General features: G+C 35.5%; 8 protein-coding genes across 12 annotated transcripts; 4 read left to right on the forward strand and 4 right to left on the reverse strand.

Annotated features, from left to right (window-relative positions):
• The first annotated feature begins 8626 nt into the window (after positions 1-8626).
• On the forward strand, positions 8627-16278 carry LOC122276804 (polyubiquitin 12-like). The gene is made up of 2 exons (XM_043086709.1): positions 8627-8809; positions 15008-16278. The coding sequence occupies exons 1-2, from the start codon at positions 8744-8746 to the stop codon at positions 16112-16114; spliced, it is 1173 nt and encodes a 390-aa protein (XP_042942643.1). The 5' UTR covers positions 8627-8743; the 3' UTR covers positions 16115-16278.
• A 317-nt stretch (positions 16279-16595) lies between these two features.
• LOC122276810 (CRIB domain-containing protein RIC7-like) lies at positions 16596-19005 on the reverse strand. The gene is made up of 5 exons (XM_043086714.1): positions 18701-19005; positions 18396-18497; positions 17946-18043; positions 17701-17779; positions 16596-17578 (listed from the first exon to the last, which is right to left on the reverse strand). Exons 2-5 carry the CDS (start codon positions 18451-18453, stop codon positions 17196-17198), a joined length of 618 nt encoding a protein of 205 aa, XP_042942648.1. The 5' UTR covers positions 18454-18497; positions 18701-19005; the 3' UTR covers positions 16596-17195.
• Positions 19006-23873: 4868 nt separating this feature from the next.
• LOC122276818 (glycolipid transfer protein 1-like) lies at positions 23874-27711 on the reverse strand. 3 transcript variants are annotated; one of them, XM_043086723.1, is made up of 8 exons: positions 27531-27711; positions 27415-27438; positions 26758-26884; positions 26367-26422; positions 25564-25694; positions 24955-25090; positions 24609-24740; positions 23874-24216 (listed from the first exon to the last, which is right to left on the reverse strand). In XM_043086723.1, exons 3-8 carry the CDS (start codon positions 26873-26875, stop codon positions 24181-24183), a joined length of 609 nt encoding a protein of 202 aa, XP_042942657.1. In that variant the 5' UTR covers positions 26876-26884; positions 27415-27438; positions 27531-27711; the 3' UTR covers positions 23874-24180. The 3 variants fall into 3 exon arrangements, with proteins under 3 accessions (XP_042942657.1, XP_042942651.1, XP_042942662.1); XM_043086717.1 differs by having other exon boundaries at positions 26758-26887; XM_043086728.1 differs by lacking the exon at positions 27415-27438 and having other exon boundaries at positions 26758-26887.
• A 555-nt stretch (positions 27712-28266) lies between these two features.
• On the reverse strand, positions 28267-29120 carry LOC122303041 (dCTP pyrophosphatase 1-like). Its single transcript, XM_043114575.1, has 2 exons — positions 28966-29120; positions 28267-28600 (listed from the first exon to the last, which is right to left on the reverse strand). Exons 1-2 carry the CDS (start codon positions 29098-29100, stop codon positions 28376-28378), a joined length of 360 nt encoding a protein of 119 aa, XP_042970509.1. The 5' UTR covers positions 29101-29120; the 3' UTR covers positions 28267-28375.
• A 2456-nt stretch (positions 29121-31576) lies between these two features.
• On the forward strand, positions 31577-33362 carry LOC122276833 (60S ribosomal protein L14-1). The gene is made up of 5 exons (XM_043086732.1): positions 31577-31730; positions 31879-31980; positions 32614-32743; positions 32831-32943; positions 33078-33362. The coding sequence occupies exons 1-5, from the start codon at positions 31728-31730 to the stop codon at positions 33132-33134; spliced, it is 405 nt and encodes a 134-aa protein (XP_042942666.1). The 5' UTR covers positions 31577-31727; the 3' UTR covers positions 33135-33362.
• A 2870-nt stretch (positions 33363-36232) lies between these two features.
• LOC122300311 lies at positions 36233-36955 on the forward strand. The gene has a single exon (XM_043110859.1). The coding sequence runs from the start codon at positions 36233-36235 to the stop codon at positions 36953-36955; it is 723 nt and encodes a 240-aa protein (XP_042966793.1).
• A 5724-nt stretch (positions 36956-42679) lies between these two features.
• LOC122276855 (putative protein phosphatase 2C-like protein 44) lies at positions 42680-45586 on the forward strand. The gene is made up of 5 exons (XM_043086753.1): positions 42680-42848; positions 43084-43371; positions 43602-43860; positions 44654-44787; positions 45249-45586. The coding sequence occupies exons 1-5, from the start codon at positions 42816-42818 to the stop codon at positions 45384-45386; spliced, it is 852 nt and encodes a 283-aa protein (XP_042942687.1). The 5' UTR covers positions 42680-42815; the 3' UTR covers positions 45387-45586.
• A 361-nt stretch (positions 45587-45947) lies between these two features.
• Positions 45948-55573, reverse strand: LOC122276841 (COP1-interacting protein 7-like). 3 transcript variants are annotated; one of them, XM_043086742.1, is made up of 14 exons: positions 55258-55571; positions 55058-55156; positions 54465-54644; positions 54099-54219; positions 53976-54015; positions 53534-53586; positions 53396-53451; positions 52643-52795; positions 52342-52550; positions 50001-51616; positions 48617-49615; positions 47301-47664; positions 46338-46403; positions 45948-46224 (listed from the first exon to the last, which is right to left on the reverse strand). In XM_043086742.1, the coding sequence occupies exons 2-14, from the start codon at positions 55114-55116 to the stop codon at positions 46157-46159; spliced, it is 3984 nt and encodes a 1327-aa protein (XP_042942676.1). In that variant the 5' UTR covers positions 55117-55156; positions 55258-55571; the 3' UTR covers positions 45948-46156. The 3 variants fall into 3 exon arrangements, with proteins under 3 accessions (XP_042942676.1, XP_042942673.1, XP_042942682.1); XM_043086739.1 differs by having other exon boundaries at positions 55058-55571; XM_043086748.1 differs by lacking the exons at positions 45948-46224; positions 46338-46403 and having other exon boundaries at positions 47502-47669; positions 55058-55573.
• Between the last annotated feature and the right edge of the window lie 13978 nt (positions 55574-69551).

Consider the following 69551-nt stretch of genomic DNA (forward strand, 5'->3'; position numbering starts at 1 on the left):
GAAAGTAATCATTTTGAAGTAGTAAGTTGGGTTTGGAATATCCAGATTGGTGTGAATGTAATTGACTGTAAATTCTTGAACTTTCAGCTTGATTAGCCTTTTGATTACTTTCAGGGATGGGAGTGACATATTTTATGATATGCAGCTTAATGGTATAAACCATGCCCAACTGGCCGAATTAATTGACACGCAATTAACAGACCAACTCAAACCTGATTGTTTGATTACAACAACAATAACATTTACGCATACACCATCCTTAACTCTCATCTAAGTCAAACACAGCTGGGCATATAAATTGTACTCCATACTTCGTATTCTAAATACAACACAACATTGATTGGGGAATTACGTACATCTGCCGTTAATACAATCTTGGTACAAACTTCTAATGTCATTACAATCATTCCAAGTCATTCCAAAAATGGCTTAAAGCTTTTAATCCATGACACGCAAGTCATCAACACCTTTCAAGTTTCTTTACAATATATCAACATAACCACAAAAAATCAAAATGACTGCCATAATAATTGTTGTATATATCAGACCAAAGTCATATATATAGCCATAAATTCAAGAACCTGATACATATTTAAAATCCTCAAAACTTGTAACTCCCACCTGTACGTGACTTTGGAAATACAAGAACCTCAAAACTGCTCCAAACATACAGAATTATAGCATCAGTTTCCATTGGTCCTATCAAGTCAATGCCAAATGAGACTGTCATTAAAAAGTAGTATATTAAATTCATTACTTTCCATTTTATTAAATATATATATGTTTATTTATTTTAAATGGGATTTATCTCAACTACCAAAACTGTCAATCTACACCCTAGACTACCAAATTTTGGTCAGTTGCACCCTTGACTGACAATTTTGGTAGTTTATTATGCAAATTTAAAACTCTATTGTCTTCTTTATATGTCATCTTCAAACTACTCAAGGGCTATGTAAAACAAATGTAATTGACATAAATATTGAAGTAAAAGGAGAAGAAGAAGAAGAAGAAGAATATTATAAAATACCAACCAAAAATTCTTCTCAATATCATTGTTGTAGTTGTGATCCATCAAAATCAACATGCACCTGTTGTAATCCGTCCAATCCAAATTGCATCTGTAAAAAATAATAACTAGTGTATTAATATGATGTCGACAAATGTCATTAAAATAGCGATAAACTACAGGGATGCACTTACACTCTGTTGATTTTGAATTACTGTTTATGGTGCTTGGGTTCCACTAATGTCATATGCTAGTATGCTACCTGGAATAGCCTGATGATAAAATTTCGTAAAAAACACAACAACAAATGAAATAGTCAAATATAAATAATAACTTATTTATTTTATCTGCAAGTGTCCAACATTGGAGACGTTCAAATCGAAGGGGCAAAATAACCTCCTGCAAGTGTCCATGACTGGTATATCCTCTCCATCTCGCTAATAAAATATGGAAAAATTTGTCAGGTATTTGGAATTGGGATAAACCATGCAAGAAGTTAATATTACTTAAATGCACCTATTTGCGTTTTCCCTTTCCTTGTGCTTTCTTCGTCTTCTCTTAACTTTTCTCAGGTATTTCTCCATCCTAGATGCTCTCCTTAGATATGGGGGTCTGCCTTTCCCTCGAACTATCTTTGGACTGAGAACTTGCGTTGAACTACTAGTTGTATAGCTGCAGTTTCCTTTGTTGTGCCACCAACATTTAAACAATTTCTGGTTAGAGATGGGGGTTCTTGGTTCTCAGAATACAGGTCAATCATTACATACAACTTAGTTGTTGCATCCTCAGTATGCTTTTTCGAACCTGCCACACAATTAATCATTTTATAACAAATATTCAACAAACTCGAATATCTATTAGCATCTTCCCACACCTCGCCTGCGTCATAGCTATTGTTAATTAACGTGTATCTTCTTTTAATGTCCTTCCTTTATCGATCCAAAATGTACTACTGTGACATTGTCTTAATCACATTACATTTGAACATGGCGAAGATGTGCTAGCATAATATCCCTCTCAGTTCAAATAAACCATAAGAACACTTGGCGACTACATCTTCCTCATTAAAATCTACTGAGTATGTCACCAGTTTCATAAAATCTTCGACACGAGCTTCATCTTCTACCATATAAGTCTTAATTGTACCCTCTCTTCTATGTAAAACTGGGTCCAAGTCGATAATGCTGGTAAGCTGGATCTGAACTTCCCTGAATTTAACATTTGTATACAAATCTTGATATCTTTTTTCAATTGGCGCTCTAGAGATGCAAGGAATTGTGAGATAAAATGAGTGGAAGTCAGCGACATTTTCGTTCTCAAATTTCTTTTTGAGGGCATTATCGTACTGATCGACAAACTCTTTCAAGTTTGTCTTAGCATGAACGTAACCATAAAAAAATGCATTCATGCTCCCGCTCCGCTGCGTCGTACTCATCCCAGCCCAAAAAATTTCTTTCAAGAAGGCCAGTACCCAATAGGCATGCTCAGTGTATAAACTCTGCAACCAGACATTATCATGCAAGTTATACGTGCTGATCATCTCATCCCAACATTTTTCAAACTCTTCCAGCTTTTGGGTGTCATAAACACATTTCATCAGTGCAGTTTTCATTCTACTTTTGTAGGAACCATAGCATCCAAGCTTTTTTGGGACTTTCTTTAGGATATGTCATAGGCAAAATCTATGTCGGCTTTCTGAAAAAACAATTGCAATTGCATTTTTCATGGCTCTATCTTGGTCAGTGATAATAGCCTTCGGCGTGACACCATCCATACACTACAACCAAGTCTAGAATAACCACACGAAAGTCTCAGCATCCTTAGATGAAATCAAGCTAGCTCCCAATAAAATTGACTGCCCATGGTGGTTTACACCAACAAATGGTGCAAAGGGCATCCCATATCGGTTCGTCAAGTATGTGGTGTCGAAGGTTACCACATCACCGAAATATTGGTAGGCAGCTCTATTACGGGGATCTGCCCAAAATACATTCTTTAGCCTCCCGTCATCATCCAGGTCCATCAGTGCAAAAAATCCCAAATTTTTGTACTGCATCCGTAAAAAGTAGTCTCGAAGTGCTCTAACACCACCTGCACCCAATCGTAGATGTCTAGCCTTATTGATGTAGTTACGACAATCTTTTTCCAAAAACGGGAGGTTCTCAAATCCACCCGCGCCTACAACCAGAGATCTGAAACTCTTGTTCATTTGGATGCCAGCCAAATTATTTGTATCTAAAACTCTTTTGATAGATTCACTCACTTCTCTATGACATTGAAAGAAGCGAGATTTCTTTGGACTAAGGCCATGGTTGTGGATATTGTGAACTGTAGTTAGCCTAAACTTTCCATCATCAGTTTTTAAGGCATTTATTTTGGCCTTACACTTCGTCTTTCCCATCGGACGTGGGTTGGAGACATTCAAGATTCTATTCCGAGCCTTCTCACCACGGGCATAGGCAAGGGTGACATATCTAACAGTTTCATCCTCTCCCCTCTCACTTCTTTTAGTCATCACCCCAAACCCGCATTTCTTACCATATTCTTTATAATAACTCATTAAATCTTTTAGGGAATTAAACTCCATCCCTGATTTTGGCTCATCATCACCATCCATTTGTATCTTCTTAGATGTTTTTGCACTGCCAGACTCAGTTTCTTGTCCATTTGGTCTATCAGAATTAATTTCTTCGACTCTAGAAGATGTACATGGCGATTCGGTTTCCTCCTCAACAACATATCTATTATCCTCTGTACCCTGAAATCTGCTTGTAACGGAGCTTGTATCGATGTTCAACAACTGGCCTTCTATGCCATGTTGAAATGGATAACTAACATTCTGGCAAAAAGAAAAAACAAACGCAATTAAACTCTTGACACAAACCAACTTATTAAAATTAAACGGAAAACATGATACCCCCACCTGTAGGTTGCTTGGATATTGGTTGGCAGCGAGAAAAGCCGATGACCATGCAGGCACTGGTCCATAGTAACCGTGAATTGGTATGTTTGGAGAAGTTGATGGTATGTCCTAAAATGAAATACTTTCAAATAGTTGATGTATTTTGAAAATAAATATCAACTAATCTCTACTCTAATGTTATTGATATATTAAATAAAATAACATACCGCGGATTGGGGATTTGAGCTAGATGATCTTAGCGTGCTAGGATGTTCTTTTCCTTTTTTCATGCTGAAAGGAAGATAATGCAGCTTGTCAATAGCAATATTGTATAACTAAAACCACATTAAAATCTACGAACTAGTACAATGGATCTCATTTAAAATAAATGTTTAATATGTCAGACATTTTGGACCACCAATCACCAATCCATTAGCACCAACTTCTGGGGGTATAGAATTTGGTTATTTACCACAAAAATATAAAAGACATGCTCGATACTTGGTAGTTGATGGTACATGCTCGATACTTGGGATTCAATCCCAACCCAGGAATAAGTTTAATTAGACCCCATAAATGGGAACAAACTGTCAGAATACTAAATTGCCTATATTTCTTTCCAAAGGGTCAAAAATAATAGGTTAGATGATCATAAAAGCATTGAAGGAAGGAGTGATACCGTGGGGTCGTGAAATTCAATTAAGATGTTGTCCATGGGCATTTTCATTCTATTAGTTATCGCCAAATTGTAACCAGACCCAGCATTCTTAATTGTATAACTAACAACATAAAAGACATTGATAGAATACTCATTCAAACAATCTGTTACCTTAAGATCCACATCCCACATAGCAACAAGAAAATGTGTAGAAACTAATGGGAACAAGAAGTTGACTAGATGTGGACTCAAACCATTCAGGGATGTAAAGGGAAAATAAAATATTACACAACATGATTAGACAAAAATGATGCTTTTCAACTCTGAAAATGCCTTAAAGATGATCCATTTTGCCTTTTTAATTCATTTTGCAAGTAGAATAAGAACAAGAACAACTTCCAAATAATAGAATGTTTAAAGAACAACAGAAAATCAAGGTGTGGAAGAGAAAGAAATACATCTAAGTCAACCGTGGCAATGGAAGAAGCAGAGCAGAAATCGAGTCCAACCCACATCGTTCGGCGGCTAAAATCTGGGATGTGTGAGAATGGTGTGTAACCTCAACAGTACGTTCCGTCCACGGCAGCGACCACAGACACAGACGGAATCACAGAGAGAGAGAGTTTCAGAGCTCGGCTAGCAATGGGTTCAGCTCGGTCGTTCTCCACGTCATTCGATGGCTAAAATTTGGAAACTGTGAGAATGACGTGTTACAGCAATAGTACGTTCCGTCCACAACAGCGACAATAGAAACAAACGGAATCAAAGAGAGGGAGTTTCAGAGCTCGATGGCAATGGGGTCAGCTCGCTCGGTTCTGGGTCTGAGGTTTCCCTCCCATTTTCCCGCATATTTCAATCGGGTTCTTTTTTTTTTAATTTATTATTATTTTAAATGACGTGGTACTGCCACATCAGATGGTTTCGCGCCAGTTACACACTGGTGGTTGCAAATAGAAGAACTGTTTGTAGATATGGATATACTACCATTCGAATTTTGAAGAGGCATCCATGGACTTTGAATGTTGTTGGATTTATCGTTTTGGACATTCCATTCCATAATGCTTCTTCCTATTTCCTGGATGAGAAAGCCATGAATATTTTGGTTGCCGATCCATCATTAACCCTTAAAACTCTAGCCACTAGCGTGAGAAGGAAACCAAATATCTAAAGAAGAATATAATGACAATTACAAAAGAAAAAAAAAACAGCAGTTTTTCATGTGCTTCCCTTTTATATTGGTCAACGTTTCAGAAAGTTTCTGGAATTCGAGTAACGTTTTTATTACAGCTCTAAAAAGTATCTCCAGTTGGAAAAGCTCCTCAGTCTTTTGAGCCTCTGCAGTGTCGATATCATTCGTATAGGTATGGACATCAGCTCTCTCTTCTTTGATTTCCCGCCGCATGCAGCTTGAAAGGAACTTCTGAATTTGTAGGTGTTGATTTTTTGTGTCTTTTTGTAGTCCCACACCGGTGGGAAATATGAAAGAAGCAGATTTTTGAGATTATAAATAAGAGGCTTAGCCTCTCAGTTTAAGTGCATCCATGGACTTTGAATGTTGTTGGATTTATCGTTTTGGACATTCCATTCCATAATGCTTCTTCCTATTTCCTGGATGAGAAAGCCATGAATCTTTCGACTGCCGATCCATCATTAACCCTTAAAACTCTAGCTACTAGCGTGAGAAGGAAACCAAATATCTAAAGAAGAATATAATGACAAATAAGATCATTTGAGTCACATCTTCAACTAGAAGATCGGGTTAAAGCCTCAAACTTACACAAATCACACGTTCCCTCTTGATTTCTCATCAAACCCACCACTCTTCCAAAATCTAATTTAGGCATTTCTGAATGTTCTTCAGTCTTTCACAGATCTAGATCCGGATCTCATGTCTGTAAAGAAGAAGTATTTGAGGAAGAAGTAGAAGGGGAGGAAGAACAGGAAGAGAGTGTTAGGTGAAGTGGACAAAGAAATCATAGAGTAGAAAGTCTGTATGGTTGAACAGTGTAGTCCTGTACACAGAGTTGAGCAGACGCCAAATCTGCATAGCAGAAGTCCAAGGGTGAAAGACTTATCTAAAGGAAAGATTAGAGGATGGGCGTATAGGCTCAAATTCAATAAGCGAACCAGAAGATGGTAAGGATTCAATCTCTTCTAGACGATTGAGAATCCAAAATATATTCACACTTTGTGGTAATCACAGGGAGCTGTCTCAACACATCAGCACCCCAGTACCTGCTAAAAAGAGATTTGGGACCATTGATCCCCAAACATCTCCAGTGATGAGACTTGGGTATACTACAGTGAACAATTTCAGTAAGGAAAAATTGGAGGCCCCTGAACGTGGAGCAACAAGTCCAGCATTAACTGTGGAGCCATTTGAATCAATCAAAGAAGTGAATGAGCAGAAACTGACAGAATCACAACTGAACAAGAATCCAGTATATAATGAGATGGTTTTGGCTTCAAAGGAGAACTACGACCCCTCATATGTGGTAATGATGAACAGCAATACGTGAAATGGGAGGCTTCCAAGGAAAATCCTGGCATTTTCATTACCACCTTGCTGACCTGAGGAAGTTGATTGAAATTTATCTTGGTGCAGACAATCAAGCATTCACTTTTCTTCTGCTTGGGGTATGTTAAATTTAGCTCAGCTTATTATTAGAGCAATTCCTTTTTCTTGAAATCATTTTAAATTGGATTACTCACAGGATGTAGTTACACTACTCTCTGCGGGATTTGTTCTTTCATGCGAAATGATTTTGCAATGTTACTATAATGTTTTAGATGAGTACACAGGACCTCACCGCAACTCCCGTTCCAAGAGAGAAGGAAGGATTGATACAGGCCATCGCGTGTTTTTCTCTTAAAACAATTGACAAAGCATTGCCTTTTCTTTTCTTGGCAACAAAGCATTTGCTTTTTGATCAACACAATCCCACAAAGCACCGTCTTTCGGATGACCCAAAAAAAAAAAAGTCATATGGTGGACCTGTAATGATTTTTTAAAAGAAGATTTTATGAAATTAATTCTCTTTAAAATGTCTAGTTAATGTTAAATACAGTTATATATTATTCAAGTATTGGGCATTACTTTTAAAAATACTAAAATTTAAAGTGTAATTAATAATTATTATTTTTTTGTTAGCTCTTTGAGGTGCATATTTTAGGATGAGGAATGCTACACAACTTCTTAATACTTCATACTCTATTTTTTTTTAATTTTTTAATATTTTTTTTGGATTTATTTTTTTTAAATTAATTTAATTCTTTTATTTATTATTTATATATTAAATATTTAATAAAAATAAAATAATAAAAAAATGTGGAGTGTAGAGTGTTGAGAGATTGTGAAGATTTTTTAAAAGGATTTGCTTTTGAAATCCAGTTGTTTCTCACTCGAGTTCTCAGACGATACTTTTCAACGGCGCACTTTACGAAGAGGGTGAACTACATGGCTTTGGGATTATTCTTTATTATTATTTTAAAAGAAAAATCTTCTTATCATCTTCACACTTTATATATTATATTTATTTTAATTTATTTTATTTTTTCTATAATAAATATGTAATGTGTGGATGATAAATAGAATAATTTAATTAGTTTAATAAGAATAAATTAAAATAAAAAATAAAAAAATAAAAAATAATATTTTAATATATAAAGTGTGTGGTGTGGGATGATTTGTAGCATATCTCTATTTTAAAATATTGAAAGTAGTAAGAAGGTCAGTTTAGATAGAGGAGTATTTTCAGTATATTTTATTATTATTTTTACATAAATGTTTTTATTATTTTATACTATTATTCATTTTATTTAATATTTTACTATATTTTTTTATTATTTACAAAATATCTAATTCACTCTAATATTCGAACGCGGTTTAAAAATTTAAAGCATGTTACTATGTCCACAATCATGAATCCTCGCTTATCAGTCAAATTTTCTAATTTTTTAAACTTTTTAGACACTTTTAAATAATTAAAAAATACTTATTTATTTAAAAATTATTACTTAACCATTAAGTAAAAGAAAATAAAAAGGGCCTTCACTAGTCACTACCGCACGTGAATCACAATAAGCAAGCTTGTACAACTCCAGCGTAGGATTCAAGCTCTAGGTTTTTTCATCGGAACGTCTTGCACTTCTGCTTTACGTAGAATTATTTTCTATGGAATCTCCGACAAATGGCAGTGGCTGTTTTCCGTCGAGCTCTGTGGACTTCACCGAAGAAGAGGTCCCTATTCTTCTTCTCCAATTCTTCATTTCGTTTACCATGTGTGTCTTTCAGTTAGATTTGCTGTTTCTTATTTTTCTTACTTCTCTGTGTCTTTCTGTTAGAATCTAAAGTTTTTGAGATTCTTGAACTGCATGGATTGTTGAGAGTCGGAGGATTGGTTTTGTTGGTTTTTTTTTTTATCTACCAAAAATGCGTCTAATGTGCTGAAATGAAAAAGGCCCCTTTTTTTTGGTTCCTTTTTGTTTTCAGATGTTTTGTCTTGCTAGAAAACATAGTAAAGAGAAGAAACTGTGTGGTTGAATATAGATGTTTTGAAAATCAATATTTAGTAGATTTGAAGAGTCTACTTGGGAACGGAGATTTTAATTTATATTTATTTGGTAGAGATTTTCAGTTGTGTTTTCCATTATATCATTAGTAGTCATTGTCCTTGTTAGAGTAGTGCGAATGAAGCAAAGTATGAGCAGAGGATTTTGTAATATTCTCACTGTATTGATATGTGATATTGTACAGGTATATATATACACTGTAAAGGAATCAAATAAGGAATAAAGTTTGTTATGGGTAACCGTAGATAATAACAAACTATTGTCTACGGTATTTACAAAGAATGCACACCATGTGCTTGTGATAATGCTCAGTACATATTTATCTAAGGAACATCAAGGCTATTTATTCTAATACGCCCCCTCGAGTTAAAGGGTGTGTCAACAACATTGAGACTTGATTTAAAATGAAGAAATTTGTCAGCTACAAGAGGCTTGGTGAGTACATCGGCAATTTGATCTTGAGAACTGATGAACGAAACTTTTAATGTATTGGCAGCAACTCTATCCCTCACAAAATGATAATCAATATCCAAATGTTTTGTTCTGGAATGGTAAACTGGATTTGCTGAAAGATATGTGGCCCCAAGGTTATCACACCATAAAATAGGAGCTTGAGATAAGGGAATACCAAGTTCACGCAAGACAGTTTGAAGCCATATCAATTCGGCTGCAGATGAGGCAACAGATTTGTACTCAGCCTCTGTTGAGGATCTGGCCACGGTGGACTGCTTTTTGGAGCTCCAAGATACCAAGTGTTGACCCAAGAAGATGCAATAAGCTCCAGTTGAGCGACGATCATCGGGACAGCCACCCCAATCAGCATCGGAGTAGGCTTGAAGGGTGAGACTCGATTTTGAGGTGAAGAAGAGGCCATGATTAATTGTAGATTTCAAGTATCTCAAAATCCTTTTTACTGCACTCCAGTGGGGTAGTTTAGGTGCATGTAAAAATTGGCAAACCTTGTTCACAGCAAAGGCAATGTCTGGTCTCGTGAATGATAAATACTGTAACCCTCCTACAATACTCCTATATAATGTAATATCTTCAAAATCAGGAGTGTCAAATTTGGACAGTTTTAAAGAGGCTGACATGGGAGAAGACATGGGCTTGGCGTGAAGCATATTACTACGGGTGAGAAGGCTTTTAAGATATTTTCGTTGGGACAACAGAATGCCATCTTGAGTGTAGTGCACTTCAATACCAAGAAAATAAGCTAGTCGGCCAAGATCTTTTACAGGGAAAGCAGTACCCAAATCATGTATTAAACCAGTAATTGCAGATGATTTTGATGATGTGATGACAATGTCATCCACGTAAACCAGCAGATAAATATGAACATCAAGGCTATTTAGTATGAATAGAGATGGATCTGCCCTAGAAGCAACAAAACCATAGTTAAGCAACCAAGTACTTAGCTGGGCAAACCAAGCTCGAGGAGCTTGTTTGAGGCCGTAAATTGCCTTCTGAAGCTTGCAGACGTGGTGTGGCCGAGTTGCATCAACAAAGCCTTGAGGTTGTTGCATGTAAACATCATCTGTCAAGACCCCATGTAAAAATGCATTTTCTATGTCAATTTGATGCATGAGCCATCCTCTGGAAACAGCAATTGATAACACAAGCCGAATTGTCGATGGCTTCACAACAGGACTGAAAGTGTCCTGGAAATCAATTCCAGGTTGTTGATGATACCCCTTCGCAACCAAACGGGCTTTTCTTCGTTCAAAGGAGCCATCCGAAAGAGTTTTGGTGCGGTAGACCCATCGGCAACCCAGAACATTTTGGTGAGAATTAGATGGAACCAACGTCCAAGTGGAATTTCGAAGAAGAGCTGTATATTCAGCTTTCATTGCTTGCTGCCATTCATCAAATTTGGAGGCTTGAGAAAAGCTTGAAGGATCATCTGGAACCTGTGCAGAAATAGTTAGACAATGTCGAGTGGGATATGTAATCGTGCCATCCATAAATAGACGAGGACGGGATGAGTTGGTTTTGGATCTTGTAATGATGGGAGAACGTGGCTGAAATAAGATGCTGGAGGATGGTAATGGATTTGCTGAAGAGTTTGATAGTGGATTTGCTGAGGAGGAAGGAGGATGTGCAGGTGACAGAGTCGAGGAAGGAGAAGAAGGGCGTGAATTTGGTAAAGGTAGAATCGGGAAATGAGTTGGAAGAGATGATGGTTGGGGTGGGCCGGAACCAAGGATGGAAGGGCTTGGACTTGGGTTGATTAGTGAGGAGGACGGAATTGGGCCAAGAAGAGAGGAAGAGAAGAGAGGTAGATGAGCTGGTGGCTGAACTGGTGTTGGAGAGGATTGCATGGGCTTTGTGTGAGAAAAGGGAAAGGAATTTTCATTGAAGAGGACATCACGGGAGACATATAATTTTTGAGTTTTGAGATCCATACATTTGTAGCCTTTATGAACTGGACTATACCCAAGGAATACACAAGAGGTGGACCGAAAATTTAGTTTATGAGAATTGTATGGCCTTAAGTTGGGCCAGCACTCACAACCGAAAATTTTGAGAAATTTGTAGTCCGGTTCACAGTTGTAAACTTTGGAGTAGGGAGATTTATTTTTAAGAGTAGGGGTGGGAAGCAAATTTATTAGATAAACGGCAGTTTCAAAAGCTTCAACCCAATAGTGAAAAGGAAGAGAAGCTTGGGCTAGGAGTGCAAGCCCAGTTTCAACGATATGACGGTGTTTACGTTCGACTAACCCATTTTGTTGATGAGTGTGAGGACAAGAAAAACGATGTGTAATGCCAAGTTGTTTGCATATGGAGGTGAGAGGTTTGAATTCACCACCTCCATCGGTTTGTAATGTAATTAACTTGGAATTAAACAAGTGTTCAACAAATGGTAAAAAATTGGAGAAAATACTATGTACATCAGATTTTAACTTCATCGAAAAAAACCAAGTGAAGCGTGTATAGTAATCAACAAACGAGACATAGTATTTGTAACCATTTTTTGAAACATAGTGAGCCGGGCCCCATACATCAGCACAAATTAAATCTAGGGGCTTTGTGTAATGCTCGAATGTAGAAGAAAAAGGCAATTGATGACATTTTGCAAGAGGACAAACTGAACAATAGAAAACTGAATCTGTGGGAAAATAAGGCAAGCATTTTGAGTGCAAAACACGAGAGACCAAGGCTAGAGATGGATGCCCAAGCCGTCTATGCCAGTGAGCAACTGAAGTACGTTCTCCAACATGAACAGAAGGCAGTGAAGACTTGGTAGTGGGAAAGGTATAAAGGCCATCACGGGTGACTCCTGTGAGGAGGATTTTCTGTGTCGCCTTGTCCTTCACAAGAAAATGTGTGGCATGAAATTCAAAGAAACACTTGTTATCAATGCAAAATTGAAGAACAGAGACTAGATTCTTTGTTATAGAAGGAACATAAAGTAAATTTTGAAGACGAAATGAAGAGGAATTGAAGGTGAGAGAGGAGTCACCGAAATGGTCTATTTGAAGGCCCGTACCATCACCCACTCTAATGGTCTCACTACCTGCATAAGGCTCAGAAGACATATTCAAGTTAGAGAAATCATGAGTGAGGTGATGAGTAGCAGCAGAATCGGGGTACCAAACCGATTCAAAGGAGGGGTGTTGAGCAGTGTAGTTTGCTGAAAAAATTTTGGGAGCTTCATACTGATACGAATGATTAAATCGTTGCCTACACTGAAGAGCAACATGGCCAGTCTTTTGACAGACTTGACACACTGGACGTTGCAAGTTATACTGCTGATATTGAGGCTGTGGTGCAGAGTATTGAGAAGACTGAGTACGTCCACCACGGTTTGTGAAATAGCCACGGCTTCGACTGCTACTACTACGTCCTTGACGTCCGCCTCGAAAAGAACTTCTTCCACGTTGATCACGGGAGGCAGAGGTGAAATGAGCGGATGGTTCAACAGGAAAAAGTGAGGATCGATTGTGATGCGCAACACGGTTTTCATGTATAAGAAGGAGTTGGTAAAGTTCGTGAGTAGAAATAGGATCAAACCGAGTGGTAATAGAAGTTACAAATGACTCGTATGAGGGACCAAGACCATTAAGAATATAGGTGATGAGTTCTTTTTCTGAGAGAAAGGTTCCAGTTGCAGCGAGAGAGTCAGATAGCTGGCGCACCTTGCCAAAATAGTCTGAAATGTTTTGGTCACCTCTAGAGAGATTTGTGAGCTGAAAGCGCACTTGAAACTCTTTGGCTTGTGATTGAAAGGAGAACATAGAGGAAAGAGAGGTCCAAAGTTGATAGGATGTAGTGGAAGATAGAACATGATGGAGTATGGATTCAGAGAGGGAAGAGAAAAGGACGCTGAGGACAAGTTTGTCCGTTTTGCGCCAAGTAAGAAAGGCTGGATTGATCTTAGGAGGAGCATTGGACGAGTGAGGAAGATATTCAGGTGGGGAAGGAGAAGACCCATCGACAAAGGAGAAGAGATCCTGCCCGATTAGATAAGCCGAAATCTGGACTTTCCAGAGAATGTAATTTTCAGAGGATAGTTTGGTGGTAACAATATGAGAAAATGAGGAAGTAATATTAGGAGGAGATGAAGGAGGAGGTGGTGGAGGTGGGGGAGGTGGGGGATTGGGAATTTCTTCAGCCATGGATCGAGGACGATTAGTCTGTAGCTCGTGATACCATGTTAGAGTAGTGCGAATGAAGCAAAGTATGAGCAGAGGATTTTGTAATATTCTCACTGTATTGATATGTGATATTGTACAGGTATATATATACACTGTAAAGGAATCAAATAAGGAATAAAGTTTGTTATGGGTAACCGTAGATAATAACAAACTATTGTCTACGGTATTTACAAAGAATGCACACCATGTGCTTGTGATAATGCTCAGTACATATTTATCTAAGGAACATCAAGGCTATTTATTCTAATAGTCCTCCAAAACCCAGATGAAGTGTATTTTGTATAAAAGTGGCTCATATATGAGTTCCGAAACCATTTTGGCCAATGCGTTTTATTTTGAAACAGAGTATTTCAAAGATTTATCAATCAAATTCTAGTATTTTGGCCTTCTGTTTATACGGGCTAGCCAGGAACATTTCATATTTACTAAAAGGCTACGTGTATGATTTTACTCGGCTATTGCAAAGCAAAGGCAAAATCTGTCTGATGGAAGAGTATGCTTTATGCTCTCGGAGCGAAAGATATATAGACCTCGAATTTCTCCCGTCTATGTGTGCCACATGATGTGTGGAGGTTCATGGAACTGAGTGGCAGATAGTTAAATCATCCCTGCCACCTGCTTTATTTTTTAGGTTATAAAAATCATGAAGTGTGTATATAGGGGAAAACCAGTTTGAGGTTAGGTTTAATATTTAGTTGACATTTTAGGAGCATGGTTAACGTCAGGTGACATGCTATATGGTATGAACGGATTTAAGGCAGTAAATAGACGCATAACCTACTTCCACTTGAATGTATTTGGTGTTTGTTTTCTTTTTACATAAAATTCTGCTTGGATTTCTGTGTGAAATTCTGCTTGGATTTCTGTGTGATGTTATATTTTCACTTGAAGTCTCTCTATGAGCCAAATATAATTTTCATATGTTGTGTTGTGTCTTGTAACACATGACATAAAGCTGAAGCTAAGTTTGGCTCCCTGTTTGTCAGATACCTATTACAGAGTTGTTTTGTGTTCCTGTTAAGCTCAGATCAACCTTCTATTCTCGTTGTCGTTCCCCCTTCACCACCCCCTCGCCACCCCTCCCCTCCCCCCCTCCCTCCTCCTCTCCAAAAATAAAAAGCGTCTTGCCATTTTGAAGTTGCATAAAAAAGAAATAACTGCTATACAATTTTTGAGTGCTCTCAATTAATTATATTGGCTTTTGGTCACAGATAAGCTTATACTTGAAGACAATAAATACAATATCTTTAAAAGTTAAAAGATATGAGACAATTAGCAATCTCAAATCAATGATACGCGAGAAGGCAGGCATTTCAGAGAATGTCCAGGAGCTCTTTTTTGTTGGTAATCAGCTCAAGAATGACCGGAGGCTAGTTGATTATGGTATCCCGCAAGGCTCCACCCTCCACCTTGTTCTACAGAATCTAGTTGCAATGAGAATATATGTTAAAATGCCATCAGCTCAGAAAATCATTGCAGTTGATTTAAGGACTTATGATACTATCCAAAACATCAAATCAATCATTCAAGCAAAGGAGGGGATTCAACCAGATCGGTACACTCTTATCCACAATGGAAAAGTACTTGAGGATGACAGGATCCTAGCTGCACTCAATATTCCAAATGAGTCAACCATTCATTTGATTTTTAATCCGAAAGATGTCATACCAATTTTTGTCAGAACAGTGACTGGAGAGATTTTGAAACTCGAAGTTAAAGTTTTGCATACAGTCCATGATGTCAAGGCAATAATTGAGAGCATGACAGGTGTCCTGGTGAATGATTTGGATCTGATCTATGCAGGAAAGCGAGTCGAGGATTCCAAGACATTGGCTTCTTATGACATTAAAGAAGAAGCCACCCTAGACATGTTTCCTGCCATGATGCAGATATTTGTTAAGACATGGACTGGGAAGACCATTACTCTTGATGTACAAAAAGGTAATACAATCGCAGATGTCAAGGACAAGATTATTCACAAACTGAAGATTTTAGCTGATCACCTGAGTCATGTGAGCATTATATTCGCTGGAAAAAGGCTTGATGAGGGCCAAGATTTAGCAAGTTATGGCGTCCTGATGCATTCCACTCTCCACATGGTCTTTTCGCCTTCAGCAAGAATCAGTCAGATGAAATTAGCTGACATCGGGAACCCAATACAAAACTTTACTACCATTCGCATTTTGAAGAGTATGATTGAGAAGAAGATGAAAGCTCCAGTGAAGGAAATTTACTTTCAGGGAACAGCTTTGCGGGATGATCGTTCACTTGCATATTACAGGATTGACAGTGAGGCATCGGTAAAGGTTATTTTTTGAAGGATGTTAGACGTGTAATGAAATCTAAATGTGTCTGGAAAACATGAGAATAGACATGCAGTGGATTGTCTTTTAATATACCGTGTAATTCTGCAGATATAGAATATGTGACAAAAATGTAGTTGTGAAATAGATGGAATTCATGGTTTGAAAGGCATTTTAAAGTTGGCCCAAATAGATCATGATACAGCAGGGTCATGAAAGTAAAACATGGAGTTACCACATGGATTATTTAGAAAATGGTCTCCTTTAATTGGTAATAGAATCTTAGGGCTGTGTCCTCCCATGTGGTTTGGTTTGAAAGTATAATTTCCCTCACCTTACTACCTTATTTGTTTGGCATCGAATAAGGCATGTCTATTTCCCCTACTTAGAAACTATTTTTTATTTCTCGAGTTATCTTTATTGTTTTTATCTATAATATGTTCCTTACGAATTATTCAGAGCTGATATCAACATGCTAATTACAAAAAAAGAAAAAGACAAAAAACAGTTTTTCATGTGCATCCCTTTTATATTGGTCAACGTTTCAGAAAGTTTCTGGAATTCGAGTAACGTTTCTATTACAGCTCTAAAAAGTATCTCCGGGTGGAAAAGCTCCTCAGTCTTTTTGAGCCTGCAGTGTCTGATATCATTCGTATAGGTATGGACAACAGCTCTCTCTTCTGTGTGTTCCCACCGCATGCAGCTTGAGAGGAACCTCTGAATTTGTAGGATATGGATATACTTAGAGGCATCCACAGAATTTGAATGTTGTTGGATTTATCTTTTTGGACATTCCATTCCATAATGCTTCGTCCTATGTCCTGGATGAGAAGCCATGAATCTTTCGACTACCGATCCATCATTAACCCTTAAAACTCTAGCTACTAGCGTGAGAAGGAAACCAAAAATCCAAAGAAGAATATAATGACAAATAACATTTGAGTTGTCATAACATTTGAGTTACATCTTCAACTAGAAGATCAGGTTAAAACATCTAACTTACACAAATCACACGTTTCCTCGAGTTCTCATCAAACCCTCTACTCTTCCTGCTCTTCCAAAATCTAATTTAGACATTTCTGAATGTTCTTTAGCCTTACACAGATCCAGATCCAGATCCCATATCTATGAAAGGGATGTCGGGTGAAGCATTATGATCTTTTGGCCTCTGTGACTTTGACGAACCACCACCAGATGACCCCTTTGACTTCCTTCGGCGAGATTGTTTGGGGACAGTAGGCAGATCTGGTATTGTCGAGCTATTTCCAAGTTTCATATTTCGGCCCCGTCTTGTGTGTCTTAAACTACCCGATGAATCTTGGCTTGGGGAATCCGATGAAACATCTGTCGAGTGGTGGCGCCTGGAGTGCTTTGGGGCATCATAGCTCCATTGAGTCCCGTTAGTAGATGAGCCAATTCCAGCTGATTTAGCATGTCGTAGCAGAGATTCCTCAATTCCAACACCAGCTTTTTTTATATCTATCAATAGTGGCAATAATACAACACTTGAGTGTTGTTACAGAAGTTGTAATAGATGATTAATCATCCTAACTAATACCGGCTCTAGATGTGTCATAGACACGATTTTAGAAGAATCAAACCTTTGGACGACAATTTATCTTCTCCAAAAGCGTCCAAAGACCGGGATGAAACTTCCCTTGAAGACTCAAACTCTCTCATCTGCACAAATCATATCATCACAAACATAGTTACCTAAACAATGCTCATAAATATGGTAGCTTGACACCTAATCTTGGCATCTATGAGGCTTGGCAACATTGATGAATTGCTTTTACTTAATAACAAGAAATTGAGGTAGAGAATTCAGAAAATGAATGGGAGGTACCCAGCTCGGCGTATTGGCAGAGGGGCCGTCCCATCCAATGTGCGCAACATGCTTTACATCAGTGGGATAGCCAATTTGCATGTCCTGCTCTTTCTCATCTGCAAAATTGGCACTTTTGTCACCTCAAATCTCCTAAACCCAGATTGAGGAAATAACTCAATCATTGTTGCTGGATAAATGGAAGTGTACAAGACAATTACAATGGAAGCAGAGCTTTGTATTTACACACATTTTTATTTGCAACGGAATGAAACATGGATGTGCGAACAAAAAATATAGCATTCAAAAGAGAATGCTAGTTTTGAGAAGAGCATGTAAAGGATATAGAAAAATTGAAGAGTTCTTTGTTTTGAAAGCATAATAATCAAGACCAGAAGAAATTAATTATAGACCAAGTAGTTTTAAACTTGTGGCAAAATGATGTAATCCATGAAAGGAAGCTTTGATTACCAAATATTTGTGAAATGTATCTTAGGCCTTTCAAAAGACCCTTCACCTTCGTCGCCATTTGGGCTGAAGTACTTGGCTATTTGCACCAGAAGAAACCTTACCCTGCGAAAGAGCAGGTGTGCGTTAATTTGGGCACCTCCTGATAAATGAGAAAGAAGCTTTCGACTGGGATTATGTTTTCTTTTAGAAATGGGAAATGCTGGTGGGGTTTTGCGTTTTTGAATCTTCCAAAACTCTCTCAAAAAGGTATAAATTAAAATTTAGCAATAAGGAAGAACAGAAAAGGTTTTGTGGGGAAAGCATGCCTCGAGATAAAAAATGGAGAGATGTACAAAAATTGCTAAATGTTGCATGCATGCTGAAATCAGATCACATCTTCCGACCATACCGCCGGAGAATTTGATGACAAAAATCTCATTTCATCGGTATTAGTAAGAAAACCAAGAAAATATGTACTGAAAATCATCTCTAGCGATATTGGATCAAGAAGAAAAGAAGAGGAAAGGAGGGGGGGACGCTTATGAGGTTGAATTTGTTCGACGACGCGGTGTCGGTTCGGATTGTGACAGGTGAAATGAAAACCAGTAGCTTTAGCGGATTTTCAGGTACTAGAGCTATGAAAATTAGAGAAATAAAGAAGAAAAAACCATGGCCATAGGCTAAATATGGACGGATCTCTTAACGGTCATTCAGGGAGCGCGGGAAAAACGGTTGGAAGAAGGTAACGTATGGCAATTGTGGAACAATTTTTTATTTTTTATTTTCTTTTATTTTTTTATTTTTTTTTAGGGCCTATATCAAGTATTTTGCCCCGAGAGATATTTAAAAATTTGTGTAATAAAATTAAGAAAAAACTTGTTTGAGATTTAATTAAGTAGCATGAGCGATATTTACCAAAGATCAAAGCTCCTTGCAAATTTAAACACAAATTAATAAATCAAAAATTTTATATATAGTCACTTTTGTGTACTCTTTGTGCATTCTACTAATATGATTGGCTGTGTCACTTTTGTGCACTCATGTAATAAAATTTTGTTACATACAGTTATTTTTACGTACTTCTTATACACTCTACTAATGTGATTGGTCAAAATAGTTACTTTATATTAAAAATATGACGCAACCATGAGTAAAGTATATAAGAAGTACGTAAAAATAAATATACATAAAATTTTTATTTTTTTAATATAAAATAAATACTTTTGTTATTCATATTAATGGAGTACGCAAAAAATACATAAAAATAACTATATGTAACATAATTCATTAAAATATGAGAATCCAAGAAAAGTATTGGATCTTACATGCCGGCGACTCCGTGAGTTAATATGAAACAAGTGTAATTAAATTTGCGAATACATGGCAGAAGTTTAGGTATTTAGAGATAGTTTAAAGTGATAATGATAACTAGTTTAGGAGTATTAAATGCCTTTAATATAATTGAAACATTGAGAGAAAAATTTGCTCTCGTGTGGATTTTTCTTATATAAATTTCAAGAAAAAATAATTATAAACGAAAGAGTTTTAGTTGTTATCAACATACAACTTTTTTTTTTTTTTTGAAAGAACATACAACTTATTATAGACCAATTTACAGTCATCAAAATTAAAACAATCATATATTTTCAACATTACTTCAATTGTTTGTTAAGTAATAATTATATAACAGAAGGCTAGGAAGACTTTCACACATATTTCCCCAATTCCTGGATAGGTTTAGATGACCGTTTGTACGAAACGCAAAGCATTGATCTTTTACACAGATGTAAAAGTGCTGCTTTAGCACCTGAGCTAAATGTCTATTTGAAATTGCATTAAGGGCAGTAAAGAGTATTTAAATAGCCTAAGCTCTTTACCGATTAAATTAGATTGTTTAGGTTTTTTCTCTCAAGTGACTTCATTAATAAAGCAAGAATTAATACAAGAAGTTAACATATATTACAAGTCAAGTATTTGTTAGATGTTAGGGAGGATCATTCTCACTGTAAAAGTCTAATAAGCAAGGTGGGATTTCTATACGGTGATGATGTGTCCATGTTGGAGTAATGATGTGTCCATCTTGGAGTATCTTGTTGATTGTGATATTGGTGTTATGTTAGATGGATTTTTTGAATTTCAATCACTGAATTTTGTGTAAAAAGTACCTGGAGAAGGATTGTGTTCCATCTTCTTGGTGCCTCTAAGATAAGCTCTGAAATTTTCAAGTGAGGGTCTTGCCATGTGTCTGATGTCTTTGACTTAGGAGTGAATGAGTTTAGACTTGGTACCCAAGGATTTTAGACCACAGTTTAGTTCTAATCCCATTATTAATTTGAAAGCATAATCTGAAAAGAATGAAGTCTTTTTGTGTAATAAGACCTTTCCAGAATCTCGAGTCAATTGGTTTTCCTGAGAAAGTGCTCCAAGAGGTGTTTCTCATGTATTTTTGGCCCGGCATTTCTTTCTATATACTTTTTTCCTTACTGATTAGGTACCAGACAAGTTTACCAAGTAGTGCTTTGTTGAAATTGGAAGCAAGTCTTATGCCTAGGCCTCCTACTGAATTGGGTTTGCATATTGAATTCCAAGATTTTCAGATGAAATTGTGAATTTCGTTTGTTTTAAAACCCCATCAAAAACACATTAGGGCTCTATCTATCTTATTGGTGGTTTTCTTAGGAAGCCAAATTGTGGACATTGTGTAAGAAGGAATTGCACTGGCCATTAATTTAATGAGAGTTGTTCTTCCAGTTTTTGAAACGAGTTTCGATTTTCATCTAGCCAGTTTATTATGGATTTTCTCTTAAATTTCAATACAGTGATGTTTAGTAAAAGATACAAAGTTAAGTGGCAGAGCTAGGCATTTTATTTTAGAAGGTGAGAGATCTTGAAGTTAAGGATTTCCTTTACTTCTCTTACTATCTTATGTTTGTTGTTCTTACTAAACTGGATGGAAGATTTTGTTGTGTTTATTATTTGACCAAACTAGGATTTGTATATTTCTAGACTTTGTAGGAAAGCCAATGTATTATGAGTTGTAGATGTGCTAAAAAGAATTAGGTCATCTACAAAAAATAGATGGGAGATATAGTATCCATTTCTACTGATTTTTATCCCTATGATGTTTCCATTATATTCTTGTTTTGTTATTAGTCTTGAAAAGACTTCACTTCCTAGTATGAAAATAAATAGAGAGAGAGGGTCTCATTGCCTAATTCCTCTGTTTGGGTGTTTTAGACCATGTAGTTTTCCATTGATTACAACAAAGTATGAAGTTGTTGTAATACACTCTTTGATCCAGTTTATCCAAGTCTGATTAAAGCCAAAGCAGTTAAAAATGGTTAAAAGAAAATTCCATTCTATAAAATCAAAGGCATTTTCCATGTCTATCTTGACAACCATGAGACATTTTCTTCCTTTTTTGTTTTTTTGAACATGGAACACCTCCTAAGCTAGAATTATGTTTTCTTGAATTACCTTCCCTAGAAGAAAGGTAGTTTGAAAAGGAAAGATGAATTTTTGCATAACTATTTAAGTCTGTTGGAGAGGATTTTAGGTATTACTTTATAACATACATTAGAAAGGCTTATAGGTCTAAATTAATGAATGTTAGGAGAACCAATTTTTGGAATAAGAACAATATGTGTATGTTTTATCCCTTGTAACACGTGCCTTGATGTGAAAAAACTTTTAATAGCTTTATTAAGATCATCTTTCACAATATCCCAATAATACTTATAAAAAAATCATGTGAATCCATCTAGACTAGGTGATTTAGAGGATGGGATCTATTTGATTGTGGAGAGAATTTTTCCTTCTGAAGGTAATTTATATAGGAATTGATTGTCTATTTCAGTTATCTTCTCAGGAAACAGATTGTCTAGATCTTCTGGGACCAAAGGAGAGGATGTTTGAAATTTTTTTTTAAAGTGCTCCAAGAACATTGTGGATATTCAGTGGATTGGAGTCCCATTGGTTTGATTCATTTTTCAAACAATTGATCAATTAATCTCATTCCTCCTTCTCCTCATTGTGGAAGACATGGAAAAATTTTGTATTCAAGTCTGTGGTGGTTAGCCATTGAATTCTAGATTTATGTCTCCACATAATTTCCTCTCTTTTCAATTGCTCATTAAGACATTCTCTAATAGAATCCTCTTGATGTAAGAGGTTATTAGAAGAGTCCTGCGATTATATTTGAGTTAACATATTGGACAGATTTTTTATGCATGTTTGAATGTGTCCAAAGTCATTAACATTCCAGATTTTGAGAACTTTTTCTACTTCTGAGTTTTTGATTGAGAATGAAGGAAGAGGATCCATTCAGATGTATATCCCAAGCCTTTTTTTTTCTTTTTTTTTCTTTTTTTTTTTTTAATCACAGTGACACATGAGGGATCTCTTGTCCAGAATTTCTCGAATTTAAAAGTTTTGAAATTGTGATTTTTATCCTGAGTATACAATAGAGATGGAGAGTGATCTAAGGTATGGATTGGTAAATGAAAAAGTTTCACATCTAAATGCAGCATTGTCCACTGAGGGTTTGCTATGGCTTTATCCAATCTTTCTTTTATATTACCAGATCCTTACCTATTGTTCGTCCATGTGAATTTGGGACCACAATAATCAAGATTTGCAAATCCACTGTCTTCCATGAATTTTTTTAGACCACTTGATAATGAAGAAGAGGCAAATAACCTTCCTTCATGTTTTTCAATTTGATTCAGTAGTGAATTAAAATCACCTACTCCTATTATGGGCCTTGGATAAGTGAATGTTATTGGGTTCAAGAGATCCCAGAATTTCATTTTGTATGAATATTGAGCAGGACAGTAAACCATCAAAAGTAACCATGGCATATATATAAGATCAGAGTACACAAGCATAGCTATTATATTGCTTGAGTATTTAGGTTACCATCTGTATGAAACGCTAAGCATCGATCTTCTATTTGAAATTGCATTAAGGGCAGTAAAAAGTAATTAAATAGCCGATGAAATCAGATTGTTTAGTTATTACTTATTAAACTACTTTTTAATCTAAAAAAAAAAAAAGTCTAAAAAGTACCTTTTAAGAAAATTTTCTTAAACATGATTTTTTGAATAATGTGGAACATAGTTCCAATTTTAAAGAAGATTATTAAATGACAAAAATATTCATACAGCTTTCAGATAATTACATCCTTGTCTTGTGATCTTATAACAGGCACAATACTACCTAAAGAACTTTTTATGTCATTTATAACTCAAAAAGCACTTTCTTATATTGTTTCCAAATAAATGCAACTTGTTTGAAAGTTATTTAGATATCTGATTACAAAACAATAAATAACTTTTTAATAGTAAAGCTTATTACTTAAGCTCTACAACTAAAAATCTTAAAGTTAAAAGTTATATTAGCTACCGCAATCCTAAATATGTACTACTTTTTCAATATAATAGGTACCCACAAAATACTATTATTCGCAATTCAACTCATCTCAACATCCAAAAGCAGAAGTAAATATTCAAGTACATATTGAATTTCTAGAGAATCGTTAAAAGACAAATTAATGTTAAAACAATACAAGATTCAAAGGAGTAATTTGCGTATGGTTTGAAGTAACTTATTAGTTATTACTTGCCCCGCCTACCCCAATTTTAAAAAAACTTGGAATTTATAAAGTCTTAAACTTTAGAACCTAAGACAAATTTTTTTGATAAGTAGAACCCAAGACAAATTATCCAATACTCAAAACTAAAAGAAAAGGATGGTAAACAAGACAGGGTAGCCAGAAGCAAGAGCCACTCATCCAGAGACATTTTCCTCATGAAGCCTTCAGATCGTCCAAGCCAACACTAGCCTGTGTCAAGAGAGGAACTTTCATGAACCACTATAGCTATCTAAAACTCGTGGTAATCTTTTTTTGTGAAAAAATCATGGTAGTTAAAACTCAATGCCACCATTGATGCTCAAAACTCTGTCCCTCTTGAAACCCACTTACTTTCAGCCCCATTCATTTAGACCCATCCCTCAAAATTCCCAATCTCACAGTTGCTTTCTTCCTTTATCCAGAAGAAGCTTGAACATCTTTTCAAAAGTGACCAAGGATATTATGACCTGCCTCATCACTAAGGATTTTTGTTTCCTCTACTTTCTTCTCAAGTTTTTACAATCAGTCACAAAACCACAAATTTTGCAAACAAAATATGGCGAGACTCAAAGCAACAATTCCAATTTTGCAAGACATCTTACCAGAAACTTGTGATTCTCTTCAAGAAAAGGGGAAAAACTTGTGCAGAATTTCTCTATGTCAGCATAAATATCACCACTGCCCCCTAGCACCTCCATGAACTTCTTTCTATCTGGAGCAAGTTTCATTGCAACCTGCAAAGTATTTAATAAGTCCAAACATCCGAATGAAATTACTCCTGTTAGCTAATATGTAATTCAAAATGTCTGAATTAAAGGTCAGACCAGACAAAGAAAAACGTCTGCAAAGGAAAATCAGAACTTATTGTAAGAATCCAAATAAATTTTCCATTTCCATCAATAATTTAAGAATTATTGGGTTGAGGGGGGTGGGCATTGAAGACATTACAGTGAAACTTGTACTAGCAAGCCAGCCATGCCATTTCTTCAGGGTCTTTCCATAGGCATCTGTACAGGCCTGTGACATTGTCCAATCCTTGTGCTCAAGTAAGTTGTGAAACAAAGCCACCAAGAAATCCATTGCTCTGAAGATTTATTGTATTAACATCATAAGTACAAAGGAATCACATTTTCAAAGCAAATATATGATAAACATTCCTGATAACAACATTATTAAGCATTACAATTCTCATTTAAGCCAATACTCCTTGGTTAGAACATGATTACAATTTTATCACTAAGGAAAATTACGACTTGCTGTCAGATTCATAGAGCACATTGACAAAGCAGACATGCAAATACCACAAAGTGGGCAAGGACACCCATTACACAGAGAGAAAGAGAGTAATGTTCCAATGAATTTCCCTATTCTGCTTCATACCTATAAAAAAATCCATATTCTGCTTCTTTTAATTTCCTCTATTTTATTTTCGATGCAATCCATGTGTTAGATTGAGTTTAGTGATATCTTTGAAGTCCTTTTCTGGAGATTGAATGCTATAATTTTCCAAATTATTTTTTTCTAACCCTATGGCATACTACAGTTAGCATCATTTACCTTGTCAACCAAAGAAGTCCGTTGGTGCAACTGGATGATTCTTTTGCTGTTTTAGCTTCAACCTCTGCTCTCACCATGTTATACAAGTGGTTGAAGTCGGATGGATTTGAAGAATGTTTAGATTCCAATCTCTACAAGAAAAAATATCACAGTCAGAATGGGAACACATAAAAAATACTTTTAAGTATATATATTTTAAAAAATTAAAAAAATATATATTTAGAAAATTGAAATTTCAAAAATCTATTTTTTCAATTTTTTGGGAAAATCATTTTTTTTAGTTTTTAAAATTTTTAAAGTGATTTTTGAATTTTTAAAGTTTTATCAAGGGTATTTATGTCAAGTTTTTATGCAGTGGGTACATTGCAATTTTTTGTTAGTTTGAAAGGCAATTGCCAAAATTGATAGTTTGAGGGGTGAATGCAAATTGAGTGGTAGTTTGAGGGGCATTGTGTATTTATCTCAAAATATACTATTCACCTCATATTGATGTACTTTGGAAGATCACTTTTATTTATACATGTTTAATAACATAACAGTGATATCCAACATTACACAAACAAATTTACTAGTTAAGCTAGAACTAGATAAGCAAAAGTAACCAATAAAAATATTTAGCTCACTAGCAGAAATAGAAGTACAGCTCACAATCTCCATCTTCACAGCTTCTTACAGTTTAATATCACAGACATGCATTGTATGACATATCATAAAGACATCTTCACAAGTAAGAGAAAATAATTTGTCTCAAACACAAACAAGTGAGCTTGACTGTGGAAAAATACACAATGAGGACATCTTACCGATATGTTTCCTCCAATATCAGATTTAACAAGGGTCATAGAAGCTCCAAACTTATCTGCCATAAGAAAGAATGAAATAATAAAGTAATTAATCAAGGAAACAAGCCCAGATCTAGCACGCTGTAATATTGATATTTTCCAACCAGACTTTATTACTATATCATGAAAAAACACCAATCACCATAACAAGTTCATATTCTAGAATAGTCACAATACCTAATTCAAATAGAGGACGGGTTTTGAAAGTTTGAAAACAGGGCTACATTGGATTAGCAACATTTAAGACCAAGTATGCATTTGCCACAGTATCCATGAGGACACTACCGCCGATGGATATAGTTTCATGATCCATCCATTACCGTATTCAAATAATGGAGGCAAGAGAATGCACCTATTATAGGCAGTATGTGCTTGCAGACTTCCAAGAAAGGAGTGGTTAGCATGTCCCCTTCCTCGAGCTTCACATGCTGTATTCCTTCCAATGCGGGAGTGAACACTGTTCCCTCCATTTCTATGCTCTACTGCATATATCACCCGAAGTAAATAAATTAGTCTCAGATTTCAGAGTGAGAGGGAACAAAATTATCAAGTGAGGTTAAAAGTGTTAAAATTCATCAACTCATTATTTTGAAAATAAAACTTAAGATGCGAAATTAAAAAATCCCTATCAATACTAGCTGAATTATACCCGTTTATATACTGAGAAAAATTATACACATATTTTTCAATATCTCATAAATGGAAATGAATCGATCCATGCGAACTGCGAAGTATATAATTCAAAGCTATAATCACAAGTGAAGTATCTCATTATGAAACACACATGTATTTGACAGGCATCAGGATATAAGATCTTCCCATATTTTTTATATCGTATAAATCTCAAACAGAGAGAGAGGAAAACAATTTGATCAGATCCACCAACAATCACAAGGATCGGAAAAGCAACAATTTTTTTTTTTTTTTTTTTTTTTTGGGGTGGGGGGAATCCAAATGTAAATGGATATTCTGGATAATTCGTGCGATTCAGGAGCTCGGAGACGCTTACTGAGCTGCTTATAGGCGATCTGAACTGCAGAGAGAGAAACAACAATCAATTCGGTAAGAGAAAAAAGCAAAAGAGAGTAGAGGAAAGTGAGGGTTGGATCCGACGGAGGAACGAACCTTTTGGTGATGATGATCAATGGTCGGAGACTGACCGATCGACAACGCATCAGATTCGATCCGTTAACGATTGAGCTTTTTTTCTTTTTTAAGTGGGACGCCAATTAACGCTGCACTTTTCCTAATTAATTACAATCGAAGGAAGCGAGAAACGGCTCCCGTCGGTGACTTCGACGGATTATTGAGTTTTGCAGTTTGTTTAAAAAAGAGTATAATTTATTATTAAAAAATTAATTTTTTTAATATAAATTTTTATTTTTATTTTTTAAAAATAATTATGCAGTATTTATATATTCATGATTGCAAGCATTAATTTTTTTTTTTTTAAATTCTTTTTACTCATAAGCCATCCTTAAAACACTGTTTCTACACTATTCCGTATGATAAGATTACAACAAAATTATAAAAAAAAAAAATATAAATCTATAATTATTTTTTACTTTATATATCTTAATATAAAAAATTAATTAATTAATTAATTAGTTTTCACCTCCAACAATTAAAAGTGAAAATTTTCATTTATTTAAAGGTCCAAATATCAATTATAAATAGCCTTTTTTGTGCAGTTCATGATGTAAAGTAAAATTAAGATGTGATATATACATTGAAAGTGCCAGCTTTGATAGTCATGACTCCTGATTTTTAATTTTTTTAACGTCTCTCTGCAGCACCTCTGCCTCAGTAGTTGTTGAAAAATAAAAAAGAACTGTCAATATAGCATTAATCATAATAATTCTAGAATGGAAAAGGTTAATTTATTGTAAACTCTACTTGGGAGTTTCATTGTCATAATATTTAATCTAGCTCGGGAAACAAAAAGAAAGTGACTTAGAAAAACAGCTTTTTCATATGATTTTGGGTGGGTATTTGGTTGCATTCTTGACAATTTTCTTGGTGGCAGCATCACCGAGATCAATGCCACATATATCAGCCAGCCTGATGAGGTATAGCAGGACATCAGACAGCTCCTCTCCCAGATGCTCCTTATCTGATTCCTCCCAATTTGGCAAACCTCTGTCCACCTCTCCCCTCCATTGGAATATTTCTGATAGCTCTCCCACTTCTCCAACCTACACTCGAGATTTGAAGAGTTTAGAGAATCGTAAGGGAAATGTTTAACGTTTTTGTCAAATTACTGAGACCCAAAATCAAGAGGATGGTAGAAAAAAGAAAACACGTGGGAGCATTAAGGGATCATGATGGCTCTGATGCGCTCTAATGCAAAATAACATTTCAGATATATATACTTTCCACATTCAAAAGAAAGAGTGCCTCTCTTCAAAGGCCTCTGGTCAAATTGGACAGAAGATACTTTTGAATGGATGAGACCCAGAAACAGATAGGAGTATTCCTGTAAAAGAGGATTAGCAAGATTTGCAAAGGAAGCATGGATGAATGAATCAGCATTGGATACATATATGCATGCTGAGATTACCATAGCAAGGAGTAGATTCCTGGGAGTATGGTACTTCTCCCAATCTCTGGCCTTTGCAAATTCCTCGAGCTTCACTGACAGATCTTTCAGACTGATGTCCGTAGTTTTCTCTTCCAGCACTTCTTCTCCACCCATGATTCAGTTTCTTGGAGTATCTGCATGGAGAGGAAGAGGGGTCTTATATATATAGCTTTAAAGAGACCTAAAAGGCTAAAAGCATATTGCTTCTGATGGAATTTTGTATCTTGTATGGCATGAAATTGAGAGAAATAATTAAGGGATGATAGTGGGAGAAAATACCTTTGTTATGGTTAATACAGGAGATTCCTCACGGCCACCACCATTCAAAATGGCCAACTTCAACTCATTAAAATTGATCAAGAATATTACATTTTTACCATTCCAAATGGGTTATCTTTGAAACATGGCTACCGAGTCCAGCCGTAGGGTATAAATTTACTACCATATACACTCCCACTGTATCAGAATGACTATCTGGGAGTGGGAAATTCCCATCAATGTGAATTGAGGAGATACACGCATTTAGTGATCTAACAACTCATTGATTAGGTGGCCCAATGAGTTGGCCATTTAAGGATAATTACAGTTTCAAATTGCAGCACAGAATGAATTAATAGGTTGATCCTAGAGGAACACTGATTACTGATGGCACAAAACAAATACACAACCTCATCAGAATGATAATCTATGGAAACAACAGGACCACCTTAAAAGGCATTTCATTTCTCATATTATATAATCTGCTCTTTCCGGTGACATAGTTGCAGTAAAATCGGATTTTTGAAAAGCATCAACCCAAAATCAAGTTTTTAAAATCATGTTTTTCAATCAGGGAAAAGATACTATACCGTTTTCTCTTTTTTACCTTTTTATGATACCATTCCTTTTCAATGGCTGCTAGCTACCCCCCCCCCCCAAAAAAAAAAAAGTCCCTTCTCCCCTTCTCTCTCTCTCTCTCTCTCTCTCTCTCTCTCTCTCTCTCGTGGGATAATATATAGAGATACATACTGAAGATCGAATAATTTCTTTCCAGACACTCGTATGCATATCAAAGATTCTAAACGAAAGTGCCACACATTCTGTGCTTGCTGCATATAAAATATTTAGATCAAAGAGGACCAGATGTCATTCAACTGGACCTAGCAGTGTGTATCATGCAAATGATTATCATGGCAAACTGGCAGTGGCATACAAAAAACTGCTGTGTAGATATGTTAAGATAGACATCAGACAATATGTATATTTCAGATTGTGATGAAATCTGGACTAAAGGAAGGGAAAAAAGAGATCACTATATGGTATTGTATAGAAAGAAAATTCATCAGAGTCGGATATATATAATGGACTTCTACTTACGACAGGCATAAATTCTCCATGTTAATTATAGACAGATGATACCGTAGCTAACCCCACAACCCATCAAGATAACCGCCCATAAAGAGAAATACCTGTGCCTTTTAGCAAGTGGATATGGGCATACCTCGAGCATTAGGCACCAACAAAAGATTTAAGACTTTATTTTGATGCGGTAATCAACAGAAATACGCACTTGATAAAACATATACCAACAAAATTAAAATTAACATTAATAAGCTTGGTAAGATGAATTTATATATAAAACCTTAGTGTCATGGGATATAATGAGTAAAAAAAAGTAATGGTTTGTCCCACCATGTTTTTGATATTGTGTTTTATTTTAGAAAAATTATATTTCTGAGTCAGCGTGGAGAACACTCCCTCTACAATGTTGATATGAAAAACTTGATTCGTAAAAGAATTTAATTGTATAACTTTAATGCAAATTAAATCTTATTATTCTAACTCTACAAAAATTAGGGGTGAAAATTGACGTATCGATGTAGTTTTTTTTATTCAAAACCGAAACCGGCTAGTGAATGGGGAGGAAACCATCGTCATCCGTCTCAGCGTAACTCCAGTCGGCTTGTCGGAGTCTTCAGTGGCTGTGTGTGTTGAGAGAGAGAGAGAGAGAGAGAGAGAGAGAGAGGGGGGGCAAAACTTGAGAACTGTGAAATTGAAAGTGGAAAAAGAAATGAGGAGAAATAAGAGGAGCGTGCACCATTCAAATCTTAGAGTTAAAAAGGCGTTGTTCCTTTTATATTTTTTTAAATAGTAAGTCCTAAATCGACGCCATTTTAGCATCATTTCATATATGTATAATTAAAAGAAATACAGTTAAACTATCGGTCGATTCAAGTGTCTGGCCCAAGCTTAAACCGAAATCAAACCACTGGATATCAGTTTTGAATAAATTTCACAGTGCGCCAACCCGTTCTACGCCAATTTCGATCTCTGGAGGCTGGTCTGAGTTTGTCCCCCATCGATTTTTCGATATTTTGTACCGCACTAACAAAAATTGTGTCCTATACATCGATTTATAAAAGTGGTTTTTTCTTTAATAAAGATTCTTTTAGAGTAGGCTGGACTTACACTTTTGTAAGACCTGATATTTTGGATATAGTTTGGGCTCAAGTTCCAGGCTCAAATTGATAACAGTTTGGGTTGGACTTTACGGCACGTCTAAATTTAGGCCCAACTTTGTTAGATCACACCTGCTACAGGAGCCGGTTCGTTTATATCCAGAAAACCGAAAACCCAAGAAGTCCAAATCGGGCGGTCAAAAAAACTCTATAAAGGCACTCCTAGAAGAAAAACCCTAGTTCCTACCCTCCCCTCATTTCTCTCCTTCTAGCTCCGCCTCCGGCATCTCTCACGATACCAAAATGGTGAGCCTCTCTCTCCATCTCTTCACACTACATTCACACCAACCAGTCATCCTTTGATATCTCTATCTCTCTCTTTCTCTTTTCCTTACGAAGTCATCTTCGTGCGCTTGTTCTGATCTTTTTTGTTTATTTTTTCTGTGATTTGCAGCCTTTCAAGAGATACGTTGAGATCGGGAGGGTCGCCCTCGTCAACTACGGCGAAGACTATGGCAAACTCGTTGTCATCGTCGATGTCATCGACCAGAACCGAGTACGCCCTTTTTAATGTTATTTCTTTAGTTGTACTCTTGTAGATTTACGCCCGTCTAACCTGTTCGTGAATTTAAATTTTAAAAATTAAGCGGTTTATTATCCTATGCTTTACTTGAGATCATATTTTGTATGCTATTAAATGTATATCCCAATTTGATTTATTTTGTTGTTTGCAATTTGGATAATGAATTTAGAGTCGTATGAACTTTCTTTTAAAAGGCATATTTGCTGTCCAAAATGTTCAAGTGAAGTTAGAATTATCAATTGAATAGCAATACGCGCGATTTTATTTTGGTTATACTTGTATGTAGTCAGCCATGTTAGCTTCGATTATTTGAAAAGAAATAGTTTAAATGTTTGACCACACTATCCTTACTGAAAATTAAGTCTATGGTACAATCCGTCTGAAATTTGTTTCCGTTAGTGGTAGATTTTGACCTAAAAATGCCTCACGAAGAGTTTCTTTCGAAGTTTCGGACTTTGGAGGGAATACCACCTTTCTTTTATAAATTGTGGTAAATCTGTGGATACTGATGCATTGTTTCACATCATTTTTAGACCTTTTCACTTTGTGTGAGAAATGTTTGTTAATTATTAGCCATCTCATTATATGCTTTATCTACTGCTATAGGCTCTCGTGGATGCCCCTGATATGGAAAGATCCCAAATGAATTTCAAGAGGCTCTCTCTCACTGACCTTAAAATTGACATTAAGAGGGTTCCTAAGAAGAAGGAATTACTTGATGCTATGGAGAAAGCTGGTAGGAGCCGCTAGTTGTTATAGGGCTATCCTCATTTTCATATTTGGTGATTTCCTTCTTGTTATATTGTTGTTTATGTATTGGCAGATGTTAAGAAGAAGTGGGAGAATAGTTCCTGGGGCAGAAAGTTAATTGTTCAGAAGAGAAGGGCTTCTCTGACTGACTTTGATAGGTTCAAACTTATGTTGGCAAAGATTAAGGTCAGTTGTAGTATGCCTCTACATACTTGTATTGTAACTTATTAATGATTTTCTATCTCAATTCTCTACATTTGAAAACCATTTGAATTTTATGATTGTGTATGCTAATGGAGCTCTTTAATGTTGTTGTGCAGAGGGCTGGACTGGTAAGGCAAGAGCTCGCAAAACTGAAAAAGGAGAATGCTTCCTAAGCATAGTTTTTATATCTGTTTCCCAATTTTGTTATGAATTTTCTGCTGTTGTAACGTTTGGATGGTGAGATTGTTTCAATGAAATCAGAGTTTCAGAGCAGCTTGAGCTTTTATATATTTCCAACAAGACTTAATTTATAGTCAGTTTTATCGGTAGACCTTTTCTTATCTGGATGTTCATGTTACTCAATATTTTAATCTTAGTGTGGGTATTCATCCTCTTTTCTTTGGATGGTTGCATATCGTTATTTTATGGGGTTCCAGTATATGCCCAACTAAATATTATGGTTTCATATCGCTGCTTTTATTGAATCTGTAGCGTCTTCCCTCCTTTGAGAGGAGCAAGTACTTGGTGTTTTAAACTTTTAAGAGCACTACCATACACTGATATGGAGTCTTCATTGTTGGATTCCAGTAATTGAGATTTATCTACTTGTTTTATCAAAATTAGACGCTTCAAGGTAAACACCATTAAATTCTATGTTTGTGTAATCCGGGATTGTCTGGGTTTTCTATTTGAGTCATTGCTTGGGTTCTGATCAAGGTGGGGGCAGATATTATATCAAAGAGTCTGATATGGAACGAATTTAGAGAAGACCCAAAATGAAATACAAGTAGCCTTCTCGAATAGCGCCCAAAGATCCACCACTTTGATCGAATTTATGTTTGTAAGATGAAGTTATTTTAATTTATCTCAAATCAATTATTGAGGAGAATTATTATTTTTTTAATTTTTATTTATCTTAAATTAATTATTGATGAGATTTTTTTTTTCATTTTTTATTAAAAAGTTAAACTTATTTTATACATTTTAATTTAAAAAATTAAATATATTTCAATTTAAAAAAGATAAATCTCAATAGGATTTTCAAAATATTATGGAAAAGACCCAGAATGAAATACAAGCAGCCTTCTCGAATAGCGCCCAAACATGATATATGGCAGTCTTCTCATAAACATCATGGGTGCGATAACCCTTGTAAAGTCTTCATTGACAAACGGACTAATTCGAGCACATTCGAACCAAAGCAAAATTTATTTTATCAAGTCATGTAATGGTTGGAAATTTATAATTTTTGTTTGAAGAAATGTGTCAGCAGTGCAGTCCAAGCGACGGTGACGGCGAGCAAGGGAAAGAATCAAAGAGAGTTAAAGAGTTTTGTTATATACAAATACAGTTGCGTACTAATCTGTGTATCAATACTGATTCATTCACACTTAAAATTTAAATTAATACTGTTTTTAATAAAATCTATTTTTTGACTAATCACATCACATTGATGCATAGATTAGTGCACAATTGTACTTACAACTATATTTTTCCTAAAATCAAAAAACGTTTGGTGTGGGTGCTTTGACACGTAGGTGTTGGAACTTCAACTTGGAACTTGGAAGTACCCTTCGGAAATTGGAAGTCCCTTGGTTTAGTAAACTTTTTTAATCAACTTCCCTCAACAAGTGCTGTGAACTACCATGCAATGCAAATGCTTCCACTGAATTGATTAAACTCCATTGAACCTATAAATTTTTTTGGAACATGCTAAGTTCTCTCCCAAGTTGTCCCGCTCAAGTTTGCCCCTAGTTTATTTTTTTTTTAAATGTTAGAAAAAAGTTACTACTAGTGAATTTGTGTATTTTTTAAACATTAGAAAAAAAGTTTCTCTCTCCCTAACGTCCTGAGGACGCGAAAGGAGAAGAAGTTTCTAGTCTCACTTTTCACCAATGAGGTGGTTGAGTGGTTGTTCGCGAGGGTGCTGCAGCTGTGGAGAATGGAAGATCTGGAAGGCATTTGGGAGAAGCTGAAACTGAACGAGGATGAAAACGAAGCCATTGATGTTGCCCTGAACAGATCCGAGAGAACAAAGCATCGGGGTGACTGCAGCTTAATCGGGAAGGTGTGCTCGACTCGGGTGAAGGGAAGGGAGGTGGTCCGATTAGCGATGAATAAGATCTGGAAGGTTAGTAAGCCTCCGAACTTCACTGAAATTAGTCCAAACATTTTTATCATCTCCTTTTCGAACGTGGCTGATAAGAGGAGGGTGCTAGATGGGTGCCCTTGGTTGATTGAAAACTGTTTGTTGTATTGAAATTGTTTGATGGAATGACACAACCAAACCATCTCAGCTTCGACCGTGAAGCTCTTTGGGTGCAAATGCACCATTTACCGTTTGCATGTATGACGAAAGAAGTGGGTATGCAGATTCGTAGTTCTCTAGGAAAGGTACTGGAAGTGGATGCGCCAGAGGAGGAAGCGAGTTGGGGTAGCTTCTTGAGAGTGAAAGTAGAAATAGATCTGTGGAAGCCGATTGCACGGGGTAGAACTATAACAGTGGAAAAACAGAGGATGTGGGTGTCATTTACTTATGAGAAACTCCCTAAAATGTGCTTTAGGTGTGGGTGTATCATGCATGGGGAGCAAGGGTTTGAGGGTGTAGGAGGTAGGCGAGGTCAAGAGAGGGAGAGGGGTAGCCAGTTTGGTCCGTGGCTTAGAGCCAATGGGAATTTTCGAAGGGGCTTTGTGGACAATTCAAAAGGTAGAGAGAATGGTGGATTTGGGAGGGGAATGGAAGAGGGTGAAAAGATATTTGAGGAAGGGGTAAACAGAGATGAGGGGAAAGGGAACAGGGAGAGCTGTGAGGTGGTATCTTTGAAGACAATAATTGGGGGAGGAGAAGAGGATTCGGGGGGTGGAGATGTTTCTGAAGTTATTGGGGAGATTGGGGTTAAAAAGGTTGGGGTTGAAAGAGAAGAGGAGGTGATGAAGGAAGGGTATGAGTCTGTCTCTTTAAGAAGTGAAAAAAATAGCACAACCTCTAGAGGGAAGTGGAAGAAGAGGGCAAGAGAGAAACACATAGAGGAAGGTAGTGGGCTGAAACAGGCCATTAAAAAAAGAAGTGCAGGCAGTGAGGTGGAGATCATAGAAGGGAGTGGGAGAATAAAGAAGTTTAAAAATTCTGTGGAGATAGGGGTTGGGGATATAGTAATTGTTGAGGCGGAGGCTGTTGAGCAGCCCACAGCCTCCGCCTAACCCAATGATTCTCATAAGTTGGAACTGTCGAGGGCTTTGGAACCCTCGAACAGTTCAGGACCTTTGCTATATGGCAAAGGAAAAGAAGCCCAAAATTATGTTTCTTATTGAAACTTTACTTGTTACTAGTAAGCTGGAGGGAGTTAGGAAGAGGGTGGGTCTTGAAAACTGTTTTGGTGTGGATCCTGTGGGTAGAAGTGGAGGGCTTGCAATGTTATGGAGTGGAGATTTAGTGGTAGAAATTCAGAACTACTCGAGGTGGCATATAAATGCTTGGGTAGAGAATGAAGTTACCAACCAAAGATGGCTCTTTACAGGGTTTTATGGCCATCCCGAGACTGCAAAAAGAAATATGTCGTGGGAGTTGTTGTGTTCTTTAAAACCACCAGTGCTAACCCCATGGTGTGTAGCTGGTGATTTTAATGAACTAGTGAGCCAATCAGAAAAGTTTGGAGGAAGACAAAGGGGGGAAGCTCAGATGTGCAGGTTTAGAGAGGCTTTGGAAGTAAATGATCTGTGTGATCTGGGGTATAAGGGAGATAAATTCACATGGAGTAATAGGCATATAGATGATACTTTTACAAAAGAAAGGCTTGATAGATGTGTAGCGAACAGTAGTTGGAGGGAGATTTTTAATCATGTGTGGGTGGAAACTTTACCAGCAAGAAGTTCAGACCACAAGCCTCTAGTGGTGGGGTTATCAACTATCCAGTTGAGAAGGCAAAGGTACAGTAAACCTTCAGATTCGAAGCTGGTTGGACAAAAGATAAAGAGTGTGAGGAAGTGGTGTTGAGGGAATGGGAAAACACTAGGAGAAGTGGTGGGCTGTTGGGGAAAATAAAAGAGTCTTTGAGGAACTATGGAGTAGGTTTAAGGAGATGGAGTAAGGCTAAGATGAGTGAAAATGAAGAAGAGTTAAAAAGAAAAACAGAAATATTAAAAAAGATACAAGAAGAGGAGGAGGGGCATAACTGTGAGGAAGTTAAGAAACTAAAGAGTGAGGTTGGTTTGCTATTGGAGATGGAAGAATTAAAATGGAGGCAAAGGGCGAAGAAAAACTGGTTTATGCATGGAGACCGCAATACAAAATATTTTCATGCATGTGCAAATCAGAGGAGAAAGAGGAACAGAATTTGTCAAGTAAGGGACTTACAAAACAGAGTTATGAAGGAACAAGGGGAGATTGCAAGAGCTTTCAAGCTGCATTTTGAAGAGGTTCTTTCCTCAAGAGTACCTTCTGTGGAAGAGCTGGAAGTTTGTTTGCAGAAAGTGGAGCAAAAAGTAACCCCGGAAATGAATGATACACTACTGAAAGATTTTAATAAGGCTGAAGTGGAGAAAGCAATTTTTCAGATGGGCCCATTAAATCACCAGGGCCCGATGGTTTTGGGGCCTGTTTTTTTCAGCAGTATTGGCATATAGTGGGGGAGGAAGTGTGCTAGGCAGTTCTGAATTTTCTAAAGGGAGGAGGGGATCTGGAGCAGATGAACTATACTTTTATTGCTCTAGTCTCTAAAGTTAAAGATCCTGAGCTGGTTAGTGAATACAGACCTATTAGTCTGTGTAATGTCATGTATAAGATAGTGGCAAAAGTTCTAGCAAACAGACTAAAGGTTGTGCTAACAGAAGTTATTTCACAGCAGCAAAGTACTTTTATCCCGGGGAGATTAATTTCAGATAACATTTTAGTAGCCTATGAGTTGCTTCATTCGATGAAAAGGAGACAAAAAGGGAAGATTGGGAGTATGGCTCTAAAACTAGACATGTCAAAAGCTTACGACCGAGTGGAATGGAGGTTTTTGGAAGGGGTAATGAGAAAGTTGGGCTTTGCTGAAGAATGGATTAAGTTAATTATGAGCTGTGTTTCTTCAGTGAAATATTCAGTTCTGGTTAATGGTATCCCTGGTGAAATCTTTACTCCTTCTAGGGGTTTGAGGCAAGGGGATCCTATGTTTCCCTACTTGTTTCTTTTATGTGCTGAAGGGTTGAGTTGTCTGATGAGTTGGGCTAAAAAAAGAGGGGTATTAAAGGGAGTAAATGTTGCTAGAGGAGGAACAAGAGTGAGTCATCTTATGTTTGCTGATGATTGTATTCTTTTTTGTAAGGCATCAGTTGGGGAATGGAGAAGCTTAAGAAAGCTCTTAGAGGTGTATGAGAGAGCTTCAGGCCAGTGTCTTAATGAGCAGAAAACCTCAATCTTGTTCAGTGGGAATACAAATCAGCAAGTAAGAAAGCAGATTCTGGAGGCTGTGGGTGCAAAAATGAGTGGAAATTGTGAGAAATACTTGGGGTTGCCTGCGGTGGTAGGGAGATCCAGGTATAATGCTTTTAGGAGCATCAAAGACAAGGTGTGGCAGAGATTAAACAGTTGGAAGAATCACTTTCTATCTCAAGCGGGTAAGGAGATTCTGTTGAAAGCTGTCATACAGGCAATTCCCACATACCATATGAGTGTCTTTCGTTTACCAAAGAAGCTGTGCAATGAAATCTCATCCCTTATGGCAAGGTTCTGGTGGGGGCAGAAACAAAATGGAAATAAGATTCAGTGGAAAGGGTGGGAGAAAATGGGAGCAACAAAAGAGGTAGGAGGGATGGGCTTTAGGGATATTGACAGTTTTAATATTGCCATGTTGACTAAGCAATGCTGGAGGGTTTTGGTAAACCCAAATTCTTTATCTGCAAAATTCTAAAAGAGAAATACTTTAAGAATCATAATCTTCTCTCAGCAAAACTAGGGTGGTGCCCATCAGTGATGTGGAGAAGCTTGTGGAGTGCAATAAATTTACTTAAAGAAGGTTTGGTGTGGCGTATCGGCAATGGAGATGATGTGAAGATATGGGATAGTAAATGGGTGAAGTCATCTTCTATGTGGAGGGCTGTGAACAAACCTGTGAAGACATTAGATAAGCAGGCACAGGTAGCTGAATTTATTGATGTGGAAACAAAAGAATGGAAGGAAAATTTCATTGAAGAAGTGTTAGGGAAAGAGGAAGCTGAGGTTATCTATAAAATACCTGTGAGTAAACTGGGGTTAAAAGATAAAATGATCTGGGGTTTTACTAAAACAGGCTTGTTCTCGGTGAGGAGTGCTTATCACTTGGATATGAGTGTGAAGAGGAGGAAAAAGGGGGAGACATCTTATGGCAAGGCTGAAAGGGAAGTGTGGAAGGGGATATGGGAGTTGAAAGTTCCTGCTGCTGTTAAAAACTTTATTTGAAAAGCTGTTAGCAACTGTCTCCCAACAAAAGACAATCTGGTTAAGAGGAAAATTCTCTAAGATGCATGGTGTCCGATATGTTTCAATGAAGAGGAATCTGTAGCTCACTCTCTCTGGGGTTGTAGAGCTGCATCTGATGTGTGGACTGAGCCACAAAGCTCGGTACAAAAGTGGAGTAGCAACGGTAGGGATTTTTTCTTGATCTGGAAACTGTTGGCACAGAAGCTAAAAAAGGAGGATTTAGAAAGGGTGGCTGTAATAATGAGAAACTTATGGTTTAGGAGAAATAAAGTGGTGTTTGATGACTCCTTTATCAGTCCAAATAGAGTGGTAAGGAAAGCACTAGAGGACCTGTGGGAATACCAGATGGCAAGTAGGGAGATTAATGTGAAACTGTCAAGGCCGGTGGTCATTCGATCTAAAATTAGATGGAGGAAACCAGAGGCTGAGATGGTAAAACTGAATTGGGATGCAGCGTATGATTCAAAACAAATGAGGATGGGAGCAGGAGTGGTTATACGGGATGAAGAGGGTGAGGTACTAATGTCATTGTGCATGCAAAAAGTGAAAGTATGTAATGCTTTAGTAGCTGAGTTGTGTGCTCTGTGGCGTGCAGTTCAATTGTGTACAGAACTGAATATTTCTGGAGTTGTATTTGAAGGTGACGCAACAGTAGTTATTGATGGGATAAACAACAAAGATGAATGTAGTACCTGGTATGGACAGATGATAGAAGATTTAAGGGTGATATTCACAAACAGGAAAACGTGGAGAGTACAACATATACATAGGGAAGGCAATAAAGTTGCCCATGAACTGGCTAAATTAGCCATGATACATACAGAAGAAAAGATTTGGATAGAAAACAGTCCAATAGAAGTATTTTCTTTCGTTTTACAAGATAAATTTTGTAATGATTATTTACAGTGAATGAGAAGTATACATGTTCCTTTCAAAAAAAAAAAAAAAACATTAGAAAAAAAAAAATTGCACTGGAGCCAACTTGTATAATTTTTTTACATAAATTTCTCCTGATATAATTATGCAAAAGATGATAACAATAATTATAGTTATTTCTATTCGCATATATTCCTCTTTCCAAGTTTATTAAGTTCCAACTAAAGATCTACAAAGCGTCTCAAACAGTTTACCCAAATTTCAAAGAGTTTTTTTCCCCACAGAGAGAGAGACCCCACCAAAATGAGAAATAATTCCATTTCACTTCACTTCATGAACATTAAGCTCCTTCAATGGTTTCATCCACTTAATCGGCAGTTTCATGATGAAAAGTCATGGAGCAAGATCAGCTCCGTGATTTTGCAACTGGTGGCTTGTAATTTTGCAGCATGGAAAGCCATTTATGCATGAGAAATACTCTACTCATAAAGAGATTGCACAAAAGTAATTTTACAAACTGACGTGGTTTGATGTAGTTTATCTGATTATAAAGTTACTTTTATTATAAAGTAGATCTAATAAATTAGATAAAAACACATTAATTTATGAGATTATTTTTATATAATTCCTTTATATATGTAACAGTAATCTTTATGCATCAGGCAGGCGGGGGTTAGAAGCCATAAACCACCAATATTTATCAAGTTGTTCACCTATCTCACCAAAGCCCAATTTATTACTCTCCAAACTTTATTGGTTCAATTTATTTCATTGGCAAACCCAACCCCACAACTGGTTGAGCTAAAAAACAACCCTTTTTAATTATTTTGAGCACAGAACCATGACAGTAGGAAATCCAACCCAACCACATTCTTCCAATATCATCATTTGTCTTTTCTCTTTATTTTTATTTTTTTTCCCTTTCTATTTCATGTTGCGCGCAACAATGGCTTTCAATACTCTTTAACAGATCTTATCGACAAGATGTGGTCAGTCCCAAATAAACAAACAAGTCTCCGAATTTGAAGAAAATTAGTTAGCTGATAATATATGCCAATGCATAAGATAGGTCTCTCCAGATGTGACACACATTTGAATACTAATTCGAATTCTTCTTCGTGATTGACCTTCAAGTTTGTTATAAATCCAACTCTCTTGATAACCTCCAATATTCAAAGTCCACCCCAACCGTATTTGAATGCGCCTTCATTATCATTTCACTTCTTAATCAGTTAATCTAATATTTTTTAAAAATACAGTGATTTCACAACTTAATATTTCACATCAGAATAATGCTAGATATAATCTTACGATGTATAAATTATGTTGAGTCATTTAAAAAAAAAAGTGTAATCTATTATTAAAAAATTAATTTTTTGTGTGAGTTTCAGATTTGTAAACTTTTTTTAAAATAAGTGTGTGAAACTTGAAACTTTTTTTTCACATTATTTTTTAAATATTTTTTTAAAAAAATTCACAATATTATTAAATAATATTTTCTTAACCACTAAGTAAAAATAAAAATAAAAAAAGAAGAAGCGGTAGCTTCAAACAAGATCTCTAGCTTTTTTCTTTAATTTATTTCCCTGCAAACTTATTAGTCGAGTTCTTTAGGCACTATTTAAATAGTAAAGTATTTCATCTTACCTCATTTCATCATTATAATTTTTTTAAATTTTTACATAAATTATAATAAATAATTCAACCTTTTCAAATTCAACCTTTTCAAATTCTAAAATAATAATAATATTTAAAAAATAATATTTTAATAATATTTTATTCAACTTTTAACTTTTATCTCAATTCATTAATACGTCAAAAACAAATCCTAAAACTGTTTGAACTAATAAAAAAAGTCAAATCAAATCAAAAGGGTGATTGAATTCCTCTAAAATCGTTCTAACTTCTGAGAATTGATTTTTCTTTTTCTTTCATATTTTATGTTGCTATTTTGTTAGTTCAAATTTGACAAGCAGGTGAAAGACCTTGAATTGCGTGAGTAGAGAGTCATCGTGCCCAACAAGACTGCATGCCAGTTTTCTCTCATTTACATGGTTCATAATTAAAAAAATTAAAAATTAAAACATGCATGGCAGTTGCTAAAAATTATTAGACACTCGAGAAATATAGAAAAGAGTATACTTTCATCCCATCACATCATGCTGCGTTATTTAAAAATTGCTTATATAAGAACCACAATTAATTGACATAAAAAATAAAATAAATAAAAAAAAGGAAAACTGAACGTTACATGTTTAATTTTCTTTGTAACAAACAATTAAAAGTAAATTAATTTTTTACTTTTAATGCGTTGACCCAAAAAATGGCAATTGGCAAGTGCAGGAGAAAGTCTGGTTTTTAGTACTTATTTGACTTTGAACCTTGCTTAACGGTGCCAAGTAAGTTTCTCGGTCTCCCCATTCCTCTCTCTTTTGAAAAGTTTCCGTTTCTCGTGATTATCTTCTAGATGTTGTAGCATTGTGTGTTTATCTTTTTCTATATTCAAAAAGGCTTTCCTTATCAAATTTCAGAGACAGACATGGGACTACAGGATCTTCATCTCAAGCTCAAGGTAAGCCCCCATAATTTTCTGGGTGTTTTTTGCCTCTTTCTTTCAATAACTTATATTGTTTCATTAGCCTTTCATCTTGGAGTTCTTGCCCAATCGGATAATTTTGATTACTGGGATTTTGAGTTCTGTTTGATATTTTCTCGGGTTATAAGAAACATTCGTATGCAAATGTGACAAAAATGAATGTAAAAGCTCTTCTTTTTAGCGTGACTAACTTGTTTACTGAATGGTCTAGGCATTCAGGCTGAAACGCTTTCTGATAGGAGATGGCGGGAGCACCAAAAGAGAGCCTCAGACTACAAGGAAACCTTCATGGATGATACCAGTATCACACGGGTATTATGTCGTCGAGGATCAATCATACAGAACTGGTTCAGAGGAGTCCGAGTCCGACTCAGTCGTTGTACAGAGAGAGCAAATCGAGGAGCTTGAGCTGTGGTTTTTCGGAGTTTTCGATGCTCAAGTTGGAGATGGAGTTACCAAGTACATGCAATCCCATTTGTTTAACAGGAACCTCAAAGGGGTAATAGATTCGACATTACTCTTAAATTGAATGAAAATGAATGTCCACAGTCGAGGAGTATGACAAGATTTTGTAAATAGTGGGTGTTTTTAAAAAAGGCAATTCCTTCAGGAAAAGTTACATTTGGCCGATTGGCTTGTATATCAGAGATTTTAAAAGACAAATTGTAGGTGTTCCCTTTTTCTGTGTTCTAACTTGTATCTTTATAATTTACATGTTGCGGATAGCAGTCTCAGATAAGAAGAAAGAGCAAAGAGACAATGAGAAAGGCGCTCCTTAGTGCAAGAGCAAAGGTAAGAGAGAGGCAGAAAGAAGAGGAGACATTGAGAGTGGGGTCGGTATCAATGTTGGTAACCAATGCAGAAAAGCTGGTGACAGCTTACATGGGAGACTATCGAGCTGTTGTCTGCAGAGATGGTGTGGCTCATCAGATCAACAGCACCGCCCACCGATCATCCAAAAGACATTGGCCTCGCAGACTCATTTCAGGTTTGGAGCACTTCCCTACTTTATCTGTGTTCCTCTAAAACCGAATACATTCAATTTGTTATTGGCACAACAGAGTTTTTTAAAACAAAAATGGTGTTTCTGAGGCCCTAACTGTGTTGGATCAATTTCCCTGAAATCAGAATGCTGGGGTGGTGCAGTGCATGATGACACCAGATTATCCCCAAAAGTATGCTTGCATATTTCAGGGAAAAAAGAGATCATTTTCTTGTCTCTGCTTTAACACAAATTGGTCAAATCACGTGTTTTGCCAAACTGCTTCAAATTTCTTTTATTCTCTGGTTTTTTTTCCTCTAACAAAAATAAGTTTCGTCACATTATTCTAAGAAACAGTATTCTTTGATCAGGATCAAGATCCTTTTAAGGATCTTTATCTTGTGAATTTCCATAACTCCCCATAATTAATTTCAAATTATATGGTTCAAACCTTACCCTCATCGGCATTTTAATTTTTATCATCTCAAGATCTTTAAGAAATTTTATCCCTTGAATGTCCTCAAATACTTTCAAGCTGAAAAAATAGGTGAAAATTTACCCCCACAGACATTTTGTGTAAGATTTTTAACAAGTCCACCTTATGGAGTCTAAACAATCCTGGTGGGCCGGTGGGAGTCAGACAGTGGAACAGAACCGAAATGATAGCTACTCTTCGGAGTTTGAATACTTTGAAAGAGAAACAGCTAACAAATTATACAAGTACTTGGGTGATTGGGTGTCCCCTCATACTTCATTCTGTACCATATAACTAACACTGCCATATTTCTTGCCCATAAAGTACGCATATTTGGATACAGTTTGGGCAAATCTGCAGGCAGTAAACAAACCAAAGGCTCTGAGCTTGTCGTTGGTTCTGAAAGAATTGATTCCAGTACTGAATTTGTCGTCTTGGCAAGCACCGGCATATGGGAGGTACGATGCATTTTTCACACCATTTAGCACTAGATACTCTCTTTCCAATATGTATACATCTATTTCAATTTTCACCATTTCAAAAGGAAAAAACAAAAAAGAAAAAAAAAAAAAAAAACCCCAAATACAAGTCCAATTTGTCATGGTTTCCAATTGGTTTCGCGCTGATTGGCATCAGATACTCATGCTTCCAAGTTCCATGCATGCATTTTTCACAACAAAAAAGGTTTCTCTCCTATTGTTGGGTCGTATTAAGAGCTTTGCTACTGAAAACGCCATTAATTTTTTAGGTCCATTACAGTAATAAAAAGAGAAGTTCAAAACACCATTATTTTCTTTTTTTTTTTATGCTACCTTACTAATAATATCAGTGGTGTGTAGGGTGTGTTAATAAACAAACTTGCAAATATTAATTATTTTCTTGGACAAATGCACACACAACACTTGTCATGTTTATTTAGGTTATGAAGAACCAGGAGGCCGTGAATCTCATCAGGCACTTGGAAGACCCACAAGAAGCAGCTGAGTGCTTGGCAAAGGAGGCTTTAACCAGAATGAGCAAAAGCAATGTTTCTTGCTTAATCATTCGCTTTGACTAATAGCTACCATTTTCCTAATTGCAGAGATTATTACAACGTTTTTCCGGGGAAATTTTTTTACTGCAACTTGGTTGCTAGATGCCCAATGAGTTTTTGTTTTCTAGTATAAATGAATGGTACTGATATTTACAAGTGGAGTCTATTTTATTTTGAGAAGTGCTATAGGCACAAAGAAATTACATAAAAACTAATTTACAAGCTGACATATTTTCATGTAATTTATTAGATTTATTTTACAATAAAAGTAATTTTACAATATGATGTATTTCACTTTGTGAGATTACTTTTGTATATTCACATTGTGAGTAAAGTATTTCTTATTTTACAATATCGTCTGTCTGTGATGTAATATCGATCTGAGGTAAATATAGTAGAACATAAGCACATTACAGTTCTACTCTTTCTCGTCAACCAAACAGAAATAAAAACTCGGATGGATACGCAATCATTTTTAATGATTTTAGCTTAGTCAAGCCATTCTACACGCCCCGATTTGATCCACATGTTCCAATCAAATTTATGTAGAGCTTACAGCTAATGTTGATTTAATAATTTCACATGTGGAGCTCCAGAATAATTCACCATTCAAACATTTAAAACATGAATGTGATATACAATAACCTTTTGACAATAATGTGACTAATAATTATGTTTTTTTTTTTTTTTTTTTTCACATTACAACAATTATTTTTGTAAAAATTCACAATCCAGATAGCGCAAAATATACATTTACAAACTGGTTCCTCACCTTCAGATACATCATCCACTTCTCATGATGCAAGTTTCTTTTCGCTAGTCTTGCCCCGGAAGGGTGATAACAAGGAGAACGAGCGAGAAGCTGCAGGCAGACAAATTAAATCCTCAATATCACATCCAGCCGGCAGGGGAAGAGCCAGAATTAAAGCAAGAAGTGGAGTTTGGCAAGTACATTGCATCATAAACAGCACTTACCCTTTTGAGGAGTAGACCCAGCTGTGGGCGTTTCGTCTTGAGAGATCAAATTCTTCAATGTATGTACTAATGACATCAACAAAAATAAAAATGGTGGTTACCACTCGTGCAGCAAGACAATATCTTATTATTAAGCTCCCATTTGAGAACTTACATCACCGAAAAATTTGATCTTCAAGCATTTGAATAAGAAAACTTCGTATACTTAAGGCTACATTTGGATGTTCAGATTGTATACTTAAAACAATCTGATTTCTTTGTATATTTCCTGTGTACTTGGAGTGCATCTTTTGCAACTGTGAAGGAAGTCTTTGTTTTTGTTTTTGTTTTTTGTTTTTTTAACAGAAGGAAGTCTTTAGTTGTAAAAATATAGTAAAAGAATCTGAATTACTTGAAAGGGAAATAGGGAAGGTCAGACTGCTTATAATCAAGTGAAAAATGAATGAAAATATATGCACTAACCTCTAACAAAACAAGCACTTCTGATTGAAAATTAAAATTTTCTTATAAAAAAATGGAAATGTAGTCAATGTAGGAATATAGAACATTTAATGTTTCAGAACATAGATCATGGAAGAGAGTTTCATAAATTCAACACAATCAACATAGACAAAAAATTTTAACAGGGTTTTTATATCTAAAAAGTAGTGAAGTAAAATAAAATCTTAACACTTCTTTGTGGTGGTGTGATAAAAAAAGCCAAGACTCGATTTCTCACTCTCATACAGTCATACAAATCTTTAGAACATCACACATACAAGCACAAACAAAAACCTTACCATTGTTGAATGGTATAATTCTTTTCATTATATAATCATTGGCACAAATGGGATTCTAATGTCACTGTTTTTGAAACTTACGTGTGAGCATAATCTGTTAGCCATAGTCAGTAGACTTCAAATGTACGTCAATCATGCATTTCTAAATTGCTCAACAGAGTGTAAGAAGGTGTACTGGCATTACCTTCACTAGTAGAAACAGAGTTTGTCCCAGCATCATCTGCCTCAGATGATGCTGGGCTATGATTCTTTCTTCCAAACTTCAACAGCCGTCTAAGCCCTTTAGGTGAGTCCTTTACTTGAGGTTTCTCCAATGATTCTGGAATCTTTTCCAGTCTCAAGTTTCTAGACTCAGATATAAGTGCTGTAACAGACTCTGTGCCTGTTGTCACAATCTCCAAGCTTGGTGGAGTTCTGCCATACTCAGAATTCCCAGTACATCGATCTTCCAAAGAAGAAACCTGAGCATAGGGGGCTAGATATGGTTTTTCAGCAATACTGGTGCTTAAAAACTGTGGAGGTTCTTTGTCTGCATTTTTTGTCGTGACCTAACCTCAGATGATGTTAAAAAAGAAGCAAAAGAGAGAAAATCAGACTACTGTGAAAAACTCTTACCTTTGCCAAAGAAATTAAATAATTAAAATGTATCCCAAATCAGAGATATTTTAATTATTATTCGTGTTGAAGTGAAAGAAAGAAAATACAAATAACTTCAAAAATATAATAGAGAGCATGGGACCGAGACTGCCATTATTACAACTAGGACAATTAATCAACAATAAGGCAACGTGCTTATCAAGTGTAACCATAGATGATAGAACAAAATTTTCACCAAGCTCTGCTAGAAGTAGCTAACCACTTTTCTTAACATACATAAAGATACATATCATATAAATACAATAAACCATTTAACTGGCAAGGTAACAACATCGAGGATTGCTGGTGTAAGAAATTACCTGAAACTACTTGTTACTTCTATTATTTGGAAATATTACATTGTAGAAAGTACAGCAATAATATCAAGATATGATGAACCAGCACTGAGTTGGTGAATCACACATCGTAACTAGTTATATCCTCTAGCAAGGAGTGCAACAATCAAGAGAATATAATTTAAGCTTACTTCTTAAAGAATCTTGATGCATGTTATATTCATCAAAGTTCTAAGGCAACAAAATATATATATACTTTTTTATTTTGGGGAACCTTTCCAAGGCAGGGCCCTTTTGACCCACCCATGCAGAATAAACCCCGGTCCCGTGCACCGCACCCTCGGAATTTTCCCTATACGGAACTGGTTAAATCACTGGCTTTTCACCCAGGAGTGTGGCCCCAAAAGATTGTTTGCACCCATGAGGTGTTGAACCTTGGACCTTGAAGGGAGTGAGACCCCAAGACTAAGGCCTTCACCACTTAAACCCATAAAAATATATATATCTATGAGAAAAAAACCAAAGACAGTTACCCATGATCAAAGCCCTTTCATTTGACCAATCCTACCTCAAAAGAAGTGTGTTGCTCTTGGGATTGGTGTTCCAAAGATTCTCCATCAATTTTATCCATCTTACGTGATGAAGCTGGAGCAAGTATAACAGCATAATCAGACACCAACTCAACTTTCTTCCCTATCTTAAAGTTATCATACTGTCCATTTTGTGCCCCCAAATTTCCTTCCTTTGCATGTGCAGTTGGAACAGACGGCTTCTCACATTCTAGCATCAGAACGGTCTTTTCAATTACTGGGTTGTCATCTCCGTCACTATGATGAAAATTATTTTCATGATTCCTTTTCACTTCAGCACCTTCAGAAGTTGTAGAAGACTTATTTCCATTAACCTTCTGTGCCGTATCTTTAGCTCCTGATTTGCTCTGGGCAACATCAGGTCCTTTGGATGTCCTAATTTTCAGTTCTGGAAGGGTTGCAGCTTTGCTCCTATCATGGTTCATAATTGCAGATATTTTCTTACTCTCAGGCGCAACGGATATCTTTGCCTTTGATACTGATTCAGCACTTCGTGACTTCACTGAAGTTGCCTTTGATACTGATTCAGCACTTTGTGACTTCACTGAAGTACCATGATGGCTGCTACCCATTTTAGGTTCAGATAATCTTCTAATCCGTGACATGGATGCCTTAGAATCAGCTATAACACTGCTGTTCTCTTTCTTTGGTTCAGGCAGAGGAGACACAGTGTGGCTTAACCTGTTTCCAACCGAGTGACTTCCACTACTCAATCTGCTGGGTTTAGAGGCTTCCTGAGAATCACTGGCTACGAGGGCAGTTCTGATGGAGGACTTTTTTAGAGGCGACGATGATCCTGGTTCTGAGTCACTAAACTTTGATCCTTTTTGAGAGCTTGGGGAAAGTTTTGTTGGCAATTGTTTCCTGGCTGCTTGTGACGTAAGTGGTGACTTAGCTGGGATGGAACTCCCTCTTGCAGCAATTCTCTTTTGTCTCTCTATCTTTAAAGCTTCCAATCGTTTTAACTCTTCATCTTCCTGAGAAAACAGACAATGAAAAAACAAAACATATGTTCAATAAGCAAGCGAGGTGAGCTGGAAAAAGTCTTCACCAGAATGAAAATATAACATAGCTAATGAACAAGTATACAAAACTGAATCATGAGGTGTAACTATGTGTTCTCTTGTATGCATCCGGTGTACTCAGGCTTTGCATAGTCTTCTATTAACAAAAGGTTTACTCATAAAACCAGTACACAAAACTGAATGGATAGGTTGTAGCCTAGATCACTGGCCACTAATAATGCTACTTTTTTACTTGAAGATAAGATAAGCAACCCCCCCCCCCCCCCCCTTGCTCGCCCCGGCTCCCGGTTGCCACTTTCCCGCAAAATTTTACCCAAAAGTAGAATGAAAAACAAACCTTCTCTTTCTTCATTTTCTGAAGATCAGCTTTGAAGGTTCTTAGCCTCTCTGCACGTGCTCGTGCTTCTTCCAAAGGACTTGACTTTGAAGGTTTTCCTTTCCTTATTGGTCCCACAGTCTTCTTTTTATCTAAATTATCTGGCACAAGTCTTGACTTACGGTCATTGCTTAACCTTTTAGACCCTTGCTTGACATCCACCTCCATATTTTTTTTATCTAGAGAAGCACCATCTTGAACACGAATCTGCATTTCATAATCTAAAGCAAGGTCATAACCAGTTGACTCCTTTTCTATTCCACGTTCAGGCATCAAACTCAATTCATCTGGCTCATGATTGACTTGGCTCCCAACTCTATTAGATGAGTTCTCTGACAACTGAGATGCCAATGGGAATTCAGAATCCATGTCAATAGCATTTCTGACATTGTTTCCAACTTGATCTAGTGAATTTTCCCTTAGTGCAACAATGTAAGAATCATCATCCATATCATGTGATGATCTTCTGTCCAAGTTATTGGCTACACGATCAAATCCATTTACAAGTACATCCGAGGGCAAATTTGTATAGCCAGACTGGCCTCCTTGCCTGTGTACCATAAAATCATCACTGCCACCCCTCCTATATCCACCTCGTCTTCCATCTATTTCTGCAGACTGTATATCCATATGCCTTCTACCATCACCAGATCGACCGTCTCTTCTAGCGCTCAACAATTCATCATTTGATGCCTTGGACTTGTAGGTCATGTTTCCACTAAATTTATGCATGTCCATCACATTATCTTCTTGTGTTTCACCCTTTTCTTGCCCACTAAAAACTAAAGGATCATCACCTACAGTATTTTGTCTCCTTTTCATTTGAACCTCCTTTTCCATCGCAAGCATGCCTTGGTCAACTGCACGTTTGTCCTCATCAGCATCTCTCAGTAAATAATTTTGAAATGCTTGCCAATGTCCACCATCTATGTCCTTACCATGGGTCATTTCTTCTTTGTCAGATGAATTCCATTTATCCATGGATTTTGCATGGCTTCCTTTTCTCTTGGAAGATCTCTGGGAGTCCATATGCCTCGTCTCCAGAGTACTAGCCTGTAAATCTCCACCTTCATCAGTTTCAGAGTCAGAAGCTGATTGTGATTCACTACCAGAGGAGTTCTGCCTCTTTGAAGTGATGTAATTAATGTTCCGGATGACAACCATGCCTGATTGTTTTTTACCTGATCGGCTAGCCTTCTTCCGTGAATCTCGAGTTTGTAAAGCTTCCTTGTCCAACTCTACTTCATCTTGTGATGCTGTTTTTAAAGCATCCGTCTCCCAAGTTTCTATTTCAGCATTGCTATTCCTACTATCCATAGAATGCCTCCTGTGTCCCATTCTTGGATCAGTATTAAGTCTAGGGTCCGACACTGATGGATACGGTGGCTGAAAAAAGGGGCCATTTCCTGGATAATTCTGATAATATGGCATGCCTTGCATGGGATACGCTTGATAGAGTGGGGGAGCACCAGGAGGAGAATGAACAGGCCAGGGAGGGAACATATGAGGAGGAAACTGCCCCTGAAAGTATTCTTGATGCCCTGATGGTGTTTTGTGATCCACAGGAGGCTTGTCATCTGGGAAAACAAGGAGAAAAGTTTTCTAACTGAAAATTATAAACATATTCATACATAAAACACCACATTTAGGGTTAGTTGAGGAATAATATTGAAAAGAATCCATGCAATCAGTAAGCACCTTTAAGGCCCTAACAATTGTACATAGTCCAATTGTCTTGAGGTACTATGTGGACACCTCATGGTTTTGACACCAATACCAGAGCCAGACTTACTTATTTTTTACCCTTTTCAAGATTTTCTGGGATGCTGCCAGAAAATAGAAATTGCCCCTTGAATCATTTTTTTTTTTTTTTTTGATACAGAAAGCTCTGAAGCTATAAGCCCAGAACGTAGCCAAAATAAGGGTTCGCTGTTTAATTTAATTAGTTAGTTAGACAAACACTGTTTACTTTGAAAAGTCCTACATAAAGTTTTGGGGCCATTATTCTAACCTGTGCATGTCACTTGAAACTCTCTTTTCCAAACAATGAAATATGATTAGACCATAAGTAATAGTTATGAAATAAATGATTGAGCGGTCCCTTCTGTATTTGCAAGTCAAACTTCATCATGCAAACACATTCATCCATCCAATGAAATACCACTGAAACCTTTCTCTATTTTCAGAAATGGAAATTAGCAGGTTACGCAAACATTTCAAGAAAAAGAAAAATGGGGCCCCCGACATATTACTAATGATAGCATCATAATTATGTATTTAAAGGGTAGCTATGAGAATATACCTGCACTTACGGCACTAGCTTTCCCGTTATTTTCTAAAGCCAACTCATAGTCTTTGGGCTTGTTGTCCACATTTGCTAGCATAATGCCTGATGCATTCATGGCAGAGAAGTCTGATCGGCTACACATTGCTTCAGCTGCTTCGATTTCAAGCCACTGACCAGTTTCATGCTTTCTTCTCCATAACTCCATAAACTTTATACATGCATCCCTGTTACATTCATAAGTGGTTGATTTGCTGAAAAAATATGAAATCTCCACCACAAAATGATAAAGATGGTCACTCAAAGACAAGCTGCTTACATTAAACGCAAGGCTCCAAAGCATTCAGCAAATGAGACCAATGGTGGCATGTGATCAATGTCAAAACCGGCAGCTACAGCACGTGCAAAGGCCATGCCTTGCTCTTTCTGCAGCACAGTTTTGCGTGTCTCCAGAACTTTCAAAAGTTGAACCCTAATACAAACCCAACAAACATGAGATTATTGGTCATAAAAATGTGACAAAAAGACATTAAGATCATAGCAATCTCAAAGTTAGGCATGACACGAGGAGTTTCCACTCATTACTTCCTTTTTTTTCTTTTATCCTTTTTCTGGAGACAAGTTATGCAGCATTATTCTCAACCAAAATGTGGCCCCCCTCAAAACAAACATTTTCTCAGTAGTGGAAGAATAGAAGCCCATGCATACTTGGGCAGAATTTTCTAAGCAACTAATCTGCCTGTTAGAAATTGGTGTGAAAATAAACGACATACATTCTAAAAACGGAATGTCATTGATAAAGGATGCAATAAACTTTTTGTACAGCTTATAAGCGTATATAGGATTGCACTTGGACATATTTATGACATCCATAACTTACTCACCAAAAGCAGAAACTTGCAAGAGGCTAAATAATGTAAAATGTAATCACAACAAATCTGATAGTTTTCTGTGAATAGTGAAAACCATATATCATCCGTCACACACAACAACTCTGAATAAGCAGTTTAGTTTTCTGATAATTTTATTCTCATGGCAGGAATGTTTAAAACATAAAAGCAGGAAAAGATACTTTGAATTCCCCTCCTGTGTGGTGGATACATTCACTTCAGTTGGATTTGCTGCAGGCTGCCATAGACCAAAAAAAACCCACTTAAACTAATAGGCTAAAATGTCGATTGTATTGTATGAGTAATCAGTGAGGACTAACTTTGTAAAGGACAATTGCTTTCTCCTCATTAGAATCAAGCACAGGCCTGCTACCTGTCAAAAAATTTGAGGAAATGTTGACAAAAAAATACAAAACCCATTAAATTTCGCAAATGAGGTCTCGTCTATTATAAGACAACTGGAAAAATAAACCTACAGAGACAAACCAAAGCTGGTGCTTGACAGAAGCCAAATTTCATAGTATGACAATAGATACAACTTTTTTTAGGGTTTTTTTTTTCTTTTTTTTTTTGTTTTGGGGGGGGGGGGGGGGCAGGGAGAGTATGCTAGTTAAGAAATCTCGTATGCCCCCATACTCTCCCTGCACCCAACGCAAAAACAAAAACCAAAAAAAAAAAAAAAATAAGAAAGAGGCAGAAGAAGAAGAAGAAGAAGACACACTATGAAGCCAAACACAACAAGAAATTAGTGCAAAAATGCACCTTCGTTGACTTCTCCAGGTTTAGCTTGATAATCTTCTACCTGCAACACGGAAAAAAACTGAAATTGACCTCTCCTTCTCAATTTGACCTTGAAATAATAGAGAGCTGATAAAATTTACTTACAGTAGTCAGCCCCATATCATTGTTGCCTTGAATCACAATTGCCTCGTCAATTTGCAAGATCTCTGACTCGAGAGTGTAGACCCTTTCTAAGACCTCTGGAGTGCTTACAAAACGAACAAACCTATAGAAAGCATCACATTTTAGTCAAACATGCAATTTACGGGTAAAAAGTGTTAAATGTAGCAAATTACAAGTTCGATGTGTATAGCAACATCAATGGTCACAAGGCACGACATCAGTATGACTACATGTGTAACCAACAAGACATGGTTCGGGTAGCTATAAGGAAACACTTCCCCTTTCTCGTGAGAGGGGGAAAAGGTCAATAACAATTTTTGCAAGTAAAATAGAAAAGTCACACAACACCTTTCGATCGTGTCCTTTGTAAACCATGTGTCGTCGCTTCCAGACTCCGGCTCTAGAACAATCGAATAACCTCCCTTTGCCATCTGCTCTTGTGCAGCCTTCAAGTGTGCAAGGAATGGATTCAACAAACCTGAAGCTATTTTTTCTTCCTTCCCATTTGCAGATATAACCAAATCATACCTAAGAAAAATCCAAAATTAGGTTACTATAGTTTAATCTCAAAGTAGCCAAGGAAAATTTCAAATAGTTTCCCTAAAGCTCTACCAAAATCACAGTCAAGTCTCGGGAAGAAAGCTTTTACATTTTTATAGAATACGCTACAAAGAATTGCCGCAAGATTTCAACTTCCAACTACATAAAGCACGGTGATTCAGACCGCTTGAGAAACAAGTAAATTTCTCATGAAGAGATAAAAATGTAACCAAAAACTCAGCCGTTTGTTTTAACTAAAACTTATTTCGAAATAGTAAAACAAACTGAAAGGAACCCTGATAAGCAGTATACGCTATTGATTCAAGATTATTACCTTGCTATTCATCAAGAAGAAGAGAAAACGAACAAAACAAAAAAAAATAGGAGAAGAAAAAAAAAACCTGGTTCGAGTGGGCGTTAGCTGAAACACAGCCAAGTCAAGCCGAGTCGAAGACTTCATTTTTTAGAAGACAGAGGAGAAACGGTGAGAGAAGCTGTAACTGAACAGGTCCAGGTCTCAGAAGAAGAGCAAACTGAAAAGGTTGGAACAAAGAAGTTAAAAAATCCGTAAAACCCGTGAAAAAGCGGATTTATTACTCACTGCGACCGGCGAATAGGTTCTGCTTGGAAAGGAGGGCGTTTCTTTTCTTTCTTTCTTTCTTTTCTTTATTTAATTTACAGCTCAGAGAAAAAGTTTCCTGCAGAACAAGAAATGAGGAAAACCATAGCTCCGAAAGATGAGCTTTTAATGGCCACCAGAGGGAGTGTGATTCCTAATTAGTGAGAGTGAGAACTAAAATAAACAAATAAGAAATAAAAGGATCTGCAAGACAGTTTGGCATCGACATAGGATGCCAACCAGAAACTCCTGCAAAATAAACTATATATATTTGACATCAAAATAAATAAATAAATCGTATTTTGCTTTGCGTCGTTGAATTTCGCCTGGAGTGGATATAGATAGCACTAGCCTATGAAAATAGGTGAAAAAGGTAAGGACTTTCTGGTAAATTGATAGTGGAGGTGACGAACGGCACGGGAAACGCTGTAGCGTAGCGTAAGGACAAAAATACCAATCTGGAGTGTGTCGGACAAGGACGTCCCGGACTCCCGTGTTTTTTTCTTAGGAAATCACTGAAATGCCACTTTCGATGCAATTGAGGGTTTTCTTTATGAAAAATATAATTTTAAGTATAATTGTGTACTAAATTGTATATTAATATGATGTGATTGATTAAAAAATAAATTTTATTGAAAATAATGTTAATTTAAATTTTAAGTATGAATAAATTAATATTGATATACAGATTAGTGCGCGACTGTACTTGTATGTAACAAAACTCTTTCTTTATTATTACAAGGCTAGTTTGGCGACTGGATATATGTATAATGCATGTATGGTTTAGATATATAATTATATTCTTTTTCAGTCAAAGATGAATGAGAATGATCTTTTTAAATTAAATTATTGATATCATTACTAAATTATTGACCTTTTTAAACTAAAATATCATATATATCTCTTGATTAAAAAGAAAACATACAACTTTTACCCTAAAAAATCATCCCTAAAAAAGCATAAAGAGATTATAAATTCGCCAACATAATATAAGAATAATTTTATTTATCATCTTCACACACTATATATCATATTTTTTATAATAAATATATAGTATATAGATGATAAATAGAACAATTTAATTAATTTAATAAAAATAAAATAAAATAATAATAAAAATAAAGGCGGTGCGGTAAATTGAAAGAAAGATGGTGGTCCAAATTGGGATTGGAAACACAAGTAACGGAGATTCCTGTTCTTTATAATAAATTGATGTTCTCACTCGTTTATTACGGGCAAGCACAATGACTAGCATACCCTTCTCGCCTCCCTCTATATGACTTTACTTGTGTGTCTGGCACTTTTGGATGAAATGATGCGTGTTACTACTTACCTACTACAACATCCAATAGAATTATTCTATTTTTGTTACAAGTAATATTAATTTAGTCCAATAAACTTGTCCTCTTTTCCCTTTTCTCGGACTGAGTACAATTGTCTGATACCTAACTCAAATTCGTAAATAATTTTTCATTTATTTCATATTGAATATTTGGATTGAAAAAAAATATATATTACCTGTAGTTTTCTCAACAACCACAACCAAACAGGGTCAAATTAAAAGAAAATTCATAGAAATAATAATTGAATTCTTGAAGCAGTTCTCTTATGGTCATGGGCATTATATATTAATATATATAATCTATCTCTTTCTCTCCAGAGCCTTCGATAGGAAAAAGCCTGGCAATGTTATAATTGTTGGTAATAATTTTCACCAACTGCTACTACTGTCATGCGTATGTAGCAAATTCAGCTCTCCCCAACTCTACGTATTCTTTTTTTTTTAAATAAAAAAAACATGTATTTGCTTTTTTTCACTCTTATTCGTTTCATTATTTAATTTTTATCAAGTTAATTAATATGGAGATAGTGAGATTTCAAAAAAGAAAAAAATGGAGATAGTGCACCCTAAATTAATATTTAATAATGGCAATCCTCAGCCAATAATGATAATTTTAAAAGTGAAAGAAGGTTGGTTTTTAAGTTCGTGAAAAGTTAAAATAAATAAATAAATAGAAGAAGAAGAAGAATGAAACTCCAGGCCCGGCCATCATTGTAGTTAGAACAACACTCTTACCGACCATACATCAGATAATTGGAAATTTGTAACCACTCAAAACTTACTAAGGATATTAGTTTAAAAGGGTCATTCTCATTCATCTTTGAGTGCAGAAATATATTTCTAAACCTTACATACATACACCCAATCGCCAAACAAGCCTCTATTCATTATCAAGTTTACAATTTAACTAAAAATTGAAGCTTTGGTAAAAGTTAAATTCATTAGATATTAATCCAAATTAGACTATCTATTCTAAAGTTAAAATATAATATAATACTATATATTTTAATAATAATATTTTTTTATATTTTATAGATATACTTCACATATTAATTAATAATTTAATTTTTATTTAAAATTATTTTTCCTAACTATTTTTTATATCAACCTAATTATTCAACATAAATATAGTCCTGTTTACAAAAAATATTTCTTAATAAATTTAAACATAATATAACCTTTTTTACTAATGAAAGTTTTAATATATGTAGAGCACCAAGCCTATAATATTTATGAAAAATATTATAAAGAAGTCTTATATTATTTATTTTTATTTAATTAAATAATTAATATGTAATTTGTCATTTTTATTTTTTTATTTAAACACATACGTATTTAAACATTAAGATAGAATAATAAAAAATATAATAATTTAAATGACAAATCACATATTAATTAAATAAAAGTGTGTAGTATAAAATTTTAAATATATATCTTTATATTAATAAGTGCCAATAACTTAAGCTACAGTGTTTTCGTCTAATATTTTTATTTCCAATTTTTACCCTTAACTTTATTCTAAAATTACAGATAGCTTGTTTTTATTTCTATTTTACCGACAGATGTTTTAGTCTTTTTACATTTATGATCTTTTTTCTTCTTCTTTAGCGCCGACATTCACACTCATTTCTCACAAACTCTCTCTCTCTCTCTCTCTCTCTCTCTCTCTCTCTCTCTCTCTCTCTCTCTCTCTCTCTCTCTCCACTTATTCCTTTTCACCGCCACACCCTCGCCTCTAGCAAAGCAAAACAGAGACACCACCGCCTCCATCAGTGAAGCATGGTCTCTCGCGTTGGATCTCTGACCCGTGGTTTGATCATCCATCCTTCGTCATACGCATATAAGCATATGTGGCTTTTTCCCTGTTGAGTTTTTATTCAGTATGGTTTTTATTAACTGTTTGGTAATTTGTTTTCCTGTTGCGTATATGCATATGATGTATATGATTGAGCCATTTGCTTTGTGTTTGTTGTGTGGTGGTTGGCCTTGCATGGAAGCTCTGGTTCGGTAGCAGAGGAGCCCGTGTCATGCCGTGTTTAATCTAGGGCTCCAAACATTGGGTTTGAGTTTCATTTTTTGAAAGTTATTATTTTTGTTTGTTGAATTTCAATTTCGAATTCAATCCTCTTTGTGTTTGGTTGTTTTTTACTCATGCATATGTGTATCACGAATTTTTTACTCATGCATATGCATATCATGAACTTCATTTTGAACTGAGAGGACAAGAAGCAGAAATCATACCTACGAAATGCCCAAATTATCTCTCTCTGTACTTTTTTAATTTATGTATTATTTTCTTTATAGATTTGATGATATGTTCTGTGATTTTTGTTTGCAGGGGAAGGAGAATATTACTCTGATTGGCTCAAAGATCACAGTAATTTCAACTTCGTGCCTTGTTTTTTATGTATTTGTTTATCATAACCAGTGTTTCATTTGTTTGCTTAGGAAAGTCTAATGGGTTTTTTATTACTCTGCTTGATTGAAGTGTTTGGTAGAGTTAAAAATTTCCTGAAATTTTTAATTTTAAATTAATCTCACTGCCTTGTATCAGGATCACATGCGACAAGCTGGGGATGTTTGTTTCTCCAAAGTCTTCCGTGAGAATGGTAGGTTTTTAGTTTGAGGATTGGGTTTAACAGTTTGTTGTGATTGTATCCGAACAGCTTGTGGTTTAGCCTTTTATCCGTGGTGGGAAATAATATAGTTTGGGTGAGAGTTATTATGTGCTCTTGTTTTTACTATGGTGGGAAGATTAGCCGCTAAACGATAAAAAAAAATCCATTCGTGTCACTAATTTGGTTGCTTATGGAAAATCATTGTTGCTAATTTGGTTTCTTATGGAATTGTGTTATTTTTCTTCGTCTCAAAGTTTGCTAATTTGGGTCTGTTAATTATGCCTCAAGGTTTTTAGTTTCTTACATTTGCTAGAATTATTGAGTGTGAAGTTTGGTGATAGTGGATATTAGCTCAACAAGATGATTCGTATGTTTTTTTAACCCATATGTTACTCTGTTTCTTAAAAGCAATGGGACATAGAATTACTTCACATATCTTGCTTTTTTATTTTGGGTTAAATTCATGCTTAATTTAAATCCTATTAATGATAGAATTCATGAAGTCCATTTCTTTAGTGTCTTGGAAATGAGGAATCATAATTCTTGGAGATTTCAAATCATTTGACTTTCTTTTTTCATCTTGGACCTTTCATCCTTTTTTTTTGCAATACGTGATGGGATATTTGAATGAAAATAGACAGACATGTATAATTTTTCGCATTTGAAATAGTGGGTTTGGACTTTTGGACGCACGATCACATCACATAGCCTCCTTTTGTTGTTATTGAATTCAACAAAGTAAAGGCAAAAATCTAGATTTTTTTTGTTTGTATTTATTTTAGACATGAGTGCAAGAGTTGGTGATGACTTTCAAAGAAAAATACAAATGTTTTAGCAAATGGGAGATCACATATATGTCAATTATTTCCAGATGTTACCATATATAGATTAAAATATTTTTTTCTTATAGTATCAGATGAGAGAATTAAAAAAATAAAAAATAAAATTGCATGTGCTCCCGCATATATATATAATTTTAAATATAAATCCATCATTCAATATACTACATATCATCTATTTTTTTAATTTTTTAATTTTTTATTAATTTTTTAGTATATGAATAATAAATAAAAAAATTAAATTAATCTTAAAAAATAAATCTAAAAAAAATTTAAAAAATATTTAAAAAATAAAAATATAAAATATGTGGTGTACGAGACTCATTGTATGATCACCGATATAAAAGAATGTTGAAATCAAATCTTGAAGGGATCAAGAGTGAATGCAGACGTTGAGACAAGAGGGATACAAAAATAGTTGGGGGACCTACATCTTGAAACGTGATAAAGTATTTTGAAATTAAGCCAATTCAGACAAATATCAATTATCTATATCGAGTGTTAGGTGCGACATGTATGCTTTTTCCTTATTCTTTAATTTTTAAGTGAAGTAGAAAAAGAAATTGAATTTGAAGAGGGTCCATTTCCAAGTACTTAAAATGGATTGGCTTAACCTTACTTGCCAAAATATTTAAAAATCAATTTAAATAATTTAATTAATATTATATTAATTTTCTTATGTACAAATTAGATTCCTAACACTCAATGGCCACGACTGACGGCAGACAAAAACACATACATAAGAAGACGAGAGATGAGAGCGAGAGAGGCGGCTGCCATGTAATTCCCAATTTGAACTAATAGGCCCCACCATATTTAACAAAAGATGATCATAACTCTCTCATCTAATAAGACAAAACGGTCCTACCATGAGACGATAATTAAATGTGTACAATCTGAAACTGATCATGACTTGGACAGGTAAGAAAAATAAGTCGTGTCTTGGACCAGTTACCAAAATTTGAAGAATTATATTTATTATCTTTACCCAGTACACATCTCGATGTCACCGTCTACAGTTCCTGTGTCTTTCCTCTAAAATCTTCTGAGACTTCCACTTTTGCATTATTGATATGCCTATGCTCGAGATCATAAAAGATATATTCTTCATACATGCATACATGCCTTTTAACTTTTTCTTTTCTCAGAAAAGTCTTTCGAAGAAGGCAAGGGATAAAGTTTTAAATACGATCACTTTCAAATGTCCAATATGAGCAAGACTACTTGATTCTTTTCTAAGATGGTAAGTGGTAGTCTTTTAGGATATGGACAATTTCAAATTTCCAACACTTGAAAATTTTTCACATTTTATATGATTTGCTTTGCTTTCAAGAATCATATCGCACTTTAAAAAAATACCAAACACAAGAAATAATGTAATAGACCATGTACGAGCCAGCCTACCAGAGCGTTGATGCGAGACATTTTAAATTGAAAATCATAAAATTTAAAATAAAAAATTATATTTGTAACAGCCCGCTAGAAATTCAATTGTGAAATTTCTGTTAACTTTAAGAACCTCGTGAAAACCCCATAAGTTTTCACGAATCCATTAATCATATAGGTTTTTGTCTAATTACATAGTTAGTGTTATTATTTACTATGGTATCAGAAGTGTGTTTTTGATTATTGGAGATAGTTAGAAGTGTCAAAATGTATTATGGTTTGTGCCATTAGACTCGGAGGGTTATTTAAAGTCTTATGGCGCAATAACATTTTTTCATATTTTCGGTCAAAACGTATGTTTAAAACTGTAGATATTATTGGATAAAAAGAAATATCTTGAGGTAATTTTCATGAATATTATTGGGTAAAAATATTTTGAGTTGATTTTTATAGATATTATTAGATAAAATATTATGAGATAATCTTTTATAGATATTTTGGGTAGGAGAAAACTACACTCAACTCTCAACTCCAGCCTCATCTCTTCCATATCTCATCCATAATTATCTCCAGCCACCTCTCCCCACGAAATTATCTAATTACACCTTCCAATAAAAGATTATCAAACACTCTCTCTCGGACAGCTTTTAGGAGGTCTTTTGCACGCCCATTTCGAAGCTGTTGTAAGTGTTTTATCATAAAGTCTCCTTCATATAAGTTGTTCCTTTTTTAGTCTAGTTTACATGGATATATTATTTGCCCCATTTGAAGATCATTTGGTCAGTCAAATATTGTATAAACTATAGAAAGGTCATTCTGGGAGATAAACTGGAGAATATGTTATAGTTTGGAGTTTTTGACCAAGCTAATGGATAGATATTGGTCCGAAATTTTTATGGAGTATTGTTAACATGTATATGTGACTATTGGTTGAGGATTTTTGCATGATTAAAGGTTTTGATGAAAGATTTACTTAGATTTAGAAACTTAGAAACTGGAAGAAGAAAAACAGTTTCTGTTTTGAGAAAGTTTAACTCTTTGGTGGTCTAAACCTATTCTAATGACTTTAATAATTTTATTGGAGGATCCTAAGTATCTTATATACATGTTATATTATTATTTTGAAGATATTTGATGTTAGTTTCAAAGATATGAAATTTTATGCAAAGAGATATTCAAACAAGCCAAAGTATGGATATTCTTGGCTAAATTTATGTTTTGGTTAATTTCTAACCATGTGATCTTGAATTAGAAGCTTATATATGTTTTAGGACATCTTTTTAAACCATGTGATGGTTTGGTTTGAAGATCATATATTTATAAGTCATAGATCAAGATTTTTATCAAAACTAGTTGAGGAAAAAGTTTCTGTTTTTGGATTAAGTGTAAAACCAAAAACTCCAAATGTTATTTTGTGATTTTGGTGACTTTGGTTTGATGATTTAAAGCATGGTTGATGTTAGGATGATATTATGAATATGTTAGAAGTAAGATTTGATTTTTTGAAACTCTTGGAGATGTTTTGATTTAATGTCAAAACTTGTGATTCAAGTGCTTGGATCTTTTTACAAAAAAGTTTGGTGTTGATTATTAGCTTTTTCTAAATGGATGTTTTAAGTATGGTTTTGAACTTAGGATTGGAAGATGTTTGTTGCAAAATTTTGGGTTTAAGCATGAGTTTTGAAGTTGGAAGGAATTGCAACAAAAATAAAGGGAAATGGCCTATGGATGTTTCAACCATAGTGTGTTCTTCATAGTTGTGTTTTGTTTTAAATTTTTCTGAGTTGATATTTAAGTTTAGGATAAAATTTACATGAGGAATGTAAATTTTAGAAACTTTTAGAGTTAGTATGCAAAATCCTTAAGTTATGGGTAAAACAGTCATTTTTCCACATGTAGAGAGTAAAATGAAAATTTTACTCTTTAAGTTAGTATTTTCCATATTTCAAATTATTAGTGATTTAGTTCTAACTTTTAGAATTACTAATTACAGTTCCTCGTGATCGCACTTGAAGTTTTATAAGAAACGCGGAGATCGAGGTAAGTTAGCTTTTAACTTACTAGCAGTCTACTGTGTATGTGTGCTAAGTAAAAGAATTACAGTGTATGTATGTATGTTATCATATATGTCATGCCATGCCAAGTTATCATGTAATTGTCTATTATACAGAATTTATTCTGTCATCAATTTTTATCTGTTACATAATATATTCTGTTATGTATTACTGTACATTACAAGTACGTCATGCTAAGTATGTCATCTATTACATGTAAGTCAAGTCATGTAATATTCACTGTTGCAAGTATGTCATGTTAAATATGTTGTCTATTATATGTTATACCATATTACGAAATGTTTCTATCTCAAGTTGGTCATGTATTCTAAGTTATGTTCAAGTCACGTTATGTTACGTCAGGACTTCAGTCCTTTCGTATTCCAGTCACGTTTCATCTTGAGTATATTCAGTTTATGTAGAATACATGGGGCCACAACAACTGTGGAGTATGTATTTAACTGCATAGTGATGTATAGAATACATGGGGCCACAACAACTGTGGAGTATGTATTTACACATAGAATACATGGGGCCACAACAACTGTGGAGTATGTATTTTTAATGTTAAGTCAAGTTTGTGTAGAATACATGGGGCCACAACAACTGTGGAGTATGTATTCACACGTAGAATACATGGGGCCACAACAACTGTGGAGTATGTATTTTTCATGTTAATTCAAGTTTCAGAGCAAGTTCATGCTAAGTCAAGTTTCAGATCAAATTCATGTCAAGTCAAGTTTAGTTCATGATTCAATTTAAGCTATGTCAATTATGCTATGTTGTACGCTAAGTTATACTTTAATTACTTATGAATTTGATTATGCATTTATGCTTTTACTGTCATACATGCATCATTAGTCTGTATGGAAGTTTTTTGTTAACTTGCTGAGATTTGTAATCAAATCTCACTGTGGTAGTCCCAACTACCATTCCCCCCGAATGGTAGATCTTGTTACAGGACCTGAAGGAAGATCAGGAGCTGACCAACTAGATACAGTCGACTGAACGACGGTGCGTCGTTAAGGTTAATATAGTAGTTAAATTACTACTTGTACGATGGAGTTGCATCTCCAGTACTTTTAGATCATAACTATTTTGGAATAGTTCTGTGATCTTAGTTATTCAATGTATCTTTATATATGAAGTATGTTTTAAGTATTTGGGATATTTTAATTTGGTGCATAGTATTGCTAAAGAAAAAATTTATCCGCTGCGAATATTGCATAATGTTAGATGCATGTTAGGATTATTGCATCTTATATGTCATGAACGGGGGCAGGTAACCTTGTGTTGCATGTCTTGACGCTTCAAATGTCCGTCCAATCCCAAACGGAATTTGGGGGCGTCACAATATTACCTTATTATATTTAAATAGGAGTAAAATATAACGGAAAGGAAGACCAGTTAAGCTGGCAAAATCATATGGATGGGTTATGTGGTCTTCTATTTTGAACACTTTGTAAAGTATATAGCCTATAGGGTTGGTATAGATATAATAATGAGGTGTGTGTAGGGTTATCCAAGTGCAGGTCACCAAAACCTAATTTTCAAATCGAAGCCAGGGGTCTCTGGTCTATGTTGGTGTACGTCCCTTTCCCTCTTTTGGAGTTTGGGCAAAATATGCAAACCTTCCAGGGAGTTTTTTTTGTTTTTTGTTTTTTTTAAAAAGTAGAGGACAACACCTCCAACTTTATTAATGAAATCTGTCATTTATGTTGGAGGAAAATCATAACCAGCAAAACAAATGAGTGAAATGACCAACAAAACAAAAAAGAAAAGGCCTAGAAGGTGGGTGTCGTGGCCTGATTTCATGGGATATTCTCACTTTCCTTGAGCATGCATATCCTGCTTTCTTTAACAGGTCATTAAGTGCAAGTGACATTTTTTTTTTCTAACAAACATGTCAGTGTCTTGATGTTGACAAATTGCGTTATGGTATTGAGGATTTGGAGGCTCATGATGAAAATTATATGCATGAAGAATAACTTTTTCCATGTCTCTTAGTAAATCTTCTGGCCATGGAATGCATATATGCTTGCAGCATCATAAATGGTATGATCTGCTGTAAGCTGTTTGTTATATTACGTGGCTCATATCGAATAGAACATGTATTCAGAGGAAAGCAAGTTGATGCTAGAGTAAAGTGCAAGGTAAACATTTTCCTCATATTTTGAAATTAAAAATTTTTACATGGTAGTTAAAATATTTTATTTACTGATATCAACGAATGATAATTTATTTATTGCTGTCAGGTGTCGAGTTTACTTAAATGTGTATGATGATACCATATCGACACCCGTTGTTATTTTTGAAATCTATACAATATATTTATATGTTTATAAATTTATATATTTTTAAATTTATACATTTAAATACGTTTAAAAATTTTTATACATTATCTTTTTATATGTTTTTTCATTGTTACAGGAACATCTGCCTTATATTGAAAACATTGCAAACAACATTGAAAATAATGAGTGGATCGTAGTCTTGGGCGCGCAGATTAATGAATCAGTATATCTAGATATACTAATTATTTTTTCTTCTTTTGTAAGAACATGATGAACAAATCGATTGATCCACTGTATTTTTAAGCTGCTTTTTACAATCCGACATGGGTAAAGTGGAGCAGGTCGATAAAAGTTGTATCATAAAGCTATATATATATATTTAATATTATATGGCAAAGTAATCACGTAGTTAATTCATTCTTTATAAACAGCTAATTAATTAATTAATTAATATCAAAATGCTTGCTTTTGAATTTTGAGCAGACACCCGCATATAATTATTATATGATTAGGTCTAATCTTATGATGGTTTAGGCAATGCTCATGAAGTGAGATCTTGGTACAACACTTTGGAGATTCTTTTGATCAATTTGTATTATTTTATTGCAAAACAGGACAATTACTTACCAAATTGCATGCATGCTGACAATTTCGTGGATGTGCAGCAGGCCACAATACAAAACAGCATGCAGTATCCACTACTATTACTACATCACTCTTAATCATCCTCACCCCCTTGCCCCCTTGCCCCCTTCAATTTTTTGTTTATGAAAGCATGATATAAGAGTGACTCCATCCATGAATTAATATTGTAATGCATGAAATCGTAATTCGTAAAAAGATGACAGATTTTTTATTTTATTTTTTAGATAATTTAATTAAGATATCTTATTCCTTAAAAGCCGGAGAGAACATTATTACTGTTAGAGAATAGATTTGGTAAATATTTTTGAGAGCGAGAGAGAGGCTTTTAAAAAGATTTATTTTCTCTAAATAAAGCAAAATTATTGTTCTTGGTCGAGCCCTTTACGAAAATTTAAGATATGGGTACCACTTAATTTTGTTGTTAAGCGAAAGCTACCACAGGAATCATAGACGTGAGAGACTCGAAGTTAGGATCGGGTTGATCATCCAAGTGGTGCTTGCTGTCTTATAATTTTCATAAAGATAGATTAAAACTCTCATTTAGCAGTTAAAGAGTGTAGAGACTTTTAGTGAGATAGCAGTTAGATTTGATTAGAAAATAGGTGAGGTTGTCGGGAAAGAATCCAAAATTGATTGACGTGTTGAATTGAAGATTGCAAAAAATTAATGGAAACCGTTCAGTTATTTTTACTTCTCTCTCATTTTCTTTCTTTAACTTAGAAGTTTAAGCACATTTTTTATTTTTTATTTTTTTTATTTTTTGCAATCTTTAATCAATCATAATTAATGTTTTTATATTTTTTTTGTTAAGACTAAATACCAATACTGTAATTCGATAATTGATTAATAATGAACGGGTAGTGTAATGTATTAAATATAATGTTATATCATGTTGATGGTGTTGCGAGTAGAGTAGTTAATCTAGGGATCTAACGGGTCGAAGACATACTTAGTCGAGCATCCAAACAAGTCGTAATTCACAAAAAAGTAAAACCGAAAACCACTTTAAGGATGCCTGGTTTTCATTTGGTGGGAGAGAATCCACTTCTCAGCACAGATACATTGCATGTGGGTTTCCCTTGTGTGTATTGTCACGTACACAAACCTCCTACATTCCTCTCACGAAATAAAACTGTTCTCCATTGACCCACCCCGACTCCTATCATTTCGCTCCTCACCTTCTCTTTCCTCTCACTTATTTTCTCTACTTTGTTTTGCCCTATCTCATAGAATTTTCATGTGGGTTTCCGTTTTTGTTGATAAAGCTCTGTACGAAGAGATTTTGGCCGTTGTCTTCTTTGGTTTTCTCTTTTTTGCTCTGTTTGGAGGGTTTTCTGATGGAAAACGGTGCGGATTCGACCTCCCATGATTTTTTCAGCTGTACCCATGTCTAACATCTTCGGTTTCAGTGGTAAACTCTCAATTGCTTTAGAAAAACATAAATGATATACTTGAAGTGTTCTTCTAAATAACATACTCAATAAAGAATTCATCAAAATTAAGTTGTTAACCTCTCTCTCTCTCTCTCTCTTCTTTTCAACAAAAATGGTGACCCTCTGTTTTAGACCAGACAACTCTGATCCGTAAGATTTTTACAGGTCTTCTGTAGCTGTCAGGCGCTGCAGCTATAATACTACATCGCTCTTCTGTATCTGTCAGGCGCCGCAGCTATGATGCTACATCTCTTGTCTCTTGTAGAGAGATGCTTCACGAAAGATGTTATGAAGTAATAGAGTGATATTCTGTCATAATTTTCTCTATAAAAGAATTATTCAACTCATTTTCTTTCGCATCTCATCTTCTTCACTTTTCTAAATTTAGTCTGCATTTTTACTCTGTAATCTCTTTCTGCTTTCTCACTTTGCAATGGCTCGACAATCTTCTCATTACAAATATATGAGGTATTCTGCACCTCGTTCACCAGTTGTTTCTGCTTCTTCCGTAGGTACTATAATGCAATCCAATGATGATCTGACTAATAAGTCAGATAATGAAATTATCTACGACCTTGTGAGTCTCGGTACCCTATACTCATCAACCCTTGTCGCATATTCTCAGCGACTACAATCTAGGACTGGTGGGGTTGACAAACTTCACGAGAATATTTTTATCTTTCAGCGGCTTCTTATGGAGTCCAACATGAAGATGGAAGCACTAAAGCGAGAGAACAGAGATTTAAAATCTTTGCTTAACTCTTCTTTTCGAGTGGCTACTCCTTTAGATAGGAAAGACATGCAGATTTTTGAAGAGTAAGAGCGTTTAAAGATTGAAGCAAAGAGCCTCAAATTTCTGTAATTTTGCTTTGTGATAATAAAATAATACTTCACAAATATTCATATTTGTGTTTCTATCTTCTATTAGATCTTTTATGTGTTCCATTTTATTTCTCCTTTAATAATGCACAATTTCTTACAAAACCATAATATGAATCTGAAATACTAATTGTATTTAAGAGATAATATTTTAGATCTAATAATTTCATTCATCTCCTCCATGAATGTTCTCTAAATCCCAATTGAAGCTTGTCATTTTACAAATTTTTTAGTTACAATTCACTTGTAAAATCTTTGCTTGTTATTTGGAAAAATTCCAGTGGATCAAGATATCAACAATCATGACAGTGTTGCTGGTCTCCTTCTAAACAGGTTGATTCACATGAATAACCTCAGTTGCTTCAGTATACTGAATGAGATGTACTTATTTCTTTTGTTCTTTATTTTAGGACATTTTGAACTTTTGCCATTTATTGTAGTAATAACATAATTGAAGATAAACTGATGACTACTGCATAATATGCATGGAATTCTACCTGCAGTGTACTAAAATGAAGTAATTTGCTATGTTATATGTAATCAACACATTTCCTAATCAATTTGTGCTATTATCTGCTTCTATAAATTATTGATATGTTTTAGTGTTCCCAGAATAGCAAAAACTTCATTTTAGCAGATGAAACAATAAACTTCATTTTAGTCTCACATGCGACAATAAAAGGAAGCTCAAGGGTGCCAAATTACATGGATGAAAAAGAATCGAGCTAAATGATTTTTTCCACCGAAGTGATGTCAGGGATTACGTATATTAAAATTTTTTTTATC

Source organism: Carya illinoinensis, chromosome 1 (genome assembly GCF_018687715.1).
Source record: "Carya illinoinensis cultivar Pawnee chromosome 1, C.illinoinensisPawnee_v1, whole genome shotgun sequence".
In the NCBI taxonomy this organism is placed as follows: Eukaryota; Viridiplantae; Streptophyta; class Magnoliopsida; order Fagales; family Juglandaceae; genus Carya; species Carya illinoinensis.

What these genes read in the sequence shown, in the direction of transcription:
- LOC122276804 (XM_043086709.1), top strand. Translation starts at nt 8,744, where the DNA reads ATGGAATCTCCGACAAATGGCAGTGGCTGTTTTCCGTCGAGCTCTGTG. An exon ending in TGGACTTCACCGAAGAAGAG is followed by an intron (nt 8,810 to 15,007) that starts GTCCCTATTCTT and finishes TTTTGGTCACAG; the next exon opens with ATAAGCTTATACTTGAAGAC.
- LOC122276810 (XM_043086714.1), bottom strand. Translation starts at nt 18,453, where the DNA reads ATGGCGACGAAGGTGAAGGGTCTTTTGAAAGGCCTAAGATACATTTCA. An exon ending in ATACATTTCACAAATATTTG is followed by an intron (nt 18,044 to 18,395) that starts GTAATCAAAGCT and finishes CCAATTTTGCAG; the next exon opens with ATGAGAAAGAGCAGGACATG. An exon ending in CTGCCAATACGCCGAGCTGG is followed by an intron (nt 17,780 to 17,945) that starts GTACCTCCCATT and finishes TGATTTGTGCAG; the next exon opens with ATGAGAGAGTTTGAGTCTTC.
- LOC122276818 (XM_043086728.1), bottom strand. Translation starts at nt 26,875, where the DNA reads ATGGAGGGAACAGTGTTCACTCCCGCATTGGAAGGAATACAGCATGTG. An exon ending in GGACTTCTTTGGTTGACAAG is followed by an intron (nt 25,091 to 25,563) that starts GTAAATGATGCT and finishes ATAAATCTTCAG; the next exon opens with AGCAATGGATTTCTTGGTGG. An exon ending in AAGAGAATCACAAGTTTCTG is followed by an intron (nt 24,217 to 24,608) that starts GTAAGATGTCTT and finishes CTCTTGACACAG; the next exon opens with GCTAGTGTTGGCTTGGACGA.
- LOC122303041 (XM_043114575.1), bottom strand. Translation starts at nt 29,100, where the DNA reads ATGGGTGGAGAAGAAGTGCTGGAAGAGAAAACTACGGACATCAGTCTG. An exon ending in GGAATCTACTCCTTGCTATG is followed by an intron (nt 28,601 to 28,965) that starts GTAATCTCAGCA and finishes TCTCGAGTGTAG; the next exon opens with GTTGGAGAAGTGGGAGAGCT.
- LOC122276833 (XM_043086732.1), top strand. An exon ending in TGATGCTATGGAGAAAGCTG is followed by an intron (nt 32,744 to 32,830) that starts GTAGGAGCCGCT and finishes ATGTATTGGCAG; the next exon opens with ATGTTAAGAAGAAGTGGGAG. An exon ending in TTATGTTGGCAAAGATTAAG is followed by an intron (nt 32,944 to 33,077) that starts GTCAGTTGTAGT and finishes GTTGTTGTGCAG; the next exon opens with AGGGCTGGACTGGTAAGGCA.
- LOC122300311 (XM_043110859.1), top strand. Translation starts at nt 36,233, where the DNA reads ATGGCAAAGGAAAAGAAGCCCAAAATTATGTTTCTTATTGAAACTTTA.
- LOC122276855 (XM_043086753.1), top strand. Translation starts at nt 42,816, where the DNA reads ATGGGACTACAGGATCTTCATCTCAAGCTCAAG. An exon ending in GCCTCGCAGACTCATTTCAG is followed by an intron (nt 43,861 to 44,653) that starts GTTTGGAGCACT and finishes TTGCCCATAAAG; the next exon opens with TACGCATATTTGGATACAGT. An exon ending in CAAGCACCGGCATATGGGAG is followed by an intron (nt 44,788 to 45,248) that starts GTACGATGCATT and finishes ATGTTTATTTAG; the next exon opens with GTTATGAAGAACCAGGAGGC.
- LOC122276841 (XM_043086742.1), bottom strand. Translation starts at nt 55,116, where the DNA reads ATGAAGTCTTCGACTCGGCTTGACTTGGCTGTGTTTCAGCTAACGCCC. An exon ending in ATGATATGGGGCTGACTACT is followed by an intron (nt 54,016 to 54,098) that starts GTAAGTAAATTT and finishes TCCGTGTTGCAG; the next exon opens with GTAGAAGATTATCAAGCTAA. An exon ending in TTTGGAGCCTTGCGTTTAAT is followed by an intron (nt 52,551 to 52,642) that starts GTAAGCAGCTTG and finishes TGAATGTAACAG; the next exon opens with GGATGCATGTATAAAGTTTA.